Source organism: Rosa rugosa, chromosome 4 (genome assembly GCF_958449725.1).
Source record: "Rosa rugosa chromosome 4, drRosRugo1.1, whole genome shotgun sequence".
Lineage (NCBI taxonomy): Eukaryota > Viridiplantae > Streptophyta > Magnoliopsida > Rosales > Rosaceae > Rosa > Rosa rugosa.
In genome coordinates this window covers 25,323,016-25,395,104 of record NC_084823.1, presented here as the reverse complement: position 1 = coordinate 25,395,104, position 72,089 = coordinate 25,323,016, and the positions used below count along the sequence as shown (strand labels likewise).

Below are 72,089 nucleotides of genomic sequence, written 5' to 3'. Positions count from 1 at the left end.
TTCGTATGTTCTAATTCTTCTTGGTGCCGTTTCATATCCAGACCTTCTAATGGGTCGTGGAGGTGAAGTTCTGGTTGCCTCACTCAGTCTTTCTTAGCCTCGGCTACCTGCCTTTGCTGTGTTCTCAATTGTGTTTTCGTCATTAGGGCAATCAGCTGGTCCCTTAAAACACGACCATACCAACGGTTGTCAGAAACCAAATGAGGCTTGAAAGTCCTTAGTGGTCGAGAGTTTCCATCACGGTCATAGTTATCACGGCTACAACCCTCGCTCCATGATATCTCCTTTTGTCCCTCTCGTTTCGGCTGTAATATTCTTCATCATAGAATGGCCGATCAAATTTAGGTGTCATCTGACTGGCTCACTTTCTGAAAATCTTTTGTCTGGTTTATCAAGATGATGGAACACCCCTTTCGGACTTCCCCTTTGACTGTGCGGACCATACTTGTCCGCTGCATCTGGGGCCAATGGTCGCTTCGTGGTGACCTGAGTCCTGAATCTCTGTTTGTCCACCTCCCCTATCTACTTTGGCCAGATAATTCCTTTGCCCCTGGGTTCTATTCTGGAGTGCACCATTCCGGGTGTATCCCCTATTTTGGTTTCTTTTCTTCCTGTTGATATACTCTCGGCTTTCTAAGCCGAATTAGAAGTTTTACCAACCTCCTCTGACTTCTGGAGTTTTAAAAACCCCTTCAAGCATGACTTCTTCCTGGCACCGAGTGCATAAAAGTGCTATCTTTGATGGCTCAAGCTTGATACTCCCAATAGTGAGTCTTTCGGCCGTTGGCTGGGCCGATGATTGGAGCTTACCAGTAGTCTTGCTAGCATCCGCCGTTTTACTTGGAGCATCCCCATCCTTTGGAACTCTGACATACACCATATTCACTTGGGTTTCAGGAAAAGGGTTGGTGTCAACCTCATTGTTGGCTTGTTTTCAGGAAACTTGAGGGTTCATGCGTCAATAAGATCCTGTATCATATCACGAAAAATAACACAATTGTTAGTTGCATGCTTCCATGAATTATGATATTTGCAAAGTCTTCCCCTTGATTTCTTCGGCCTTGGGGAGTATATGGCCGAAAGAAAGTTGAATCATCTTCTCAGCCAGGAGTTGATCAAAGATTAAATCGGCCTTAGCTATATTAAAAGTGTAAGTGCGTGCATTAGTTTTTGTTGTGTTCGTGCTTTGAGTTGGTGGTGGTTTGGTTTGCTTTGGGTCAACCCGTTTCAAAGCTTTGCACACACGGGGCTGCTTAATCACCATTTCGACCGAATCCACTTCAACCGAGTCTTCGTTTAAGTCCATTCCAAACCTTTCGACCTCATTAACGGCCTGATTCTTGTAATATGTACCCTTTGATGCTGCTCGCTTTTGAGCCTCTTCCCTTAAGATGGCGTCATATTGATCGATTCTTGTCTCGAGTTCAAATAGACCATTGAAGGTAACACCTTCAAAATGTTCTCTAAATGTGAAGCTCAACCCGACTACTGCCATATCTACAAACTCTGATTCAGGCAGTCTTACTCGGCATCGTGCTCTAGCGACGTTTTAGCTAGGTCAGCCAACCTAATCTCTTGTTGCGCTCAATAATATTGGTCATGGAAAGCTCGCTCCATTTCTCTCCAGCTATTGATCGAGTTGGGGGGTAGGTTGATGAACCACGTAAAGGCTGGTCCCGTGAGGGAATGGACGAATAACCTTAGCTTGTTGTCGTCAGAGCTAGCTTCTCCATACTGGGCCGTGAATCGGCCAATGTGTACTACAGTGGATTGATATACATCCCCAGAGAACAATATGAATGAGGGAATGCGATATCCTGCTGGGTACGGGATGGTATCGATATATGCAGGATACGATTTAGCATAACTTGGTCTTTCCACCAGTCTCTGTAAGACTCCCATAAGATCTTCAACTAAATTTTGAAACTCATTGAGACGAATCAGTCGGTCTTGACCTCCTTCTTGATGATTGTTCTGCTGATGGTTTTGAACCACATTGTTGTTTACTTGGTTCGGCTGAGGGATAAATCCTTGGCCGAATCCCATTTCGGGTGGCATGTCATAAAGTGGATATGACATCCTTGGTTGATGTTGCATATTCACCTGGTTTGCACCAACTATGTTGACCTAGTTGGGTTGGATTTGAGCTGCATATTATGCTGGTGTCCTACAATTTCGTGTTCTCCATTGTTCCCGTTAGCCAACAACTGTTGGTAGATGAGAAGCAGGGTGTTATTGATGTTTCTCATTTGAGTACTAGTGTTATTGTTGATGTTTGCTGCCAAATCTCGACCTACACCATCTACTGAGAGTCTTAACTCATGGATAGTCCTCCTAGACTCGTCCGCCATTATTCGAGCTATCTTATCGGCCGAATGGTTGGAATTTGGATAAATCCCACATTGGTTTTGTCCAAACTGTGATGAGTTTTGATGTGAAAGAACCATTTGTCCGGAAGAGATTCCAAATGGAGTCACAGATGTGGATTCAGTCTGAATGCTTGGTACGATCATAGTCATACTTGCCACTCCTATGGTTGAGGTGTTGGTAACACCTAAGACGGCCTGGGTTCCGGCCGTAGTTCCACGATCAGTCGTGACTGTAAATGTGACCGGGGTTGAGGTACGTGGCGGTGTCACGCTTCTTGACGTCTCTGGTCCACTACTCATGGCTGAAGTTGTTCTTGTATACTTTCGCTTCAGACACTCGACCAAGGTATAGCCGACTTCGTTGCACTTAAGACAAGTATTTCCTCGGTATACTGAGTATGGGTTCGAGTGCTTTCAAAGAATGATGCGTTAGTATTTTGGTCCCACTGGGCGAGCCAAAAGATGTTTGCCTCAAAATCGTCTCAGCCAAAATGAAGGTCGAGGGACTTATGGTTGAATCGTCCTTCTGAAATTGCGCGGGCGTGCCAACTCGCGGCCTATTGGCCGAGCGAGGTTCTGATCTAGTTTGCGCTTGTATCTGACTGCTTTCAAGTGATTATAGGCTGAGGAAGGAACACTCTCGGCCGTTAGGTTCTGATGTCTGTGTTGCAAGGACTTCGGTTAGGCATCAACCCTGACCGGGATCTTCGATCACGTTCACTTCCTAAGTAAACTCAAATGTTCGGGTGACAAGCGAGAGATCTATCGGGTTAAGGTACTCGCAAACCACGGTGAAAACAAAGGTGAAGTGGACTCAGTTGTCAAAGCGTTGTGAGATTATGTGTGTGTGAACAGCGAATTGCATCGATCCAATCCGGACTGGCCGAAAGAGATCAATGGACGAGAATTCTACACTACGAGCTACTCCTAAGTGCGATAATTAAAGTGCAAATAAAATAAATGAACAAGAAAGTAAAGTGCTTGAATGTAAAGTACTGAATTGAAAACTAAGAAACTAAAAATGAAAAACAAGTTATGAAAGTTGAACTAAAGGCAAAATACCAATGAGATAGCAAGAGAAAAGTTTGTGAGTAAAAGTTGTATATTGATTTGTTTGTGTGGTGCAGGACCTTTTACAATGAGTTACAAGGTGCTATATGTACAAATCAAAACCGTAGCTAACTTGGCCTCCAAGACGTGGAATTTAAGTGGGATTCTCCTTCTTTTAGGATAGGTTTGTCCATAAGTTTTCTTATTTGGCTGATATTTGGAATCTTCATAATTGAAGTCTTTAACTAATTTGAACTCTTTCCTTGTGAAGATTATTTGGCTGACATTGTTATCCAGACTCGGCTGAACACTTTTAATCTCCCCTTTTGGCTCATCTGCGCATTCGCTCATTTGGATTTAGATTATCTCGATATGTGGCTGTATAGTCCATTACTAAATCTCTTGGCCGTTTGACCCAAAGTCTTAAATCACGGCCGGGTGACTAAACGACACACTCCTCTTAGTCGTACGGTTCAAAAGTTATTATCTCGGTCGAGCGACACATTCAATTCGGGCTTACGACCCGATGTCGATTCGGCCAACTCTCAGAATGATTGTACACAGTAGTTACTAAAGTTGATCAATTGGACGTTGTCACATTATCACTTAACGTCTAAATTAGACACTACAAAATTTTTGGGCATAGTTGATTGAAATTGAGAGCATAGGAGTGTTGCTGATGAAATTGAAAGGGGAAGAACTCATATGATGTTGAGTGCAAACCTCAGAGTGGTAAACTGAAATTTGTCATTTTTTTTAATTAACATCCTATTTAATCAGAAGGGCAAAATAATCAATTGAAAAATGTGAAAATATCTTAATAATAGATATACACCATATAAGTAAGGTTCAATTATGTAAATTTGGTGTAAATTAAAAAAAAAAATTACGCATGTATGGGTTTTTCCTAATACAGGCTTGAGTTTTTTTAGTTTATATCTAATTTTCTCAAAATCTAATAATTGGACAGGATTGATTAAATTGGATAGCACAAGGGTGCATGTGATGAAATTAGAAGTGGAGGGGCACAACTAATTCAATGCCTTCTCATGTCTTCTCTACATGTCATCAAGTCGATTAAGGGCTAAAATTAACACTTCTTCGAGCTGATTATATTTGGCTTCTCCAGCACCTATCTCGGATTTTGGAATATTAACTTGTTGTTTGAATCGACTTGATTCTTTCTTCATGGTCAACAACTCTAGCCTTGTTGTTATCTAAGTCTTCCCTAAATTCTTGAAGGCCAGTTTTTTCTACAAGTAAAGTGTGACTCTACTTTTGAATGTTGGCAAATGCACAAATTCAACTGGTCTAACTCAGTCTTCAAGTTGCTTACTCTCTCCATAAATGCTAGAAGCTTGGCCATCTCCATTCTTGATAAAGTTTACAATCCACTAAAAAGTTGAAGATTTTTGAAAACTGAAAGGGGTTTCAGAATGTCAATTTTCTCAATAACTAAATTAAAGGAAATGTCAGTTGTGAGGCTCCTTAAAAGTGTTGAACGAAAGTCAATAGTTAAATCGTTATTTTTTCAAATGACTAGTAAACAAGTAAGTTTGGGCACTTGTCGTTGCTAAAACTCATGGTGTTGAAGAAGAACATCAGAAACATAGAAAAAAATGAAGACGAAGAGTAAAAACAAAGCTAAACGAAGAAGGGAAAGCAACTAGTAATAATTTCTGAGTAATTTTACAATTTGTTGCAACTGATTATATTAAAAGAGAATAGCCCTATCTATACTAGTTAGCTGTTGTAATTAATCACTCTATTCTCTTATGTAGATTTTGACACATATCCCACATCGTTTAATTTTGTTGTTGATGTTGTATGCACCTCTGATCTTGACTTTGAATCTTTCTATCACCTTAACATGCCCTCTCAAACTAGTGCTTGGATTATCAAGTACTAGTTTGCAACACCGATTTGAGATGCTTTGTGCATTGTGTAGTCCTTTAGTAAAAGCGCAGCAAATTCTTCAGCTGGGGAACTAATTGCAGTCAATACAAGCTAGTGTCCAAAACTGATCTCAACTAGGAGGAATAATTGGTAGTGCCTAACATAGCTCTATAAGATGAGAGGCATGTCTGTAACGCCCAAAAAAAAAATTAACATTACAACGCCACAAATCATGTGAAATTTAAGTATTGATACACTATAAAAAAAAAAATTACATTAGCCACGGTGCACCCCCCGGTCACAAAAGAGCATTGGCGATGGCTATAAGACGGCAATGCTTGGGTAGTGAATGGTAACGTCGCCAATGCCGTCGGCAACGGCAGTTGCGCCATCGCAAGGGCATTAGAGACGGCATAGGTTTGCCATCGCAAATAGCATTGGTGACATCACCATCCGCTACCCAAACTTTTTGCCGTCGCCAAATGTCATTTGTGACGACAAAAATGTTGTTGCAGAAGTGCTATGTTTGAACAAAAAAAATCTGGCATGCAAATATGCATGTCATTTTTTTTTTTTTGGATAAAAGTAGTATAGAAAGGAATGAATCTTATATAAAAGGGAATGTCACATTAGTTTCATACATCTCAACAACGTTCAAAATTCACAAAATTAAAATACAGAAAGTTCATGTCTGATAAACAAAGTATGTGTATTGAAGTGCAAACTCTGAAATACTTAGGTGATTGGAAAGCTTATTTTCTTCCATCTTCACTAGATTCTAGATGTAAGGCATCCAACTCAAAGTATCACGACCTGCATACTCTGAGCTATTGAGGTGATTGAAGAGCTTCTTTACCTCCATCTTCAATAGATTCTCAAACTATGAGTTAGTATAACCTCATTAAATTTAACTAAACAAACTTTCACACTTGTGTAGTTTTAGTAAAAGGAAATAACTTGGGTGATGCTACAACCAAAATACCACCTAAGAAAAACAAAAAAAAACCCAACAAGTTCTGACAAAAGGGACTCCTTAAACTCAAGAATCAATACTTCATTTAGTAAATTTCCCATGTTAAATAGCAAGTTCCAGCAAACAGCAAGGACATAGCAACATTAAGCTCGACCTTAAAATAACAATCAATTTTAACATAATGAAACACTAAGTTAAGTTTTTCTTGCACCACACACCATAGGTGAAAAGTAAATTAAAAGCTTTCCAACACTACCTTGAATTTATCTTTGGTCAATCATGTAGCACAAATGTAAGGTCTGAAATTAAGAGAAAGAGCCTCATTTGGTGACTCAGCTAATGCAACCCAGTTGAGCAAAAGACTGATCTTGGTACTCCACCTACAATCACAAAAAAAAAAAAAAAAAAAAAAAAGGAATTAACATTCGACAGATAATATTGCGTGTGGGCAGTTATTGTCATCCTCAAAAGATTGTAACTTTGGCTAGCAAGTTTTCACAAAATGCCTCTTTAAATTCAATACCTCTATCATGTTAATTAGAACTAATTCAACAATGTATACGCGAATTGGTTCGGTCATAGGTTCCTTTTTGCACGTATGTTTTTTTTTTCTTCTTGATAACAACCAAATTTTATTAAGAAAGAAGCATGTACAACACAACATATATAACAGAGGACAAGTTGAAAACCGTAGAAAGAAAGAAGCACAAGCAAAACAATTTACTAAAAACAAGTGGCATTTAGGTTTGTTTCAAATGACTTTTTCTTAGAAACCTAAAAAGACATAACATGATTTCATGGTATGAAATAGAAGTTAATGGCTGCTGGTCAAGGAGTTCATACCAAGAGTTAGAGAAGGATGAACCTTTATTCAACTAAAATTGGTAATTTTTCACAAATCCATCACATTTTTTTTTTTTTTTGGCTTAGTATTGAAATGAATTTAGTTCATAGAAACAAAAATTGTGTGTAAATTTATGCACAAATACTATGTACCAAGCTGATGATACCCAAAGGCTCAAGTCCTTCTTTCAATTTCTTCCAAAATAGAGAACGCACCTCATGCGCGGAGAAAAAAACAGAGGGAGTACGCGAGTGATCTCTCCCGGCCGAACGCTGCCGGCGCCCCTGCCGCTACGTTCCGGTCCGGGAGAGGATGTTAATCCGTGCTAGCAGCGTGGTGCTATGGTGGAGGCCTAGCTCAGAGATGGAGGATAGCGGCTGCATCTCGGACGGGGAAGAGCGATCTGGATCTCTTCTTCTCCGATCGTGGGTGAGACCGGACATGGAGCAGCGGCGGAGGCTTCGGGCGTTACGGCCGGTTCTGGGTGGTTGGCGGTGGCGGGGTCTTCGATCTAGTGGCAGAGATGAGCACATAGTGGGTCTGCTTCTTTCTGAGATCTGGGTTCTGACGTCGGCCAGGTTTTGGGACGGTCGGCTTTGTGGTGTGGCGGTGTTGTGGCGTTGGGATGCGTTGCGGCGGCGGCCTAGTGCAAGGCGACGGGACGGTGGAGCACGCTGGCAGCTTGCTAGGTGGACGGCGGCGCTAGTTGTTTGTGGTGAGCGGTGGTTGGGCCGGACCTTTGTGTCTGGGTCATGCCACTGGTTGGGCCGGGCCTTTGTGTCAGTGCCATGCTGCTTGGGCTTTTCTTTGTTTTTATTTGTTGTTGTTGTCTTCAGTGTTTTAGTTACTTGCAGTGTTTTTGTTTTTGCTTTGTCAGTAATAAGCTCCAACCGTGTTCTGGTTGGAGGCAGTGGCCTATATGCCAGTTTATGCACCTTGTGTGCCTGGTTTGCTCTAGGTAGGCGGCGAGTTCCTTGCACTTGCAAATGGTCGCAAGCTTCTAGTAGCAGTAAATTGTCTGCTCTAGGTAGGTGGCAAGTTCCTTGCTTAGTCAAATGGTCGCTACCTCCTAGTAGCAGAGTGAAACTAAGTGTCACTGGATGTTGTTTCCAGTGGCATCATGATGGGAAAGCTGTACGTATGGTAGTTATGCTTTGCTGTAATCGAGTTGCAGACCAAGTTATCTTTCCGTTGTGTCACCGCTGCGTTAAAGCAGTTAAAGCAAATAGAGTCGCCAGTAAAGCGCTCTTTGCTAGTTGGTGCTTTGTTGAGTACAAGTTTTTAGGAGAGATTCATGATAGTATTTCAGGATGTTCTCTAGCTACTTATTGTAATCATGGGTTTAGGCTCATTGTCCCCCCCTTGTATTCGACAGTTTTTTTAATCAAGGCTATCAAGGCTTGAGGGCTGCCGCACCGCCCTTTTTCTCAAAAAAAAAAAAAAAAAAAAAAAAAAACTATGTACCATGCATCACACTCAGACAAGTGTCAACTTCTCATGATTTTCTACTATTAAATTATACAATAACAATTAAAGTTTCTTTGAATTTATTTTCTTTCCATCTCTACCCCTATTTTGGAAAAGAGAGAGACCCTCCTCATTCTACTTTCTATTCTCGCCACAAGCGAATTAAAGCTTTAATTTTTAGGAGAGACTCATGATAGTATTTCAGGATGTTCTCTAGCTACTTATTGTAATCAGGGGTTTAGGCTCATTGTCCCCCCCTTGTATTCGACAGTTTTTTTAATCAAGGCTATCAAGGCTTGAGGGCTGCCGCACCACCCTTTTTCTCCAAAAAAAAAAAAAAAAAAACTATGTACCATGCATCACACTCAGACAAGTGTCAACTTCTCATGATTTTCTACTATTAAATTATACAATAACAATTAAAGTTTCTTTGACTCATGATAATATTTCAGGATGTTCTCTAGCTACTTATTGTAATCAGTGGTTTAGGCTCATTGTCCCCCCCCCCCCCCCCTTGTATTCGACAGTGTTTTTAATCAAGGCTATCAAGGCTTGAGGGCTGCCGCACCGCCCTTTTTCTCAAAAACAAAAAACAAAAAAACTATGTACCATGCATCACACTCAGACAAGTGTCAACTTCTCATGATTTTCTACTATTAAATTATACAATAACAATTAAAGTTTCTTTGAATTTATTTTCTTTCCATCTCTACCCCTATTTTGGAAAAGAGAGAGACCCTCCTCATTCTACTTTCTATTCTCGCCACAAGCGAATTAAAGCTTTAATTTTCCCAGGCTAGAAGGCTTAATTACCTCAAAGTAAATTAGTTGAACAATAGATTTTTTTGGTGATGTAATTTTGTAAAACGTTAATAGATAGAAGGATCTTATTTTTTGTCGATCTTAATGGTTGAAGACAGAAGGTTCCTCTTTTTGTTTTTGCTGATTATTTTGCAATACTTTTTTTTTTGGATGAGAAAGTATTTCGGAGGGGGGAGGCAGGTCCCTCCGGCTCAGGAACTTTATGATCGACCGTTTGCCCCGATTACCCGAGGCAGGCCTTGGCAGGAGTCCAACTAACATCTAGGCCCCGAACCGGTTTAGAGTAGACAGACCCCACAACGTCCCAACGCACACACTACCACACTGAATTTGGCACGTTTCACCAGCGTTCACATAGGCCCCGTAAGACTCCGGCACTCAGCAACCTACCAACAAGGGATAAATTGATAACTCTGGGGCTCGAACCTTGGATGGGGGTGCCAACCAAGGCAAGAACCTTGCTTTTGCCAATCCTGCCAACCCTTGCTGGCATTATTTTGCAATACTTACTAACCAAAATACTTACTAATTAACCAAATTTGCTAAATTTATTCATTGAAAAATAAAAGCTACCTAGTTAATTGCTATTACTAATGAATGCAGCACCACTGTAGCCGAATAAGTCAAGAATGGAGAGGCTAGTTTGTTTGATTACATGAGTTTTGATTATGCTCGTAATAGGCTATTAAGTGGTACCAATCACATGAGTTTTGACTAAATGGGATCTATCTTTTCAATCGCTCTATCTAGAAATGAATAGTGTAGGGAAAGTAGAAAATGGAGGGAGAAATATGGTTAGTGGGGACACGGGAAACTAAATAGCTCAGGGGTAGATATGAAAAAAAAAATTAAAGCAACTTTAATTGTTATTATGTAATTTAATAGTTGAAAACCATTAGAGATTGACACTTGTCTGAGTGTGGGTCATACACACTCAATTAAGAGTGAGCCTAGCACTCCTATAAAAGGGCACGTTGGTAACTATGTCTCATCTCACACCGTCCGCGCAGGAAGCATTTTTGTTCCTCTAAATAACCATAAATGAGCGAAAATGACTTTACTAGCGCAGCTGAAAACAACAGAGAAGTTCACTTCAGAGGAAAAGATTAATTAAGAGTTCAAGACTATCCACTTTTCTCCCTCATTAGAGAAAAGATATAAAACAAAGAAATCAATGAAAAAGAAGGGAGGTAATAGAATCAGAAAATAAGAATATCAAAAGCTAATCTACCAATAATCAAGGCAAGAACACTTGCCCTCCTTGAAATGATGAAATCTGCTTCCATCCCTCACTATAATTTCTCTCCCAAACACCTTTGATATTATCTTGCTTACCTCATGGCAGTCCTCACAAACTCTCAAATTCTTCACAATCCGAATGCAATCACCATCCCCTGTTACCAACAAGCCAAATGCCATTGCAAGCCGCTCACTATGCTCCTTTATTGCATTCTCCTTTTCTTCCTCCCCTATATCATGCAACACCGACAAAACATTTGGCGAGTAGCCAGCTTCCGCTATTCGTGTTACAATAGTCTCTAGCATTTTATAAATCTCTTGAGAACGTTCATGCTCTCTATCCCCTGCAACAAATCTATGAACTTTACCTTGTGCTTCAATCAAACTCCAACCTGCAGCTTTATTGGTGTTTTTTGCTGCCATCAATCTCCGAACTCTAACAACATCTTCCCATTTCTTTGCTTTTGCATATATACTGGCTAGTTGTACATAATGCCCATCATGGGTTGGATCCAATTGAATCAACTTATTCCCAATCTTTTCTCCCAATTCTATTGAGCCATGCATCTTGCAAGCACCAAGTAGCGTTGCCCATAATACAGGATCTGGTGGAACCGTCATCTTGTCAATCATCTCAGCGGCTTCATCGACAAAGCCTGCACGGCCTAAGAGATCAACCATGCACCCATAATGCTCCATCTCTGGCTGAATGCCGTACCTGTCGGTCATTAATTTAAAATAATGTCGTCCTTCACTAACCAAACCTGCTCTACTGCAGGCACCCAAGACACCAATGAACGTCACGTTGGCGGGACAGAGACCGTCGTTAGTTAACCTCTCAAAGTGTTCGAGCGCCTCTTTTGCAAGGCCATGAGAGGCCAATCCACAGATCATAACATTCCACGTCCATATATCTCTCAGGGGCATATTGTTAAACAAGTGTTTAGACTGTTCAATGCATCCACATTTGGCATACATGTCGATTAGTGCTGTGCCAAGCGAAACAGTCAGCGGGAGTTTCAACGACTCTACAAGCGAGTGAACTAACCTACCGTGTTCTAGCAAACCCATCTGGGCGGATGCTGAAAGCACCGAGACTAATGTGGCCTCATTCAACCTCATCCCCTTGTCTCTCATCTCTTTGAAGCACTCCAACCCTTCCTCTAACTGCCCGTTTTGCACGTAACCGGAGATAACAGTGCTCCATGAGATCACATCTCTCTGGGGCATTTCATCAAACACCTTGCGTGCATTATCAATCTGTCCGCCTCTGACAAAAGCAGCGAGCATTGAGTTCCAAGTAACTATATCTCGGGAGTGCGCATTGTCGTCAAACACCCTCTTGGAGCATTCAATACAAGAACAAGAACAATAGAAATGAATCAAAGCATTCGTGACAAACACGAAGTCAGCGAAACCATGTTTGAGTGCTTGAGCATGGACCTGAGCTCCTTCACAGAGCGCGGCGGCCTCGCTGCAAGCTTGCAACAAGAAAGTGAAAGTGTGGTTGTTGGGTTGGGAATAGCAGCTTCTTCGCAGCATTGAAGAGTAGAGAAGCAGGGAGTGTCGAGGTGAGTGGCTTTTGGAGAAGCAGCGGATCATGTTATTGGAGGCGAAAACAGTGGGGTGTGTGATGGAGTGGTGAAGAGAGAGAGAGTAGTGAAATGGGGTTGATGAGGAGAGAGCAAGGGAGCAGAGGAGGTGAGCCATGAGTTGGGTGTTGGCGGTGAGGCCGGAGACGATGATACGAGCATGGGCTTGCTTGGTTTGCTTCACCGAAACAGGTTTTGAATGTTGGGAAAAAAGAGAAAACAGGAGGAGGGATTTGGCCCCTGCTTTTTGGGGTTTATAAGCAACCACCATAAAGAACACCAAGCTCTCAAGTCTTGCAAGTTTACAGGCACCACATAATATGTAAACTCGTTAGCACAGCACACTAGCCAGAATTTTGCTATCTTTGCATCTTTTTCTCTGGATCTTTAACTTCTCAATCCGTGGATTGGGATAGGAAACAGAACGTAGTTGAAAAGAAAGACGTAAAAGAGCAAACAATGAATAATAACAAATATTCTGTTTCTTCCGTCCAATTCACTCAAATGATGGTCATTATAGCACATCATCTGGACACCGATACTCTTGCCAAACAATTTGTAGCTTTCACCCAATGACGCCAAACAGGTAGCTGTGGGTTGTCCCAATTCAACATAGCCGCGCTTGTCCAAACGGTGAAGCAATACTTGTGCCTTATGTAGCTAGGCAACTTACGACATCGACTCTTCCTATATATTATTCAATTCCATGTCTCGTGTAGTGTTAAAACAAAGGGTACTTGACTAGAAGATAGTGCGCATGCAAATGCAAACTAGGACCACTGTCGACAATTATTTGTATTTTTTTTTTTTTTTATAAAGAAATTTTCTAAAACTCAACCATACTGATTCCGAAAACAAAAATTGCAGAAGGGTGGAAAATGATGAATAAAAAAGGGAAAATTACTGGTTCCCCCTTTAACTTTTGGTGCGTCGACAGTTCAGTCCCTGTTATTCCAATTTTAACAGATAACTCCCCAAACATTCAAATTTCACACAATTTGATCCAAAATTACCATTTTACCCCTCACTTATTTTTTTTTGTTTTTGTTTTATTCTTCTCTCTCTCTCTTTTATACATATGTATATATATATATGTGTGTGTGTGTATGTATATACATTTTTTATTCTTCTCTCTCTCTTTATATATATATGTATGTGTGTGTGTGTGTGTGAGTATATATGTATGTATGTATATATGTATGTATATGTGTGTGTATATTTTTATTCTTCTCTCTCTCTTTTTATATATATTTAATTATATGTATATATGTGTGTGTACATATACATATGCAGATATACACACACACACACACACACACACACACATATATATATATATATGTATGTATATATATATATATATATATATGTATGTATATATATATATATATGTATGTATATGTAGATATATATGTATATATATATATATATATATATGTATATGTATGTATACATATATATCTAATGTGTTTATGTATTTGGTAAGTCTATATACTATGTTTATGTTTCATATTATAAAAAAAATTCACAACTTTTATATATCTAATGTGTGTGTGTATATCTATATATATATATGTATGTATATGTATATGTATATGTAGATATATAAATATATGTATAATTTTATACATATGTGTGTGTATATATATAATGTGTGTGTGTGTGTGTGTGTGTGTATATATGTATGTATGTATGTATGTATGTATATGTAGATATATGTATATATGTGTGTGTGTGTGTATGTGAAAAAAGGAAGTGAGGGGTAAAATGGTAATTTTGGATCAAATTGTGTGAAATTTGAATGTTTGGGGAGTTATCTGTTAAAATTGGAATAACAGGGACTGAACTGTCGACACACCAAAAGTTAAAGGGGGGACCAGTAATTTCCCCAATAAAAAAAAAGATAAAATCATATTATATCCACAGCCTTGTCAATCTCATTAACAGCAGCATAGTATCTAATAAACGAATCATAAGTAACCCGGTTGGGGGTACGTTCCCTCTTCTTCATATCCTCAAACAACTCCAACGCCCTCTCTATCCAGTAAGTCTTGCAACAGCCATTATATACCCAAGAGCAGATCGTTAAATATTTATGCTCCAAATGTGAAGTAGAATCACCAAACTCTATAGTTGTAGTACATTTATGTGAATAACTCGCCCTTTAATATAGGATATAATTTCTTGGTTTTTCTTTAAAATAGTGTATTTGACTTCTTTCCTTTCCAGACCAGGGAACTCAATAGAACAAAATGGGAGGTAAAGATACAGCTTTCTGGGTACCATGGAATAGAGTTGGCAAGGTATATCCTCAAGAATCAAGAATGCTCAAGATATGATCATTCTTTATTTACATCACCAGTCATATATTGTAGCAAAGGTAAATAAAAGCAGGATGCATGTTTCCACTTTCAACGCCCACCAGGCCACCATTGTGATTCAGGAAGCAAATGTTGGTGAAAAATATCGAAAACCGAAGCAGGTCTAATCAGTATCATAGGTATTTAGTTGGGGGCACAAAGTAAGAGAACCCTGAATTTATAGTGTGGAAACTTTGCTGAAGAATGCAGTATGGAAACATATATAATAAGAGAACCCTGATCTTCTAATTTTTGTTGTTATCTTGCTCTCAACAGCATACAGCTATGTTGTTGCGTTTATTTTGAGCTCAAGACTCAAATTCCTTAAGGGAAACCCCCAAAATTTCTAGATCAAATCTGAACAGAAAATTTATTTCTAGGGATTTATCAGTTGTTATGTTGTTACTGTTACTTATACAAGTTCAAAGAGAGAAGAAAAAAGAAAGCTATACATTTTGGTAGGACCCTCGCTGTGTTAGATCGGGAGGAGACAAGAAGTTCTGGAGAATATATATATATCAAAAACTGAGTCCAGTTATATTACATATTGAATCTTATATAACCTACAAAAAATCCACATCAATCATCCATTTGTGTTCTTCCTTAGTCTAATTTTGTAATGGAACCTATTTCCAAACGCCTGTCCAACGAGACTGGTTGAGATTAATCTGAATTTATGCTGCAAATCTACGAGTGTACAAGATACCAAATGAAATGAATACTACCATGGGGGAAGTGTCGACCCGTATCTCTTTCCACTTGCTAGCTTAGCTGTACAACAATGGAAAGAAAACATACCCGCCCATCTTCATCAACCGTCTACAAAATATGAACATTACAATTCCTTCTGCTCTGCGAAGTGCTGTGCTGTGGTATGGACTAAAGAGTATCACGTCTGCTCTTTCTCACTCTATCTAACAGTGATCCAATTTTCAGATGACTCAAAGTGACACTCAGGCCTTACTGTACTTCTGTTTCTTTCATCAAAACACCTCGAGAAAGGATTTCTGCTGGTCAACTCGTTGCCCTCACAGCTCTCCATTCCACGATCAGAACTACAATCAGAACTCTCATCGTAAGTTCCAATATCGTCCAAAGTACTTGCCGGTGAGCATGTCTCGCCCTTTCTTGAAACTCTCATTGGATTTCCAGAGACAAAGGGATGGTTAAGTAGTTGCTCAGCAGACCACCTCCTTTTCGGGTCTCTCTCCAAGCATTTCGCTAAGAAATCCGACCCCTCACTTGAAAACTGTCTCGGAAACTGAGGCCTCTCGTTGCTGCAAGCAATCTTCAAAACAGCAGCTCTCGGATCAGATATCTCAGCGGCCCAAGGAGGCCTTCCGGTGGCCATTTCAATCACGGTGCATCCCAATGACCAAATGTCACAAGCAAAATCCAGCCCTTCATTCCTCAAAACTTCAGGAGCCATCCACAATGGAGTTCCACCAACAGTGGTGGAAGGCGTGGAGCTACCCCCATTCTTGGTGTTTGAGTCCTTGAGCCTCTTAGCACAACCAAAGTCTGCCAGCTTCACATTCCCGGAGGAGCTCAAGAGCACATTCTTGCACTTGAGATCACAATGCACAATCCCATTTTCGTGTAGATACCTGAGACCATGAAGAATCTCTCTCGAGTACAAACGAACCACGTCTTCATCGAAAGCCCCGCCAAATATCTGAGCCACATCTGATAAACTACCCCCTGCCATGTACTCCATAAACACATTGCACAATTTCTCTTTACCATTTTCGATCCCCATACATCGAACAACATATGGGGAATTCAAACTGTGGAGAATCTTAGCCTCATTCTCAAGAGCGAGCGCTCCATCCCGAGACTGCGACGACTTCACAACGAAAAGTCCTCCTGTGGATTTGCTCATGGCCAAATGGACACTTCCAAAAGAACCGGATCCAACCAATTTGCCCTTCATCCATTCACCAGGCAGAGGAGATGTGCATTCATCAATTCTACCCATGATTTCTTCTTCTTTTTTATTTCAAAAACAAACACTGATATCTTGGGTTGGGCACAAAATAACCCAATTCAAAATATGCAGGTACTAGCGGACGTGTTCTCTCTAATTAATTCTAAATGCATGCGAGTAAAATGAATCGTTCTATTTCGGTTTGAATTGTAGAATATCGAAACTGATGATCACAAGAGAAACGATAACATGTTATGATCAAAGTTGGAAGGTTGTAAAAAGTTCCAGAGTGAATGAATGGAAAGCTTTAATTATCAAGAACAAAGAGTTTAGTATTGACTTAAACTGTAAATTCAATGACGAACCAAAAAACTCTTACTTTTTGTTGTTGGTTCAAGAAAACGAATGAACAAGAGTAGAGCGGTTTCCCTGAAGATGGAAAACCGCCCTGTAGGGAATGATCCCTTCTTTAACAACTTTTGATCTTCTTCTTCTTCTCTTCTTGCAAATACTGATCAGGAAAAAGGAAATCAAATTTGGGGGGAGGGGTTTTGAATTTATATTAAAGCCTGATGGGCACAAAACGATTGGCTACCCTAGTCTCGTGGAAGGAGGGTTTAAATGGGTACCTGCCACGTGGCGGAAACTAGACAAAATTATATTTTTGAAGAAAAATATAGAAAAAGTGACCATTTTCAGATTATGCCTCCCCTTAGAAATTAGACAGCAAAGGAGCGGCTCTTAAGACACCCAATTTCGTGCCATTCGTTCTTTTTTCGTAAGGAGATGAATTCACATGGCTTCATTGAGCTAATACACATATACTAAAGCCTAAAGCTCCTACAGCAGTACAATGTTATTTCTATTCGGCCTAAATAGGAAAAGAACCCTAACAAATAAACTTCATTATAGAACTTACTGTGCACTTATTCAAAAATAAGTTAAATAACACTAAGCGCAAAACAAAATTGTAAAAAAGAAAATCTTATTTTGACTAACTCTTTTCTCTCAATCCCTCTACATTTAAATGTCTTCTACTAATCAAGATAACTTTCTAACAACTCATGTCCATATTAGAGAATTCAACTACTCATGCTATCAATTTGATCAGTATAGTCCAATTCATAAATTTTGACCGTTAAGTGCTGACGTGGATCAAATATTACCTACCTTTTTATGATGTGGCGATGACTTGGAATGCCAATGTGGATCTAGTTGGCAAATCTGGGGGTTTGGCTTTGTTTTGGGACCCAATTTTCATTATTAAATTCCAAGGCATTGACAGTCAAAATTGACAGGTTGGATTAGATTGATCAAATTGGCAAGCATCAGGGGGTTGCTGATAAAATTAAAATATCAGGAACTCACATGATTTTTGGTGTAAAATTCAAGGTAATAAACTGAATTTATTCCAAATATCTTTGAGAAAATGTGTTGTTGATAAATACATAATTGATCCAACTGAATTTTTTATGGTAAATTTAACGGAGAGACAAAAATGTAAGGTGAGGTTGATGTTGAGTGACTAAAGTAATATTTTATAAATGTCATGGACGAAAGTGTCGATTGGGTGAAAATTGAGGGAGTAAAAGTTTTTTTTTTTTTTCCTTATTAGAAAAGGTTCCCCAAGCTTTACTCAAACGCTATTGAAGGCACCACATCTCGTTTTATGAATAGGTGAAGTCCGACAACTAATCTACTTGTGAAAATTCATATAAAGGATTCCAGTATTTCAAGCTCAATATATCAATTGCATCCTCAACCATCACCATAACCATAACATATTGATTGTCATTCTCAACCGATCGGTGAAGCCTAACCGGGAATATAAGTCTTCGTCCCACTGTTGTGCCACCACTAATGAGAAGTTTGCCAAATTTATTAGCTACTTCCTTGTAATTAAGAATATTCTTAGAACTGGATTCCTCCGATTGAGATAACACATCAAGGCGGTTGGCCACAACTATCAAGTGATATATAACAGTTATACATATAACACAAGCATTTTATTTTCTTATTATTGAAAGACCCAACTATATCAGTCTAAAGACGTATAACCGAAATGCGACGACATGATCTTGATATGTAGAGTCAACGACAAGGAACTGTCTTTATTAAAAAACAACATGATCTCAAATGAAGATATGCAAGGAAAAATTCCTGTAATTTTTCGTTGCATATGAGTCTTGAAAATGCAAGCAATTTTAGGTCGTTGTTTTTGGTCTTTTGCAAGGATTTGGTCTTCACAAATTTTCACTCTTTTGTAAGGCAATAATCCCTTACATAAAGTGATCTGTCTTGTAGCATGCATTGGCCATATTGTCAGACGGCGCATGTAAACTAATTATCTGAATTATATACTGGTTTTCAAATATTTAGGAGTGTGAAGAGTATCTGTTGAGGAGATATTAACGAGTTAATAAGCAGGACAATGGAAACCATAATAGAGAACAAGCAATTCAAAAAGTTAGTTAGCCTTATTTGAGAATATGTAACGAGCTTAATTTGCACTGCGAAAACATGAAAAGATAATTTGAGAAAATAGATACCACATTGAAATCTTTCAAAGAAAAAAAAAAGTGAATTGTGGAATGTAAATTCTTTTGTAATAGCAATTGGTTTACACATTACACAGACATTTATAAAGTGAATGGTGAATCCATATACGTACAAAAAATCAACAAATAAACTAGAAAAATAAATTAAGACGAATCAGCACAACCTAATACAACGACTTAAAACCAACATGAAATAAATCAAGTTAAACTCACACAATTAAAAAATGAATCATATGTGGATCAATCCGACAAGTGCCACTGCAACCATGGTCCACCAAAGATTTAAGTCATTTGGATAGGCATCCATATCAAACAATGAGACATGCTGTCAACCCTTTTCCGACCCAAAAGAGTAGTGAGACGGTCGAGCATTCTCCTTCCCTAAAATAGGTAAGGGACGCATTTGCAGATTTGCCACACATTTCGAAGGGGCAGGAAGGACAAGGTTGCGGAGATAAATCCTGTGAAATGAGGAGCTTTTGTTTCTGGTTCTTTTTCTTAGACTGGTTTCATCATTACTGTAAAATATAAAGAAACTTACCCCAAGCAACTTACAAGTGCAGAACAGGCGTGTGCATCGAAGATATTATCTAAAATGTAAATCAGAAATGTCTTGAATTCATTTCAGAATAGATTAACAAACCTGTGAGCAAAGTAAAAATGGCTATAAAAATAGTTCAGGAGAGGGAGATAAGAAAGATCAGATCACAAATTCCATTAAGCAAGCAAGCTAAACCACCATTTATCTAAAACTAGAAAAGCAAACCAAGAATAAAAGCCCTTATTCAAAAATCTAAACCCTTTACAATCAGTTTTCCTTTACCACAAAATTGATATTGAACACGAATAGTTGCTGCATGCTTCTCATCCTATCTAGGTGGTTCTTTGCACAGCTCCTACTGGTGAGGTGAAGGAGAGGGACGCATAGGCCAGCCAAGAAGCGGAGGTGATTCTGGGGGTGTTGCATCTTCACTAGGAGAGAAGAGGCTCAATTCCACAAATGGTCCCCTAGAAGAACCATCCTCCTTTCCCAAAGCACGGAAAGAAATTGATCCGCGCTGCTTGGTTGACACATCAGAGCTTCTACTGGGACTAAATCCAGCACTTTCTTCCATATGACTCTGGTTAGCAATAAGAGAAATGGTGTCATTTTGACCATCATCAAGTCTCCTCCTACCCTCCAAGTCCTGTAAACTCCCCAGCGCTAAAGAATCCGCAACCGGGCAGTAAACAAGCATGCATATACACACACCCGCACAACATAAAAGGGCAAGAAAAGCCAAGAAAGCAAGAGCTTCAAACTGAAAGTGCTCTGGTTTAGATAAAACAGAGAAGCTAAGCAAAGTAACCCTCAATGGAAGGAAACTTGAAACTGAGAATATCAATGTATAAACTCTTTTCTGCAGACCCTTATTGATGACCATCTTTAAAATCTGCCTTCCAAGCCAAAACACGTAGGCAGTTAGAATGATGGCAAAAATCCCAAGAAGTAATGTACTCAGTAAAGGGTAAGTGCAGAGGACAATCTGATCAGTCTTGTTCATTGAACTGGTAATGGTAAAGTAGGGAGGCAACTCATGATTACTGTTCAGAGTGGGTCCAATTACTATGACAACGAGCTGTAGAAGAACCATTGGGAGGCAGTAGAAAAGAATGTAACCAGCTGTTTTCCCATTCCATTGTCGGCTTAGAATACCTGACTCCATTGTATGCAAAGGAGCACGAAGTAGGAACACAAGGGTCAGGAATAGGCAAGGTTCTGCAAACCCCAGGTTTGAGACAATATAGCATTTGCAGACAGTCTCCTGCCATTTCAAGTTAAGGGTATTCAACAGTCTTCCTTCCCGTCTCAACAAACTTAACCGGATAATTTCACCAATTCCCCACCAGATTGCAAACAAAATGAAAGTTATTCGGATTATCCAAGGGCCACTGAAATAACTGAGTTGAACAAAACCCTGACTACGAATACGACAGCGAAAGTAAAACAAGTAGGTGATGCAGAGGACACCCAGAAGGATCAAGAGAGCAACTAGACATACGGTCAACACACCGAGTGTATCGGCAGCAATTCTCGTCTGGGGCATTACCCGAAGCACAGATTCCACGCATGCTCTCTGCCAGCATGGATACAAAAGATCCTCGGGTAGCGTAAACGCTTCCTTTCCAGAATCAACAGGAACTATAGAAGCAGCTTGAAAAGTTGTACCAGAAGGTGCTCATCGAACACAGATTAACTATACCTATTACTGGTGTTTACATTCGTGATACATTCCAAACAACCATACAGAACTGCCAATAACTGTAGAACGATTGGACTCTTAAGTTGATTATGTTACCCAGCCACCTGCATCATAGACGAAATAAAGCATAAGCACACAAGGAAGCCACAAAAATACAAAAGCATGGTGAAGCTAGTTACAAACTCAAGAAACTGAATAACAACACAACAATGAAAGATAAATTAACTCGTAAAGGCTGACAAATTAAATGGTGTTTAAACAAATCCAAACATTAATTCTTTCAAATAGAACAAAACTACTAGATCCACAGTTATGAAAGAAAAGGAAGAGGGTGCAAGATTGCCCACCCAACAATCAGCAACAAATTCATTTTCAGTAAATTAAAACCCTTGAAGGACTGCCATTAGCTTTTTGTCTATATCATTATACAAACTAATACTACCCCACAATATGTAATAACAAAAAATGGTTTTTCAGAACTACAATATCACCTCATATAAAATACAAAGAATGAAAAATAAAGAAAAAATAAAATCAAACCCAGAAAGTCTAACATCATTTATTGATTCAATATCCATAAACAAAACAAACAAACAAAAAAACAACAAGAAAGCAATAAACCCTAGACGAACATTATGCAAATCTAATCCTTCCAAGAACAAACGGAAAACCTATTTTATCACTGAGATAGTCCCAATTTTGGCTATAAATAATTGAAATTCAGGGAAAGAAGAATTCGAAAAGCAGAACAACGATTGCAACATAAGGCATCGAAATCACAGCGAAAGAAAATAGTAGACGAAGCATAAAGGAGATCAATCGAGAGCTTACAAAGCCGAGAATCGTGATCTGGTGAAGTCCGAGCATAAAATTGAAGAACCGCACAAGGAAATCAGCAAACCCTAACTTCCACACACACAGACGGAGAGAGATAGAGAGAGATGGAGAAGAGGAGAGAAGGAGGGGGGGAGAGAGAGAGAGAGAGAGCGAGCGTAGTTAGGGGAATAGGTGAGTGGGACTTTGTTGGTGACAGGCTGTATCCAGCTGTGTCGTCCGAACCTTGTGGTTCGGCTAACTGAAGAAGAAGCTAGGCTCGGCTTCTTATCGAACCTACGTGGCAATGTCGTGGCGGCGTTTACGGTGGGTTTTCTTTTTTTCTCTTTCTGTGCTGTTTTTTGGGCGATAGGGAGTTGTTGTTTGTTTGATGATGGCCAGCTTGTTTTCTTATTTTCTTTCATCATGGCCAGCTTGCTTCCTTTGCCTATCACTTCATTTTTGTTGACTTTCCTTTTATATACTTTCATCAATATTCATTTTCCTTTGATTATCATCCCTATTTTTATAATTAAAGTTAATCATGTATTCAATAATGCCACCCTTAAATTATCTCATCCTGACTCTGCATTAGATTTTATTTTCCGTAAATGCAAATTTTCATTGCGTACTTAGATACTTCTATTCATCTATCCTTTATTGATACGTAGACCTCCTTTCAAAATCCAAAATTGCCCCTATTAAACAAATAATGCCTCACAATTCTTCTCACTCTGGTTCTATCCTTGGTTTTGTTATTTGTTTTGCTTCACTTCCTCTCAAGCTCTTTTTTTTTTCTTTTTTCTTTTATGATTCTTATACAAGCAGTTTCTCCCATTGTTCTAATTTTCCTTATTCACTTATTTTTGCTACATCAGTAAGTTATATATTGAATGAAAAAGTAGTTCTTGAATTTGAAATAAAGATACATTACATGCGTATAAGTTGAAAATAAGATTATAGACACAAAACATTATGAGGATATGATGAATATGTTAAAACTAAATAATACAACAACATAAATATAAGGGTTAAATACTGTTTACTCCCTAAACTTTTACCCAAAAAACACTTCAGTCTCTGTCCTTCTAATTTCATACGTTTACTCCTTGTACTCTCAATTTTGGACCAATAGGTCAATTCTGTTACTCTCCGTCGAAAAACTCTGTTACATCGCTAACGTGGCAATCAATCTCCCGTTAAAATGTCTATTATACCCTCAGTTTTTTTTTTTTTTTTTTTTTTTTGCTTTTTCTGTTTATATCTTCTTCTTCCACCTCTCTCTCCATGGCCATGGTTGATTCTCCAACACCATTCCCCTCAAAATTAACCACTCAAATCATCAAAACCATACAATTAACATACCCTTGTTCCCCAAAACCTTAGAATCTAGGTTGACAAAACCAAACCACTGCTCCTGCAGAACCAGAACTTCAACTCATTCAAAACCAAAAGCAAGCATCAATTCCACTATCCCTACCTGAACTGAAATCAAGCTGCGAAATCCCAAACCCAAAGCGACGGGCACTATCCCAAACCCAAGGTGTTGATGCAGGCGGCCGGCCCAAGTTCGGCCTCTCCTCCTCCTCCCTCTCCCCGGGCCTCGACAACAGCGAGATTTTCAGCGCCTTCCAAGCCTCACGCGCCTCCTCGATTCCCGTGCTCGAGGTCCCCGTTGCCGCCCCCGATGACGACAATGAGAAGTTTTTCGATGTGCGCAGCTCCGGCTTCGACGACCTGGATTTCGCCGTCGTGTACGACGAGGAGGAAGAAGACGATAGTGATGGGGAGGTTGGGAGGTGGAGGTTTTCGTGATTAATTGGAGGGAAGACGGAGCAGTTGGAGTCTCTGATGGCTACCATTAACCATTACTTGAATTGGGTTTTGGAGATTTTCTCCCAGTGCTTCAATTTCAAGCCTTTTTTGATCGAATTGGCCGCCCACCATTTTTCCACTTGACTTATTACTCGGAAAATTTGCTTTTTTTAAATTTGGGTCACTGGTAAACACATGTTTATCATGAGGGCGGGTTCGACTATTAACGGCTCTTATCCCACATCTTAGATACAGAGCAATTGGGTTTGGCGAAGTTGAAGAAGAGAGAGAGATAGCTGGAAGAAGAAGAGATAAACAGAAAAATTAAAAAATAAAAAATTAAAAAAATAAAAATTAAGAAAAAGAAAAAATATTATTTCAAAAAAAAAAAACGAACTAAGGGTATAATAGATATTTAAGTGGGAAAGGGATTGCCACGTTAGCGATTTAACGGAATTTTGGACGGAGAGTAACGGAATGGACCTATCGGTCTAAAATTGAGAGTACAAGGAGTAAATGTATGAAATTAGAAGGACAAGGACTGAAGTGTTTTTTGGGTAAAAGTTCAAGGAATAAACAGTATTTAATCTTAAAGAAAAAAAAATTGAAAGTGGGAGGGATAAAGAGTGTATCTTTGGGCTTACCAAACGGAAATGAGTTCGTATCCACCGAGCGGAGTCACAACAAACACGGGACCGTTCTGCTTATAATAACACTATTACACTTATCTTTCATGCAAAAATGAAACATGAAGACAGTACAGCAAATGAAGGCTCATGGGGGGTTTAGAAAGCACTTTAAAATCGCGATGCAATAATCATCATTCAATTCATTCACTGTATCAATTAATTCTGTTGCACTTTTTTTTTTCAATGTCCATGCATGGCTATTGATAGGCTATTTCTATACACCTAAATAGATGCACAAAAATGCCTATAACTTAACCCTACAAGAATGTAAAATAGTATAGGTAAGTAGGGATCGTTCCCGCAAGAGATTGTGATATAGTTACTAATCTAAAGACTCCAAACAAAATAAATCCTAAACTATTCAGTTAGAAAGATCTGACTGGTAGTGATATGAGCATTTTAATGCGATATTTTAATAGTTATTTCCTCATATTTACTTAGTTATTTCCTTAAATAAATCCTTCTTCTTTAGGAAAGTTTCTATTTTTAGTAAGTTTAATAAAAGGTTCTATTTTTAGGTGCACTGGAGCAAATGGAGAAGAAATGAGCTTAAAGGCACATGAGAAGCAAGGGAACGTTGGAAATGATAGAGGAAAGGCACGAGGGCTGCAAGAATAAGCTGAAAAGAATAAATGAAGTTTTCCTTTTCCAACCAGGAAATCCTAAGCCAACCAGGAAGCATGGTCGGAAAAGTGAAGACACATGGCGAAAAGAGATGAGTCCTGAAGGCACTAGGAGACCACATGGCTTGAAGATGACGCAAGAAAGCCCAAGATCCTTCTAGATTAAATGAGAAATTCGGCAAAAAGGAACAAGCCCAATTAATTTTGGATTCTTGGACGCGAAAAGAGATATTTTGGGAGATAAAAATGTTTTTGCCGTAAATTTGGGTAGAAGATCATGGAGTTAATGTCGAAAATCAAGGGGAGGATGTTAAGGATAAAGCCATGGAGAGATTTAGGTGGTGTTTGTTTCATGGGACTATTATGCCCCACCTTATTTCCTATAATAGTCTAGGACTCTTCTAACCTGGGATATACTATGTTAATACATAACCCATGTTTGGTACTGCTTAGGACTAAAGAGCAGAATAATCAAAATAGTCCTATCCCATGTTTGTTGGTGTATTGGATTAAAAGTTGGTAATTTGCAGAAGAAAAGTGAAGGACTTTCTGAGTTTGTTAGTAAGCCACCACAATCTGCATACTTGTAGTTAGTTTTTACACATCGACAAATCCACCGATTAATACAACACAATGTGAGATACACTGATTTAACATTCCACATGCTAATAAAGTTCCATCTAGCAATTACAAAAATGAACTGAGCATGTGAATAAGGCTCTTTGATAGCCTGCCATCATAATCAACATGGTCCCAATTGTTGACAATCAACTGAGCATGTAGTTGCTTTCCAAGATGAGGCAACCAAATACCAGCACAAGCAAATACAAGCGAATGAACGTCTCTCCATTTGGTCTTGTTTCATAGTTCCCATTCCATTCAAGGAATAACAATAGAGCTTCTCTATAAAATCCATTCCAAGCAAAGCCACCAATCATGGCTGTCCAAGAAACAACGTTCCTCTCAGGCATTTTCCGAAACAAAGCATACCGGCCCTTCATCCACATTGCCAGACCTGCAATAACTAGATATCATGCTAGTCCAAGTAATCACATTCCTATCCAACATCTGATACGCTCAAAGCAAGCGCATAATTTAACCCTAAAAATATCATTAGTAGTATAAGCAAGTAGGGATCGTTCTATTCCGGGGATTGAGGGTACACCTGTCATTGTCAAACAATTAATAAATTAAAATTAAAACAAAGTAATATAATCACAAAGATATTCACAAGTATAAACATATTTACGAAAAAGGGGGAATTTTGGATTTTGGATTCGAAAATAAACTAAGTTAAGAAAACAAATAAAACACATAAACATAATTAAACGAATGGAATGAGAGAACAAAGATCAAAACCGAAACTTATGATTAAAATTGATTCAAACCCTAATATTGTTCATCTAAGTTATGAGAAAGGAGTTGATCATGTGAAACATTCGAAAGCAAATGAATTCCCATTTTTTACTTTTCAATGCTAATTAACCTAAGCGAAAGCACCTAGATTAATCCTATCAAACATGCAATCAAACCCTAGAAAGCTAGTCAATCATGTCATGTTTAACGCATTACACATAGAGAAAGGCTATCAACTCAAGTGTACAACTTAGTATGGAAAAGTCCACCTAATTGCAATTCTCTTTAATTAAATTCGATCTTTGTACAAAACCTTTACTACTTTGATTCAAGTTTACACAAAACGAAAAGTCGATTTCATGTTCTTAAACCTAGCACCAATTATATCGAAACCCTAAGTGTTTGCAACCACATAAGATTAAAATACAAAAGTTAACTATAATGCAAATTTAATTAAACAAACCCACATAAGCAACTCTCGAATCACAATATATGAATCTGAAAATTCTCAATTAATCATAAAATTCCAGAAATTAACAATTGTTCAAACATATATGTCAACTAAGGCAAAACCAACGAAATACAAAGCAAAGGTTACAAAGTAGAGGTCGAATTACACCGTGGATGGAAGATGAAGATGGGTGAATAACGTTGAATCCTTTGAGACTCGAAAGCAAGCTTCAAAGGTGGAGGATGGATGATGATGCTCACGGCTTGGTTCTTCTCTTCCTTGGCCTTGCTTGAACTTCGTGGCTTGCCCTAGAGGATGTTGGAAAGGAAAATGGAAAGGAAATGGAGAGACAAAGAAGATGGAATGGATGAAGGAATGTGTGGGAAAATGGAAAGGAAATGGAGAGACAAAGAAGATGGAATGGATGAAGGAATTTGGTTAGAGTGAGAGGAGAAGATGTTTATATAGGGAAGAAAAAGAAGAGTGAAATGATAAATGGAAGAAAAATAATGAAAGTGGTTTGTAAAATATGGAAAAGATGGAGTAATGATGAAATGAAAGCAAGGCATGAAGGTGCAGAAGTATGGAAGTGATGATGATCTATTGGAGCAGAAAAATATATCCAAGGAAAAAGAGAAAAGCATCTAGCTTTCTTCATGTGGGTAGGAAACTTGAACATGTGGTGTTGAGCTGTTTTTAGATCAGTTTCTGCCCCTTTATTCCTTCAATTATTTCTCCAACAGGACTTCAGATTTGGCTCGTGACTTCTTCATATGAAATGATCTACCATGAGTGTAGATCATTTTGGTAAAATTTCAGAATTTATTTCCATGCCTTTGGGCCAGAATCTCTGCTGGACTCCTTACGGGTCCAGTTTTCCAGTTTTGCTTCTGCAGGAAATTGGGCTGACTGTTTGAAGGCCTTCCACTCAAAACTAGCTCTGGCACTCTTCATAAGAAATGATCCTTAGGATGTCTAGAATGGATCTGGAAAGTTTCAGCTCATTTAGAGTTCATTTGGTCAGGCGTCCGCTCCTTCTTCCTTGCTTGGCTTGGTTTCTCCTAGCCGGAGTAGGAAAATGTGTAAAATTGACATTTTAGTACATTTCCATTTTTCTCCACCATTTATAGGTAAGTGTGGACCTAATGCTCATTTCACCATCATTTACTCCAATGTACCTAAGAAAATAGAAATTGAGTTAAAAATCGATTCGTTAAGGAATTAACTAAGCAAAATGTGAGGAATTAACTATTAAAATACCACTTTAAAATGCTCCTATCAACATCCCATCAAACAAAGCTCTCGCCTAATCCATTCTACAATGCTCCGCAATATTCAACATCGCCAACAGTCCTAAGTACTTTGATAATGGTACACAACAATTTCTCACATAGGCAATACAGGTCTTATATGTGCAAAACTACAATAAAGCAATCTAATCATTAGCTAAAGAAATATCCAACTGTATTTTGGACAATGAAAGACAGGATACAAACAAAGTAAAGATTTGACTAATGCAGATCCCCTAACATCAGTATGTATTAATTGAAGGAGCAACCATTATCACACAGACAAGGGACGGAAAAAGAACGAAACACAAAATTCTTTACAAACAAACCTGCACTTCAGCTGACCGCTTCGTCTTCAAAGTTAAACAATCCACAAGAGAACTCCATTTCCCACCACAGTTATCAAGTGTCCCAAGCCTATAATATTGCTGCATCTGATGAACTGGAGCTAACATAACATGATTTTTCAATTACCAAATGGAAGAAAGAGAAGTGACTGACAACAAAAGAGAATCACAAAATAGAAGAGTGACATATACATGTTCACTATGCCAATAACCTCATCAGACGACAGAGCTCAGATGACAGACAGGTTGGTTTCTGTCGTCTGATATAATTTAACGACAGACAGTGTAAAAACTGTCGTCTGAATATAGCAACATACCATGGTAAGTTAGTTTTGAGAATTAAGTTTATTTTCAAACAACAGTTATCTGTCGTCTCGTCAAAGAAGATAAATTGATTTCGTTTTGGGTCGTAGCTTCTTTTTTTTGTTTGTATTCAGACAACATATATCTGTCGTCTTGTCAGAGGAGTAAATAGGCTTTGGATTTTGTTGGAACTAATTTTAATGATTTCTCTCTCCCCGACAAATTTATCAAACCAAAAAGAATGGTTTCGCGCTGCACATTTTTCAGATTTCCCTCCTCGGATAATTTTCAGATTCCCTCCTCACCCATTCTTTGTCTGACCAATAAAAAAGATAGAACACTATTCCCTCATCTCTAGAAAAACACTCGGCTCACTCGCGTTTTCTCTCTCTCTCTCTCTCTCTCTCTCCTCAAATGTCTTCTTTCTCTCCTCCCAAATCCTTCCTCTTCCTCGCCTTCTCCATTATCGATATCGCCATGACCTTGGCTTCACTATCGGCCTCTTCACTATCCTCTGACACGCACGTATCCGGATAACACTGTGTTCAACCTTATCGCCACACACCATCGCTGGGACGACCTCCACCACTTCGACTGTAACCTTGTGAAAGGCAAAATCTCATACTCGATTCAGCGGGCGTTGACAAGCAGCCTCTCAGCTGTGCGCGAATCCAGTTGCCCAATCTTTGGTATCCATCTGATTTAGGGTTTCTAATCCATGTTATAGATTTTTTTTTTATTCAAACTTGTATGATAATTTCAGTTGTTTGGATTCCAAATTTGATTTATGGGTTTCGTCATTCTTGTTTCTTATTCTTAAATTGAGGTCTGATTCATTCAATTTTGACTTGAGATGGCTTGTTTTCAAGATTTTTTCAGTTTGCAGTTTCACTTTTCATATTATTTATTTGCACATTGAAAAGGGTAGTGAACCCAACTCTCTATGCTCAACGATATGGGTATACTGAATGTGAAGTAAGGTTATTGTTCTTCAATGAAATGAATTTGATTTGAAGTGGCCTTCAAATCTGGGTTCTTGTACCGTCTTTTCTATTTCTTTTTTTTAGGTTTCACTTTTTCGGTTGGGTTGGTTGGATCTTTTTGTACAAGTTCAATCAATATTTGCAAAGATCCTGGTAATATTAGTGTTTTATTTTTATTGTCTGTGAATTTATGCCAGTAATAGAGATTTTGGTGCTTTGCAATCACAAAGTTGTAGAGTCCAAGAGAGACTACCCATGGTTGATATTGTTGGGTTGATGATTGATATATGATTCTTTTTAAACCACAGGATCATGTGGCACAGCAGAAATCTTCAAATAAAAGTGAACCGTATGACATTGCTATTGTTGGAGGAGGCCTGGTTGGCATGGCCCTAGCTAGTTCCTTGAGTAGTTGGTCTTTTGTGTATGTTTTCATCACTTCAGTTGTTTTGTGTGTTGTGTAGTCTATTGTGTTAGATTTGGTAGGCAAGTTGTTCTAATAATCTAGTTGTACTTATGGTTAATATCATTCACAACTTCATGCTCGTGAATTTTTGGCCTATATGTGCTTGTCTTTGAGATTCTAATGTGTATTCTGACATTTAGAGTGGATAGACTGATGAACTGGTAACAATTACTTTTGTTGCGCAGTTTGTTATCTGCATATTTCTACAGTGACATACTAATATATATATATATATATATATATATATATATATATATATATATATATATATATGTATATATATGTATATTTATGGTCTATATTTATTTGTTGTAGTGACATGATCATTAATTCAAATATGACTAACAAAAAAAGGGCTTGAGCATTTTCATTTGAAGCATGTAGGAGCAGTTACATGTTGTAATGATAAATTGATGTAGCAGTAATAAATTCCTGTGGTCCATAGCAGTCTACTTGTTTTATAGCAAGAGGAATATATGTTGGTTGATCCACTCTATTATATGGGACACTGCAGGTCAGGAACGTTACCATAGCCGGGCTCCCATGTATTACCACTGTGCAGCTGCAGCTGTTGGTCTATGATATCACAAGCAAACAAGGGTACTAAATTGCTGTGTCCTAAATACGAACCCTACTTCTGGTCAAATGCAAACAAGGGTACTTTTCTATTCTCATTGCTGAGAATTGGTATTCAAGTTTATGAATTTCCTGCAAGGAAGGTAAAGTTTTCAATCAACATCTCAATTTGCCCAGATAAATTCTTTATCAGTAATTTCTTATTTAGATTTCATGCCTTTGTTGTTTAAGTTTACAACTTTGCCATTAATGCTGTGGATTTTAGCTTCCAAATGAAATCCTAGATCCATGTTAGTCAAGTTTCTAGATCTTTGGTTAACTTGGTAGCTTAATTTTGCAGTAATGGCTCCTGGGAATTTTGCAGCTTGAATCTTCTATTGCATATTGTAAGTATCTTGTAATTTCAGTTTCGTTATTTGCTTGATTATTGGGATTTTAGGATTATCTTAGGGTTCAAATCATCAATTGGGTGACTGTTTGAGGGATTTGGGTTATGCCTTATTAAATCTTGGGTGATATTCAATTGGGTAATGGTAGTGGGTATAAGCATCGAAGTCTCTATAGGTTCAAATTTTAATTGTAATCAATTTGTTTTAGGGCATTGAGGATTTGAGTAGATAATTGGAAGAGGGTCTGATTGTAATCAACTTGGTTTCTGTTCAAATTTTGTTGGTAGTTGTTTTGCAATTCAGGAATTAGCTCTCGGTAATCTTTGTCTTCTAATTTATATTATGATATATGAATTCAAGAATATATTATGATATATGAATTCAAGAATTAAAATTGTGTAATTCTTCACAAAACTGTGTAATTTTTATTATGATCTATGAATCCAGGAATTAAAAGTAGCGTAATCACTGATTTGTTCTTCTCACTGTTGTAGCTGGATTTGCACTTGGTTATGTTTACGGTGGCTTGGTAAGTTTATATACCCAATTGGTTCATGATTTATCAACTAAAATTTTTTAGATCATGAAGATATGCACTTTCAGAACTATTTTTCTACAACTGGAGTAAATATATATCTTTTGTACTATATCGATGGTGCCATGGTGCTAGATAGTGTTTCTTTGATGGTTGACATGCTCTTGCTAAACTATTATCTAAAGGTACTAAATGATTACCACTATTTTTCTTTGACTCGATGAAGTGGTTTTTATTTTACCCCGGAATAAGTATTTGCCTTCTTCATTTCTTCAACATGACTTTGTTTTCAGGCAAGTTCTGGAGGTGGTAGCTAGTTGTGACAGTGACATAGTTCAGTTGAGATTTTGGTAAGACTTTGGTAACAGCTATTCGATATATGTGATTTTGGATTTGAGCTGTTCACATTTGCATTCTAAAGCACAAATATTTATAAATTGATCCACATGGTGGTGGCTTCTTGGTCAGTGTGTGTCTTCTTGGTGGACTAATGGCTCTGGGATACACAATTGCTACTATCCTTAAAAGAAGCAGTCATGTATTCTTCAATGATGGTTTGGACATGGGTTTACATGAGGAAGGATGATGGAGATTACACAGCAACAAACACATTACTTTCTCGCCCCATTCTCAGAGAGGTAAGAAGGCACTTGACCTTGAGCCTGAAGGGTTTTTTGCCCAACTAAATGAACGGCTTTTGCTGCTATTATCGATCATTTTAACCCTAGCAGAGTAGTCAATTTCAGGCTGGATTGATTTTACTTTGTTGAAAATTTGGAACAATGGATGTAGTTTGGTCACTTGGTGGCTGATTGAAGTGGTAGTACAATTTTTGCAGTGTTTATCAATGGATATGTTGTTAGTGGTTTCCAGGTTTTTGATGAATACATGGTACAAAGCGATTTCCAGTTTCTATATGAATGGTATATTGTGGTTTATATTTCCAAATTCTGATGAATGTATGGTACATCATTGTGGTTTCCAGGTTTCTGAATGTATGTTGCTTCATTAAAAAAAGAACAATAGATTGAAGCCAAATTCTGTGGTTGTAAACCAAATCACACAACATATAAAGCATAACAACTGAACATCGAACAACAGAATTCAAGCAAAATTCTGTTGTCTGAAACAACCAGAATCCATAGATAACTCACCGTAGATGTTGTTTTAATAAAGTTCACACAACAGATTTGCTAAAGAAACTCAAAATTCTACACATTCAGACGACATTTTATTGTCGTCTCACATTAAAACAGACAATAGATTATTTGTAAAGTCTGTTGCTAGAGTTTGACGACAACAACATTTGACTGTCGTTTTATTTTATATCTAACCACATATACTTACAATTTGTGCATATTTAGGCACACTCAGACGACAGATTTTTTTTAGGTGTCTGTCGTCTTAGTCACCTTCTGACGTCGGGCATTGACCGTCGTCTGAACGCCAATCAGATATCAGCTTCATAGACGACAGATTTTCTTCATATCAGACGACAGTCAATGTCTGTCGTCTGATGGGTTTGTTGGCATAGTGGTTGTATGAGACAATGGGAAAGAAAATTGTCAGCAAAAAAACCCAACTAAAATGCGCAATGATGATGAACAAGTAAGTTACCAACTAAAAACCCAACTAAAAACTCAACCTCCCTGACTGCACATACCCGGACAACATAGCATTATAAGTTACCACATTTCTCTCCGGCATGATATCAAACAGCACCCGAGCCTCATCGACCCAACCGCCTCTCGAGTACTTAGTAACCAAACAAGTCCAACGAACAATGCTATCATGAACATCTATGCTAGGCATTTTCTCAAGCAGATGGCGTGCATCTTTAAACATACGTCATGAGAGATTGTAAAGCAGCTCAAAAAACCCAGTCATGAAATTGATCAATTCTTAGCAAATCAAGCTACCCAGACACCAAATCTTTAATCAATCAGTAAAATAATTACAACCCATAAACAATTGTTAATAGAAAATCAATCCATAGTCTTTAATTTTACAAATCACAGTAGATACAGAAGAAGAAGAAGAAGAAGGTAGAGGGGGTCGAAGGGAAGAGTGAACAATGATCAAAGCAAAAGAAGGAGCATGAGAGAGGAAAGAAATTGAACCTGGACAAGAGTAGTTCAAGGAGGCTGAAGCGCGAAAGAGAGTCGAGAGAGACGAGGCTGCGTTGTTTAAGCCTTGCTTCCATAGTCCGGTGATTTTTGGGGGGTCTGTGTAAGAAGGTGCGAAGCTGATGCGGCGCGGGGACTCTCGTATCTCATTTAAATGAGTCCTTGTGTGTGCCAAACGTGGGATAAGTCTAATTTTATTATATAAGGTAGTCCAATCCTGTCCAGTCTCATGAAACAAACACAGCCTTAAGGGAGAAAAAGTCCAAAACAAGTCCAGATTCATTTCTATTTTCACTCAAGAGTATTTTGGCCGAAAATTAAGAGAAAAATCATATTAAATCTTGGGAAAATCAGCAATAATATATTTGGAAAGATTATGGACTTATTTTGGAGGCTTTTGATTGGCTGGATGACTCAACAGTGCTGACATGACATTCTGTGATTGGTCGAAGCTGTGTTGTCACGCCCCGAATTTTGAATAATTAAATTCAAATCCGAAACGCGATAACTTAACAAGCACAAGAAAAACACAAAGAAATTTTTTCATTAAAACTAAGCAACAAACAAACTGAACTCACAATGTCAATACCGACTCGTTCTTTAGAGTCACATATTACATTACAATAGTTTACAAATCAAACTGAATGACAATTCAATAAGTAAACACACCCACCACAACTCACTACCCAGCGGAAGACTTAAAACTAAGAGCACCCCTTCCACGTCCACCTCAGCTTTGATAACGAATAATTGATATACAAACCTACACGATAAACCCTACACCATAGAATAGTGCACCGGGTTGAACAAAACAAACCCGGTAAGCTTTTCAGCCCGTATGAGTAAACTCAAATAAAGTGACTCACGTCACACATGCTTATAATTTCTCAACTCGTGAGAAGAATCAAAGCAACAATATTTAATTCCACAAAACACAACCAAACATACAATCACACTGGTAAAATTTTAGTAATCCCTGCATAGAGAATTAGTTCAGGAGATCACCTAGAATCACACTCATTCAAATCATAGCAATTCCTAATCCCTGCATGTAGTTTAGTTCAGGAGATCTTAACCTAACAAAATAGATATGCAATTATCACAACCAAAAACGTCAAGTTCATATCCTACAATATCATGCTCACGTAAGATAACTCAAAACTAAAACCCACATGCTTTGACTCTCGACTCATGCATCTAATTTCGCACCACATCCATTTTACAAATTAACTCCAGTAACATTGTAAACACAACAATCTACCAGATCATCCTTCATTTGTCTCAACGACACAACCACGAGATCACACTCATTTCCTCTCAACATAAAGCATTTTTCAAAATCATGACCTCACAACTCATATCCCACTCACTACAGATCACAAACCACAATTGTACTCACAATAAAAATTAAGCAAGATCAGTAATCCCTGCGTAGAAACTTAGTTCAGGAGATTACATTAAAACAATCAATAAAATCATAGTAATCCCTGCATAGAATTTAGTTCAGGGAATTACATTAAAACAAATAATAAAAATCATAGTAATCCCTGCATAAAATTTAGTTCAGGGAATTACATTAAAACAATCAATTCAAAAACAGTAATCCCTTCATAGAATTTAGTTCAGGAGATTACCAAGAAAACAAACAATTCAATAATAGAAATAAATAGAAACCTTTACTAAAAACATCCATTAATAACGTCAACCACCACACAGCTCATCACACAGATCACCACACAGGTCAACAACTCACACCATTGTCGATGATCACCCATCAACACCACCACATTTATAAAATCTCATTCTCACGTGTAAACCAAGAAAGAACACCAGCAAGATTCTCCGAAAACTACGTACTCATGATGCAGTAACATCGTTACCACCATGACGGTACACATACACCGACTACGCACTCATGATGCAGTAACCCCGTTACCATCATGACGGTACGCTTGCAACAGACTAGAGCTCTAACTGAATCGTAACCTGTCACCTCAGCCGAGGTTCAACCTTACAATATCTTGCACTTCGGTTACTATTAAACCGTCAAACTTTGGACGCCCCCGTCCTCAGAACAATCCTACTTCGGTTATCATTAAACCGTCGAACTTTGGACCCCCCGTCCTCAGAACAATCATACTTCGGTTATCATTAAACCGTCGAACTTTGGACGCCCCCGTCCTCAGAACAATCCTACTTCGGTTATCATTAAACCGTCGAACTTTGGACCCTTCGGCCCTCAGAACAAAACATTTAAAACAAATCCTACGACTCAAATACTTTCCTCAAGCAAAACACACTTTTACACAATAATCAACACATCATGATAATTGTATGCTCGTAAGAGAAATGCTCGAAATAACAATTCAATCAACTCTCAATCATTACTTCACCAATGTCACACCATCCAATATATATATATATATATATATATACGTAGTCATTCACGCAGGAATGACCACTAATACCAGCTATAGTTTTATAAATTATTTCTCTCGAAAATCATTTTATATCAAAACATTGTTTTAACCTACCCATGAACCGTTGTCGATCAAGTTCATATATTTTAAAACAAATAATTTGCTTCGAAAATGATTTAACAATTAAACAAGTAATTTCGAGTAATAAATAAATCCGTTCGTAAATGAACCACGTGAGATTTACTCACCTCTAAATCCCGCTGCGTCTTCTCTTACAGCCGAGATAAAGTACAGAACACACTCCATCAATCACCTAAGTAAAATGCATCACAACTTAGTATACGGATCGACAACGATTAAAGTTCAAACCCCCGTTGAACTAAAATCCCCAAAAGTAATGCCAATCGAGGCAAAACTTCATCCGAGACCACCCGAAGCCTCCGGAATACTTATACGATCAATATAACAAAACTACAAGTCAATTGGACGGCCGAATCCTCACGGATCGAAAACCGATCGAACCAAAAACCCTAAAACTTGGAAAATTCATAACATGCTCATACGATTTCCAAAAATTACAAACTATATATCGAAATGCTCGTATCGACGAGTAGATCGAACTGAGGAGCAGAAATTGCCCCAGAGGTGGCCGGAAACCGCCGGAAGCCGCCGGAAACCACCACCACAGTGGCGGCACCGCCACCAAACCAAAGTCAAAATTTGACAAAACTTCCAACACCAAAGTTCTTCATCTCAACTCCAATTGAAACTTTCATAACTAGCACAAAGTCAGAATCAAAGCCATTTGGCCGGAATTTACCTCGCAAGTTCAGAAATTCGAAGAACCCTAGATTGCCAATCTTCCAAATTCGAGCTCCACAGGTTAAATCGTTGCAAGCCGCTTGGAGGGAAGCATCTACGTCCTCTGGGCTTCAAAAGCCCCCAAGAATCACCGCCTGAGGTGACCGGAAACACCATCTCCGATCTGGGCGATTTGAGGCGATTTGCAGCTCTACCGTGCAACTTCTCAGCCTTGTAGTATCGTGCACAGGTCTACCCACATTATGAAACTTCATGGAGACGAAGTTGGGACTGAGACGAAGAAATAGGGACAAAAATCACGGCCTATGGTAGCCGGACGGCGGAGAACGAAGCCGCCGAAGTTGGCTGGGCGGAACTGAGGTCGGGGGAGAAAGTTTCCCAAAATGGAAACTCCGATTTTTCTGATATTTTTCCGGAAAAATCCCATATATACCAAAATGGAAACTTTTTCCAACGGCCATAACTTCTTCATATGAACTCCGATTTCCGCGTTCCGCATGTCCACGAACTCATAACGATGCGCTCTACGATTTCCGTGAAGGAAGATTTCAGAGAATTCCAACGTATAAAAAAGTCAACCTTTGTGAACCCCCTAAAACGTGCACTTCGAATAATTATTCGTCCGAAAATAATTCCACTCCACCCTCGAACCACGAAATCGTACAAACGAACACTTTATTAATCCCAAGAAATATTTAGGAATTAATAACAAATTTCCGAGGTCTTACATGTGTGGCATGACTAGATAATTCTTTGGGAAATTAAAAAGAAGATTCATGAAGCTTGGCCGTTCCCCTATATAAACCCCCCTACACCACAACACACCTCTCTCACTCAGAAAATAAACATTAGAAAAATTCTCTCCATTCTCTAGTCTTCAGAAGCTCTGCATCTTCAACCAAGGAGGAGAAGAAGTCATGCAATACATCAAGATCCTAGCCGCCATCCACCCTTGTGTCATCCCTAGAAGATTGTTTGCTTTCAAGGATCTTCAAGTTCTTCGTCTCAAGGCTTGTCATCCATCTTTCACGGTGTATTTCATACTTTCTTTTGTTTTCCTTTGTTTGATTCGTAGAGTTATGAATTCTAGTTAACATGACGTTAAGGGCAAAGTTTAAAGCCTGTTTATATGTTTTGAAATAAAGTTGCAATTTCTTTATATGTTGATTTTTATGTTGCTTATGTGAGATTGCTTAATTGATTTTGGATTATAGAAAACTTTTATATGTATGTGTTCTTTGGTGGCCAACTTAGGATATATGCATGTAATTGGAGCTAGATTTAAGTAGTAAAGGCTTTGGACAAAAGTCGAAATCAATTAAGGAAGATTGCAAATAGATGAACTTTCTCATACTAGGTTGTGCACTTTGGTTGACATCCTTTCTTTGTTCTTCATGCATTGAATGTGTTCTTGAGTAGCTAGCTTTCTAGACTATGATTGCATGTTCAATAGGTTTAATTTAGGTGCTTTCACTTAGATTAAATATTGAAGGAAAGTAAAATATGGGAAATCGTTTGCTTTTTAACGTTTCACATGGTCAACTTCTCTCTCATGACATAGAAAATCAACTATAGGAATTGCAATTAGATTTCATGCATATGATTGTGGTTTTGATCTTTGTCCCTTGCGTTCCACCCTTGTATATATGTTTTTACATTTTATTTATTTTATTTATTTAATTTTTGATTTAATAATTCTAAATCCCCCATTTTCGATTAATTGTTTCTTTTGTATATAATTTTGTAAATATAATACTTTTTATACTTATTTTAATTCTTTAGTTGTTTTTGCAATTACATGTCTACCCTCAATCCCCGGCTAGAACGATCCCTACTTATTCTATACTGACAACTACATTTTACAGGGTTAAATTGCGTGCTTGCTTTTAGCGTTGTCAGGTAGACGATTCTAAACTACTCTAAATGTCACAAAAATTTACAGACAAACTCTAGACATGATAAACTAACTACTGACAAAGTTTGATAATTTTTGAAGGTGTTTTGGTTGACGAACTAATTAAATAAAAACGAAACACTAAATGACTCCGAAAATAAAAAGACTTGATTCAGGGTTTTGGAAATCAAAGATAAAACAAGTTAGAGGAATTGCATCCACCACCAATCAATCAAGTAAACTAGTCATGTTCAACCTAATTTCATTTATCTATGGATGAAGATGCTCAAGTTAACCCAACGCCTGAATTAACTTATTGTTTTTCCTTACTTGTATGCTAGGTAGGAGACGCTCTACACCTAATCTATTTTCTAAAATGCAACCTACGTTGACGCAACTCTAGATTTAACACAAAGAAATCATTACGCAATAGAAAAATGAGACATCACAAGGCATCTTGAGTACGACGCGTCTCAATTAACCTGGGAACCTAATCACTTGCCTTATAGACAATTTACTACTCTAGAACTCTCAACGGAACCCTCGAAGCAAGGCACATGCAATGATCATTCTTAGCAATAGAATCCTAAACATGCAATCTAAGTTGCACACCAAAGAAAACATGCAAAGGAATCATCAATGTGAAGATAGAAATTAGGTTCTCATCCAATAGATAAACAAAACTAATTGAAAGTCATAACAAGTTTACAATCATGATTTGGGGCTTCAACAACCCCTACCTAAAGAGTTAGTTTCTCATAGAAAGAAAAACAAAAACAAGCTAAAGAGAAAAATAAGAAGTTGCAGGAGAGAGGAAAGAGACGAAGAGAGGAGAGAAGAGAAGAGAGCTTTTTCAAATTTGCACAGCCCTTTTATATTGCTCCTTGAGTCCTCTTTCATTCATTTTTGGTTTGAAACTCCTTGAATTGTAGAGAAAGGCAACTTCTTCATTCTCTATTTGATTTAGGATTCTCCACACTTTGTCCAATGAGAATTTGCCATGTCATCATCAATATTTCTGCGAATATCTCCATAATTTGCTGCGATATCTCCATGAATTGGGCTCCTCGATCCATCAAGGTCTTCTGCTTGGCCAAGACTTCAAGCTTTTCTTTATTTGCACATATTTCCTTCATATTATCTCCTTTTTGTATATTTGCTCCGAAAAACCTAATAAGCATAAAAGTAAATAAATAAAGGAAAAATAGAATAAACTAACAAAGATTAATATAGGGATTAACATTATAAACGTTGCATAAAATGCTCCTATCAGCTATGGCTTTGAAAGGTGGTAAAACTAGCAAGGGGGAAGCAAGACACACCCAACCAGGCCATAACCTAGCTAATTTCTTATGGGAGCAAATCAATCTCATACTGCAGATATCATTATGCTTTCTGTGAGTATTACACTGGAAAAGGATTGAATTATAATACATATTTCTCCACATTCTCTCTATCTGACTTATATATTATTCGTGTGTAGCAAAATAGAATAAGACATTCTAATGATAGATAGACTAATAGACAAGATACAGAGAGACAAGTAATGAGCAAGTTTGTGTAAGATTCAATCTCAGTTGCAGAAGGTTCAAACTCTATTGCCACCATTCAAACATGTAATAATGGTATGCAAATCACCATAGTAGGGGTCTCATGGCAAAATTAGCTACTTAACGATAACAACAAGTACATTTTAGCAAGAGAAGAGAAAAAAAAAAAAATAACATAGTAGACAATTAATTAACCACAAAGCCGAAACAGGTGCTCATTAGTGGACAAGCCTTTATATAACAACTCCTAACCTTCACTACAGAATTAAATGCAACAGCAAGCATTCATAGTCATAGGGGTTATACAAAAACTAATTAGTACCATCATCACTATTAGACTGATTCACTCACTCACACTCAAACAGTGAGAGAAGCACCATTGTCAGCTGGTGTAAGATGCAATATCATTAATCTAGCAGCCTTGACGGCCCAAACCCGAGGCTCCGGGTAACTATCCATATTATGCGGCCCAAAGCAGGAAACAAGCATATCAATGTGTATAACCCTCGGGTTGAGAGCCACAATGGCCATGTCCTTCAGCAACTTCTTGGCCACCGACTGGGTCAAACCCTCCACGGCCCATTTGGAGGCACAGTAAGGCGCCAAGTGTGCGGCACCGGATCTGCCCCAGCAGGAAGACATGTTGACTATGATTCCGGTGGCTGGATCGGGATCCCTCTTAAGCATCAGAGGATTGAAGTGGCGCAACACGTTCGCGACCCCCTTGACATTGGTGTCGACGACGCTGTTGAACTCCTCGTCCAGAACCTCCCATAGCTTGTTGTTGTTGTTGATGACTCCGGCATTGTTTATTATGATATTCGGAACTCCCTTCTTCTTTATCACAACCCAAGCCAGCTCTTGGACGCTGCTATTCGAGCTCTGAAAGGTCAATTGAATTCGAACTGAAATTGAAATTGAAGGAAAATTTTGATGAGGAAAGAATAGAGAGAGAGAGAGAGAGTACGAACGAAGTCGGCGCTGAGGAATAGGTGCTTGTCAGAGAGTTCGGATTGGAGGAAGGTGAGCTTATCTTGAGAACGGGAGCAGCCGATTATAGTGTGGCCTCTCTTGGCCATCTCTACGGCGAGGGCTCAGCCTAGGCCTCTGCTCACCCCCGTTATCAAAACGGTCCGACTGCCATTGGCGGCTCCTTTGCTTGCCACCACGTTCATCCCTTCAAACCACGCGTGCCTCACTATTGTCCACTCTCTTCTCTTCTCTCTAGGCTAGCCCAGGCGAACTCTCTTCTCTCGTCTCAAATATACCAAATGGAGGAGGACACTTCTAGACGCGTCACTGCCAGGTTTTTATATGCCGTGAAAAATGAAGAATAGAGGTAAAAAAATATGGAAACAGTTAGCGTCAGTGTTTGCAAAAGCTAACAATCACATTTTTTTTTATTGCCAAAAAACTTACAACGAGAAAGAAAAACCACGAAAAACACCCCCTCCCAACTGATCAAAATGGAACGCTAGACACACATAGAAGAGAGTAAAACTAAATTCTATAATTTGACCAATTGTAGGCTAAATTTGCTAGATGGTTAGCTACAAAATTTGCTTCTCTAAAAATATGTCTAAATATAATAACTTGAAATTGTTGAGCTAGATGTTGAATATCTTGAACTAAAATCTTCAAAGTCCATGGAATATTTGCTTTGCCCTTGATGCAGTCAATGAGAATCTTGGAATCCCCTTCTGTAATAATATGAGTAACACCCTGTAACAGAGCTTAATGAAGTTCGTCTCTTAAGGCTGTAGCTTCAGCTATAAGAGTACCCGTTGAGCCTATCATCCTGCAAGCTGCAATTACGATAACAAATCCAATGGAAGCTTTCCCATTTTTAACTAAACCATCAAAGTTTAGCTTAAGAAAATGATCATTAGGATCCATCTAATCACACGATTAACAAAAGGATGGTTTACTTTAGTACATCTATTAGCCTTATAATAAGAATCGCCTAATCGAAAAGCTTCAAACTGTACATACCTCCAATAATATGGAGTATTTACTACGTCACCAAGCATAAGTAACACCCACTTTGGGACATCCACAAGGCATGGCAAGGCCCAACCGAGACATACATCGTGTAGCCCTATGTTCAGGCTACGTGGCGGTATCCGGAAGTCGCAAATCCGCCACCGGGAAGCCACCTTCCCGCCCTTGCCAAGATGCCTCCACAACATGGCTTTCTACAAGTTAAATAGACTAGAAATATGTGGAAACTTGTCCCACATCGAAGAATAAGTAAAGGAGAAGCATTCATTCACTTATAAAAGGAATGCCTCCTCCCACAATTCACACATCCCATTACATCTCTCGTAATTCCTTTGGGCCGCAAGGCCTAAACACATTAGTTAAGCTTTCAAGTGGACGTAGTCTCCCGCTCATGCGGAGGCGAACCACTATACATCTTGTGTCACTCTCTCTCTCTCTCTTAAGCTAACTAGAGATCCCACGGATCACTAACGTTAACATTGGCGCCGTCTGTGGGAAGCCAACACAGTGGCTTCGTCACCTACCGTGAGCTAAGTCTGCTTAGCGGAGCTTGAAGAAATTTCTTCCTTCTTTGAGTTTATGTTTGAATTAATGTTTCTTGGCGGCAACTAGAGCAGAGTGTGCAGAAATTTGCACCTTGCGAGCTGGTCAACACGTGGTCAACGCCCAGCGGAGTTAGTCAACGCCCATGGAGTGGTCAAAACTTGCAGAAACTGCTCAAAACACCAGCATGTGGGGCGGTCAATGCTTGGTCAACGCCCGACGGGGTTGGTCAACGCCCAACCCATGAAAGTCAACGCTGGCACTACCAAAAAAAAAAAAAAAAAACTTTTAATTGCCGCCAAACTTCTCTGGACACCCAGAAAATCTCTCTGGGCACCCAGAACGTCAGCGGTAGTTTTTTTCCCGCCAAACTTCCATCTCTGGTCACTACCTGCAACTGCTCCGCCAAGCTTCGCATGCACGCTGGCGCTTCAAGTCCCGCTGCACTTCGCAGCTCCCCTCCACTAGCTGACCACATCCCTCCTCCGCCAGAGGGACATCCGCCGGCCACATCATCCGCCCAACTCCGTCAAGCTTGGGCTCCACAAATGCCCGACGACATTGCACCGCCAATCTTTGGTGCACCATCTGCAACAGCCCACCGGCCATCTCCCGCTAGAAAATCCCAGCGGCAAAACTTCGGCGGCAAACTCCTCCGGCAAAGCTCTCTGCCAAGCCCCCCGCTGAGTTCCGAATCTCCATTCTTCCGCCCATATCCATCAGCGGCACATCCCTCCGCCCATATCTGTCAGCGGTAAAAGCTCCGCTGAACTCCGCTCGGCCAATCTCCTCCGCTGAGCACAACCTCCTCTGCTGGGCATCAGCGCCGAGTTTTCTCCGATGAACTCTTCTGATAGCCTACCTCCGCCGGAACACCAACTGCTAACCGCTAGCAGGCCGATCCTTGGCTAGGCAACGACCTCCGCTGAGTTCCAAAAGTTCCGCTGAACTCGGTCCAAGCCCGCACCTTTGTGTCGTCGTGCAAAGCTCCGCCGCACTCCAACAATTTGTCCAGCTTTGCTTCTTGTCTTGTCACACCGCCAAGATATGGGTTCACATGGATTGTGCACCATTCTACGCACCGCCAACAAGAACCACAGTTCTACTTCTCCTTGTCGCACCGCCAGACAAGCAAAAGTCAACGCTGGCAAAGCAAATTCCAACTCTCTGGACACCCACAGTTCTACTAAGTACACCCATCTGCCAAGGTCCAAAGCCAATCAAGGCTGGCGGAGCATCAAAGGCAAGCTGCGAGCACAGCAGCGTCAGAGCCCCAGGCCAGCCGCACTTCTCCGCTGCGCTGCCCCGCTGCAGGTTCCGCTGCACTGCCCCGCTGCAGGTTCCGCTGCACTGCCCCGCTGCACGTCCCCGTCCGCTAGCTGCCAACTGCTCCGCCGAGCATCTCCGCTAGCCAAACCTTTCTCCGGGCAACCGCCAATCTCCTCCGCTGAGCACCGAGACCCTCTACCACAGCCACCTCCAAGTGCTCCGCTGGCAACCGGCCACCGCGCTCCGTGTTTCCGCTGGGCTGGTAGCTACCGCTGACCAGAAGACGCTGGGCACCCATGATCAACCAGCGACCATCTTCTTCATCATCCGCCGGTCAAATTCTCCGCTCCGCCGATGAAACCCGCTCCGCCAAAAACTCATATTCTTCGCACCCAGCCATTGAGCGATTAGCTCTGAACACTGACAAGCTAAGTTTCTTTTCCATTTATGGCCTCCTCCTTTCTATGCAAGCACCACGTGCTTTGGCTTTTTTGCATATTCCAGGAGACAGCTGCCTGCATATACACTTCATACATATATATATATCTTTATGTATGGGCCGCTTATGCCATCACCTATGGACACGTTCAGGTCATGATGAGATAGTTGTCAAATGGAAAATTATATGTTTCATTTCTTTGTCCGTTACCTCCGACACAAGTGTCGACCATTCATATATGCCACTAGGTTTTGTCCACTTCAATTCTAACACACATGCATATAATCATCCATACGGACACTTTTCTTTCTTGGTATATTTGTGTGTGTATGACCCACAGCATGGTAAAACGCAAAACACATAAATTTATGCATGGTCAATTCATGTCCCTTCATAAATACTCTTTTATATATATGGCCTACGGTCTCTACTTCACGGAGCATGATTTGTTGACACATCAACATGCAGTTAATTGAGTTCATATTTCTATACATATATCTTGTGGCCAGGAACATTTTCCACACATGTATATAGGCGGCTACATGCATATGTCAAAATAATTATCTCACCTAGTGCATTTCCATATACATTATACCGCCATGGCACATATGTACTAGTGTTGATTTTACATACTCATGTACTAATCACCTATTTTGTTTCAAGGCGTTATAATCACCAATTACCTCCGCAAGTAATGAAATCATCATCTCTCTACAAAGGAACTCCGCCGGGGTCACACTCCGCTCGCCTCCAAATCGGCATAAGATAAGTCACTCTCTTATCTTTTCCGCTCTTGCACTTAGAGCTATTGCCATGTCTATACATGTCTCCATGACCCTTAAGCATGCCTACGACATGTTCTTGGCCACTTTACTACTTGTACATGCTTGCTCTATGTGTGTGTCATTTTTTTTCGTGCACATACAAACTTTACGAGTCCACGGTCTACGACCAAAACCGCCAAGCGGTTAGGCAACGCCTCATAATAGCCATTGATCCGGCAGCAAGGGACTAGTTAACACAGCCTACGGCAGCCATTGATCCGGCAGTTAACCCCGACGCTTGGGTACCAAAGATTGGGATCGCTTCCCAACACCCTCTGCTCCGTGCAGCTCCCCCTCAACAAACATGGCTGGGGAGTCGGGGACTCTCTAGCGGGGCCTAGCAGGGGCCCACCCCATTGAGCTTCCGCTCACGAGCTTCCCGCTCATGCCTTCCCGGCGCCCCATTGAGCTTCCGCTCACGAGCTTCCCGCTCATGCCTTCCCGGCACCCCATTGAGCTTCCCGCTCATGCCTTCCCGGCGCCCCATTGAGCTTCCGCTCACGAGCTTCCCGCTCACGCCTTCCCGGCAACCCATTGAGCTTCCGCTCATCTCCCTTGAGCTTCCCGCTCATGCCTTCCCGGCAATCCTCGAGCTTCCCGCTCACGCCTTCCCGGCATTCCCAATCTTCACATTCATGTCTACTCGACACACCACACGCTAATGGAACATGAAATTCTTCTACCATTTGTCGCTCCCGACAAATTGAATTCTTTTCGCGTTCCATTAATACGAGCAACAACCAAACAATCGCTTACCTTCGCAGCGCTCATACAACTTACATTTATCATATGCAATCCATATGCTCACACGGCCATACGCGCTCTCGAGTTTGTACGTCATAATCGATCGTACTCGACGCCATTCGCGTGTATACATCAACATGTATCACGCACCTCATACGTTTATATATGCCAACGCATATCAATGCAACTCACATTTTTTGCCCAATGCATCGAGCATTCTACGTATGCCTGCTTTTTGTTTTTGTTGTGCAGGTTAACGAGTCCCTTCTTGCTTACGGAGTTCGGGGACTTGTGGGCTCCGTACCGCCCGGTTACTTATGCTTGATGACTTCATGATTTGAACTCCCCAACCAAGAAGCTACTCTTACTCGGGGACTTCGGGGACTTGTACATACCTCCAATAATATGGAGTATTTACTACGTCACCAAGCATAAGTAACACCCACTTTGGGACATCCACAAGGCATGGCAAGGCCCAACCGAGACATACATCGTGTAGCCCTATGTTCAGGCTACGCGGCGGTATCCGGAAGTCGCAAATCTACCACCGGGAAGCCACCTTCCCGCCCTTGCCAAGATGCCTCCACAACATGGCTTTCTACAAGTTAAATAGACTAGAAATATGTGGAAACTTGTCCCACATCGAAGAATAAGTAAAGGAGAAGCATTCTTTCACTTATAAAAGGAATGCCTCCTCCCACAATTCACACATCCCATTACATCTCTTGTAATTCCTTTGGGCCGCAAGGCCTAAACACATTAGTTAAGCTTTCAAGTGGACGTAGTCTCCCGCTCATGCGGAGGCGAACCACTATACATCTTGTGTCACTCTCTCTCTCTCTCTTAAGCTAACTAGAGATCCCACGGATCACTAACGTTAACACAAACTAACAAGCAATTGGGTTAGCATTCTTTTGTTGAAAAACAACCTAATTCTTAGAGTTCCAGATTGACCAGAAAATCATAAGAATTTGACCAAGAAGCTCATCCTTAAGCTTACTATGATTAAGATGAACTAACCAATCTATGAGAGAACCATTCCAATTAAGAGGATTATAAGACTGATGTTGGGACCAAACCTAAATAGCAAATTGACATCTTCTAAATAAGTGATCCATAGTTTCTACATTACAATGTCAAAAAGGACAGGAAGGAGAAATATTAGGATTGTACGAAGGTTTCTAATGAAGAGCCAACTGAAAACCTTAACTTTTGGGGGAACAGTAAGTCTCCAAATTCTATTCAAAAGAGTTGATATAGAATGTGGATGAACTTGATCAAACAGAATATTTGAAGCAGATTTAATAGAGAACACACCAGTAGGAGAAGGACCCCAAATAAACTGATCAGGGATAAGATTAATAGGCAAGGGAAAGGCAATAATTTTATCTACAATATCAGAAGGAAGTAACAAAAGAAGGGTTTGCTTATTCCAAACTGAATTTAAGATGAAACGGTCTACAGTAATAGAGGTATCTAATTGATGTCTCTGATCCCATGGAATCAAATTAATCTAAGGAAAAGGGAAAATCCAGTCATAAGTCCAAAAATGAATAGAAGTACCATCCAACAATCCATCGGATACCTTTAATCAATAAATCTCTGGCCTCCAAAATGCCTTTCCAAGAAATGGAATGGGAACTCTTTTTTTTTTTTTTAGCATTGAAAAAAGAAGTATTGCATAGATTTTTTTTGGGAAACCAACTCACCCACCAGTTTTCAGGAGGAGTTAAAATTTTCCAACCAAGTTTAGCCAAAGCAGCAGCCTTGTTATGACAAGAAGCAAAACGAAAGCCTAAATCTCCCTTATCTTTTGGTAATGTTACTTGAGACTAAGGGACTTTAGGAACAAAGTACCCTAGAAAAACCTACTGCAGGCTGAATCAATTTCACTGTTCAAATTAGAAGGGCATTTAAAGCAAGATAACATATGATTAGGCATCCCTGAGATATTGGCTTTTATCAAAACTAACTTACCTGCTCTAGAAAGAGTATTTGCTTTCCAACCAGAAAATTTCTTATGCATTCGAAACAAAAGCTCATTCTTATTAATAGGATCCTTCCACCAAACAATATTAGGAATGCCTAGATACTTACTGTTTCTGTGTGATAATACGGGAACTAAGTATGAAGCATGATGGAGAGAGAGAGTGATAGAAGCATGTATAGTGGTTCACCTTGCCCTTGAGGCAAGGCTACGTCCACTTAGAGATTTCACTATGAGTGAGGCCAAGTAGCCTTTGTAGTATACAAGTGTGGGGATCATGGATCCCATCCCTTTCCAAGAAGGGGAGGACTTCCTCTTATAGCTAAAGGAAGTCCCATTCTATTCTATATTTCCGATGTGGGACACAATGCACATATTTGTTTCCCTTGAAGCCTTTTGGAGAGCATGGGAGGGTGGCCTCCCGGCAAGATACCGGCCAACCTCCACCATAGCGAGGTAGCTCAGGTGTTGGACTACCGGATGCATGTCGTAGGCAGGACTAACCGTGTCATGGAGCCTACCTATGAGGTCCTTGCTTATGCTTGGCGGTATGTGATGTGTGGTATCAACACTTACCAATGGATAGCTTATGCTGAATGCCTAAACAGGTAGAAATATCACGTTATATTGAAGAAGAGACAGTAGTAGAAAAATATAAAGTAGACTTATATTCACCTGTTGGCCAGAAGCATCAGCATAGTTTTGAAGGACTGCTAAAATATTCTTAGTTGCGGTATGGTTAGCTTTAACAAAGATTAAGCAATCATAAGCAAACATTATATTAGACTCTAAAACCTCTAGGTGAAGTAAGAGACCAACATGGGATTTAGAAGTAGCAGCTAAGTTATTTAAAGTTCTAATGAACGATTCCATAGCCAAAATAAAAAGATAAGGAGACAAAGAATCTCCCTGCCTAATCCCTCTAATAGGGGAGAAGGAACCATGAGCAACACCATTAAGCACAATAGAAAAGGAACTGATTTGAGACAAGAGTAAATTAGTTGGTTCCATTTTTTATCAAATCCAAAAGCCGCAAGACAGGCCATGAGATAGTACCAATCAAGAAAATCATAAGCCTTTTCAAGATCTAACTTGAGAGCCATGAAGCCAATTTTACTTTTGTTGTTGGAAAAATGAGTAAACATCTCATGTGCTATAAGAATATAGTCAAAAATAGACTTACCAGGAGAAAACGCACCCTGATTACAGGAGATGCATTTGGAAAGCAAAGGTTTAAGTCTAGTTACCATAATTTTTGTAACGATCTTGTAAGCCACATTACAAAGGCTAATAGAGCAAAAATGATTTACAGTTTATGATTCTTCAATTTTAGGAATGAGAGCTATATGAGTTCTATTAATAAGGGATAAATCAATATTATACTAAAAGAAACCGGAAACTAACCCGAACAAAGGAGTTTTAACTTGATCCCAATAACGTTGATAAAATAAAGCTAGTATACCATTCGGTCATGGAGCCTTGAGGGCACCAATACCATGAACACCAGCATGAACTTAATCAAGAGAAACTGGGGCTAAAAGACTTTGGTTATCTTTAGCAGTAATAACAGGTGAAATACAAGAAATGAAGGAACGAGTAAAGTCTCTATGTGGACATGAGGTACTTGTAAAACGATGCTTGAAAGCATTAACAAGAATAAGAGCTATGTAATCAGGGTCAGTTGACCAATAGCCAGCATCATCTTTAAACTTGGAAATCCGGTTCTTTTTGCATAAAATAGTTGCTTGAGTTTGAAAAAATCTAGTATTCTTATCTCCCAACTCTAACCATTTAGATTTTGATCTCTGAGCCCAAAAAAGTTCTTCATCTCTAAATAACTGCTCAAGATTATTAGTGAGAGTAAGTTCTTGATGTAAGCTTTGCGGTGAGAAGTTTCTATTAGACTGAACATGCAAAAGTTAAGCATGAAATTGTCTCATTTTCTTATGTAAGTCATCAAAAACAGTAAAGTTCCGATGTTTGGCAAGGGCCTGAAAAGCATTAACTTTGGTTACAAAACTTTGAACAACATTGCTAGTAGTATGATTTTGCCAAGCAGTTGTAACAACTGAATTAAAGTCTGCATGATTTGAACCCGCAATAGGCAAGTTATGAAGACTAGCATGGGGAAACATAGTCAGGCAGAACTATTAACAACCACTCGATCTAAACGTTTAGCAATTTTATGATTATGCTTTTGTTTATTAGTCCAGGTAAAGCAAGAGCCCGCACAAGGCAAAGAAATCATGCCAAGTCTATTGAGGTTATTCCGAAATTGAAGCATAAAACGGTTAACTAATTAAGCGAATACCACCTTGTTTCTCCTGTAAATCAAGGATGCAATTGAAATCTCTCATAATATACCAAGGATCATGAGGAGAGACTTGTAAGTGAACAAGTTCATCCCATAATTCATGTTGTTGATCTCATGAGGATACATATAAAGAAAAGTCATGAACCAAACATCACCAGAACAATCATTAACAAGCTTACAATGAACAAACCGAGAATGACTTTAATAACAGAAATATGATAAGTAGAGTTCCAGACTAAAAACAAGCCACCAGCATGACCAACTGGAGGGATACAGCAGTAATTAACAAAAGAAAGCCTAGGGACTAAAGATTCAGCAGCCTTTATAAAATAGTAGGCCTAGGCATTTTAGTTGAAACCTGGACTGGACCGATATGAACCATCGGGTTCGGGCCGGGCTTTGAGAAAAAAAATACACAAAGAAATAAGGCCCGACCATTTGAGTTTTAATGGGCCGTTCCCAGGCCCTGGTATCCATAAACCTGAAAGCCCGAAAGGCACGATTCAATTTTATCCCTTAATTTTTTATTTTATTTATTTTTGATTAGTAGGCAACACTCAACCCAAGCTGGACCCTTTATACTTGATTATGCCTTTCTCCAGAAGCATGTCAGATATGAAAAACAAACATTCTCCAAACCAGACGCAATATATTTGTCTTTGACCAATCTATAAAATTTTGATGAAAGATTATGCTATTGTTGTTATTCGAACAAACAAAATAAAAGACGAAAGTGAAAAATTACAGACTTTTTCATTTGTTCTATAGGATGGCTTTCGAATATCAGTAGCACAAACAATCCTCTCGCATACAGCCTTTTTGATAGATGCACAAAGAAGCCATACCAAGTTTGTTTCATTCTCATCGCTATTCTTAGACCATAGGAGCTCCTTCAAGAGCATGGAGATATTACAATTCCAGTTCTACAAATAGAACATGAACCACCAATCTAAGAAAATATAACAGTAAAAGAGAAGTTGATGATAACCAAAATTCATTCCATATTTTCTTTTTAATAAATCATCATCCTAAGAAAAGGTTCATAATAAGTAAAATAGAACACAAAATTGATTCTAGAAAAAAAGTTGATAATAGTAAAACAAAAGATAAAATTTATTCCAAATAAAATGTTGATAATAAGCAAAATAGAACATGAACCTCCATCCTAAGAAACAGTAACAGTAACAAACCTTCATCTCTGCCATATGCTTCCAAACGTAATCTATGACATAATCAATTAGAACTCCATCTATGGAATACTTGCTTAGAATTTGTAATTAGAACTCGAGTAGATATATTATCAGTGAGTAAACCAAGTGTTTTCGCACTAGGATCAACTTTGTAAATATGTTTTATTCCACGTATTAAAGCTGTCCTTACATCGGCACTCTTAGAAGCAATAAATGAGTGGAAAATTGAGGTTTTTCTAGCACATAAGCAAAACTAAAGAGGAAATAAGTGTACAATTTATCTGTGGTTTGAAACGTACTTTATCAATCAATGTCCATCCAAGATACTTCAAGCAACGATCCTTACGAAACTTTGATGGGTATTTTCCAATCATATTTTTAGGTGCCTCTATGACAATGTTCAAATATAGTCAACATCATCTCGGTAGCGATTGAGAAATAACCTACATATGTGGTTAAGCTAATAAGTAAAAACTAAGAGATTATAAAGCATGGGCAAATCAAATCATTTTTATTTTCTTTTTTTACTAATAACTCTAACTCGGAACTTCTTTATTTATTTTTCTGTTTCTATATTGGTTTTGTTTTATTCTGCATTTCTGATATTTTCTTTATATAGGAGTGACGTGTTGTTTATGACAATTCATCCTCACTTACGAACTACGCGCGATTTTGTCAAGTTTGTTCTCAATGCTATGACAATGATGCTGTATTGTAAGAATGGTTATTTGGTTATGCAACATGGGCTCAGTCAAATTTTGGTTTATGAGTGGTTTACTGCTTTTGATAATTTCCATAAGACGAAGATTGATGTGCAGTACCTTATAAGTAGCCTCCCTAAATGCCTCTTTACAGCGGGGGTTGAATTTTTTCTTAAATAAGTCTAGATTGGTTCATTTACTGCGTCAAAATTCACCAGCTATTGCTTTCAATGTGGTCTATAATCATTACAAGCACTTATATACCAACATAGGTATCCTTAATGTTGGTGATCTGCATGATGGCGTGTTTAGGATTTTAACGCAGATTTCGATCATGTTATGGAACTTCTTACCCTTGAAATATTTTTGTAATCATCCGTTCCAACAGAGTAATTTTATGAGTATCTGTAGAAGTCTTGTTTAGTGACTCCACATGAGGCTCCTCTGTTTGTTCTTTAGCATCATATTTTCTAACAGTAATTTTTTCTAAAATGAGGTGAATTAACGACATCTATGTACAATGGAAGCAGTTAGAGACCCATCCGAGTAGCGGTTTGGCAATAAACTGTTATTCTGCACATAACTAAATAAGAGTCAATGAACATGTTATAAGAGTCCTAGCAACTAACATCTCCCTCCTTATTTAAGTTTTCTACTCGTTCTTGAACATTGTTTTTGCTACTTGCAAGAAAAAGTATAGAAATTAAAGTAAGAAATTAGTAATACTTCTTAGGATGATAGAATATGTAAAAAATAAGTCATACATTTCCTAGATATCATCCGTAGGTAGTATTAGTGCAACTAGCACTTGTAAGAGTCACAACAACTAGCATCTCACTCTTTATTTAACTTCTCTACTCGTTCTTGAACATTGTTTTTACTACTTGCAAGAAAAAATATAGAAATTAAAGTAGGGAATTAGTAATACTTTTTAGGATGACTGATTATGTGAGAAATAAGTCATACATTTCCTAGATATTATCCGTAGGTAGTATGAGCGCAACTAGCATCCGTAAGAGTCCCAGCAACTAGCATCTCCCTCTTTATTTAACTTCTTTATTCATTCTTGAACAATGTTTTTACTATTTGTAAGAAAAAGTATAGAAATTAAAGTAGGAAATTAGTAATACTTGTTAGAATGATAGAATATGTGAAAATTAAGTCGTATATTTCCTAGATATTATCCGTAGGTAGTATGAGTGCAAAAGGGAGCACATCACCTTCTAGAAAAGAAGACTGCTTGGGAGCATCTTGAATAGCATAGTCAATGCCATCTTTAACAATTCTTTTAATTTCTAACTTCATGGAAACACTCCTGCACGCTCCATAGAGCTGAACGGCCAGTTCTTGAAACATAAGAAAACACTTACTTCCTAAATATTCATCATCACTTCTAGATGGGGGAACCAGTTATTTATGGTAGACTTGGTGAAATTAAAAAATAGGGCACTTCATAGAATGAAAAATGAAGAAAATCTTCAAATATAGGCAAAGTCAATAGTGTTGAGCCATACCTTTTTCAGTGCTTCCAAAACAATGTTTGGAAACTCTCCATCTTTCCTCAGAAAAGAAACCAGACACCTAACAATTTCAGCAACAATTTTTCAATGACTCACTAATTTAAATCTCTTGACACTTCTACATTAAGCATCATTAATATAGGATTGTTAATATAATAAGCTTGATGAATAAAATATTGTCGGATTATAATACATTTTATGACTACCTTTGCTGAAATGGTGTCACCAACAATCCATGGTAAAGCAGCAAGAATGACTGCATTTTCATTGATCTTAATGTTTCTTTTGCCCGCATCTTCATCTTCAGCCACATCTATGAAAAAGCAAACTTAGATAGCAAGAGTATAATAATTTATTATTTTCTTTATAAAAAAAAACATAAATGCACAATGATAATTGAGTGCCTAAGAAACTTTGCAAACTAAAATCAAATAATCACTGCTTGGAACAACCTGACAGGAATTAGAACCATCAATAAGTAATAAGGATCGAAAGAAATTATCCGCTTGCTTTTGTGACTATTATTGCATTATCATGTGGCAAGGCAACGTTCTTGTATGCAACTGTCGAGGTATTGTGAATCGAGAAACACAGAGAGCTCTTATTGAGATGGTTCGAGCCAAACGTCCTCAACTGGTTTTCCTTGCAGAAACCTTAGCCAAACAAAAGCTGATCGTGTTAGTATAAATGTTGGCATTCCTTCTTCACAAAACTCTACTCATTAAAGAAGCCCAAGGTTGCAGCCCAAGCCCATAATTGTTTAATTACAATTGTTGTGGTTGCCTTGCTGTCAGCTTCCCATCTTAGCATGATTGCAACTTGCTTCTTCTTCAAAGACCCACGTGAAGACTTGAAGATCAGTTTTCTAGCAGCTTCCCCAACTTAGCTTGATAGAGAAATTGCCACTTAATTACTTCCTCTTCTCTTGTGTGTGGCTACCTTGCTGTCAAAAGCCAAAGGCAAAGTTTGAAGACTAGTTCAATTAGAACTTGCTACCTCATCAGTTTGCTGCTTTGCTACCGTGCTGTCGTGCTTCCCCATCCCATCTCGTATTGCTGTCTTGTCCAAGATCAAGCTTAAATCTTGAAGATCAAAAGAAGACCCATCTTCATCATGGCTCCGGTAAGCTCTTGCATGACATCTCTTTCACAAAACCATGGGTTTTTCATGGGTTCCATTCTTGTGTCAGTTTTGATTAAGGAGTTGGAGTGTTTGGCTTATTGAATTGGTATTCCCAATTGAAATTAGGAGCATGGGTTTACATGGGCAATCTGAAATTATGGGTATGGGTTTACCTACTCCAATTGAGATTAAGGGTTCTTTGAGTGAACTGTCCTTCCTCTTCCTCCTCTATATATATGGGTTCTCTGTTCCTATTCGGGTATTCAAAACACTTGTGTTTCAGTCCCTTTGTTTATCAAGAGTTTATCTCTTTGGTTTTCTGCTTTTCAAAATGTCTTGTTCCATGTTGAAAACAATTTGAAAAACACAAAACCATTCATGGATATTCATCTCTTGCATCCCATGAGTTCAGTTGGGTATTGCAAACTTCAAAGGTGAAATCTCCAAGAAGGACTTGCTGCGTTCATAGCTTGTTTCATAGTTGGGATTTCAAAGTGTATCACTTGTATAAACAATTAGCAAGGAGTGATTACCACAGCCTAGTGAGTCAGTCTAGGAAGGATTGCCGCGTCCAGTTCAATCCCTGTGTTGTAAACTTGTAATTTGTTTTTCATAGTGATTTGGTTTTGGTCTTTCAAGAGTAAAGGCCACGCAGATGTTTTCCCTTGATAGGGTTTTACTGCGTCAACAAAACATGTGTTCTTTATTGCTTTAGTTGGTTTGTTGAATTTACAATACAATCTGTTCATTATCAGTTCTCAGGATTGATCACCCTGTTGCAATCCCTGAGAAAATTTTTGAACGAAAAAATTGGCTGTGAGCCTATTCACCCCCCCTCTAGGCTCCTTCTAGGAACATCAATTGGTATCAGAGCGGGTCACTAACCTGTGTTAGTGTGTTCCTCTGGCCTCCTAGAATGGACCGTGATAGAGTGTCTAGTTCCATTAACTCTCCTCCATATTTTGATGGGAAAGATTACTCTCAATGGAAAGTAATGATGATGGCTTTCCTGCAATCTCAAGAGGATAAGTTATGGAACATTATAGAGAAGGGTTGGATAGAACCAACTAAAAGGGAAACTGAAACTTCAAATCCTATTCCTAAACCAAGAGGTGAGTGGACTGTTGCTGAGCAATCTGATCACAAATGTGATACTAAAGCTCGCTATAGCCTTTTCGCTGCCTTGTCGGATAAGGAAAGAAAAAGAATTACAAATTGTCCAACTGCTAAAGCTTCTTGGGAATTACTTCAAACCACTCATGAGGGTAACAAAAAGGTGAAGGCACAAAAACTTCAAAGCCTTGTGCTTGAATTTGAAGAAATGACTATGAGAGAGGATGAATCTGTTGATGACTTCCATAGTCGCCTCATCAATGTTACCAATCAATGTCATGGGTTGGGTGATCCTATTTTAGAGCATGGAATTGTGAAAAAGTTTCTTCGTGCTCTTCCTCCTAGTTTTGAGGCTAAGTAAATTGCCATTGAGGAAGCTCAAGATCTTGATTCATACTCATTAGATGAGCTTGTGGGAAATTTGAAAACCTTTGAGTCAAAAAGGAGAAAGGGTCAGAAAGAAAAATCAATTGCTTTAAGCACTTTGAAAAAAGAAGAAGACCCTTCTGATTTTAATCTAGAAGAATTTGCTCTTCTCACAAAACAGTTCAAAAAATTTCTTAAATCCGGAAGGTCACCCTCTTCTAGCTCTAGAAATTTTTCTGGTTCTACTTCTTCCAAAAGAAATCAAAATGATGATGTTTCAAATGACAAATACTCAAAGTCCTCAAAGTTTTTTCAAAAGAAGTCTTTTGGTGAAAAACCAAAATGTTTTGAGTGTCAAGGATATGGTCATCTTGCTGCTGATTGTGCAAACAAAAAATTTAAGTCTCAATCAAATAGAGCTTTTAAAACCTCTTGGAGTGATAGTGAATCAGAAACTCAGTCCGACCATGAAGAGGAGAATGTTGCTCTTGTTGCTACCACCCAAAATGAGTCCTCAAATGAATCTGATGATGATGAGCACTCTGAGGAGGTAGCCACTAACAAGTTCCAGCAGCTGTACAAAGCCTCAAAAATAATGATTGGAAAGACTGAGGAATTGAAGGATCAACTTGCTTCTTGTGAAAAAGAAAAAACTGGGATAGCAGAGAAGTTGCAATCCTGCAAGAAGAAGTGGGAATTTGAAAGAAATGCCTTGGTAAGTCAAGTGGAGACTCTACAAGAGAACTTGAATGCTCAAATCAGGTTAGTCAATTCTCTAACTTCTGAAAAAATCTCTCTTGAAAAATCTTTACGTGATTCTCAAGAAAAGTTTTCAAAATTTTCTATTGGATCTGATAAAGTTTCCAAAATGATTGGAATGGGCAAAGTTGATAGGGATAAAAAGGGTCTTGGTTTTCATTCTGGAGAAAGCTCCTCAGAAAGGCCAACTATTTTTGTGAAAAGTAAATTGTTGCCAAAAGAAAGTGTCCCTAAGTCATCCAAAAGATTCATTCCCATTTGTCACCATTGTGGTATCTCTGGACACATTAGACCAAGGTGTCATAAACTCAGAAATGGTCCTCAAAAGTCAACAAAGTCTCATGAAAACTCTTTGTTTCTTTCTTTACAGTCAACTTTGGAAAAATCTTTGAAAGAATTTGGAAGGATTGCTAAACTTGTTGCAATCCCGAGAAAAGAAAAAGTTGTTTGGGCAAAGAAAAATAAGTCATTTCATCCACTTGCCTCTGTTGATTTTAAGCCCTTTGACATTTGTGGAACTGATTTTGAACCTTCTGAAATGTGTCTTCTATCCTCTTGTTGTTTCTCATACGTTGAAGAAAATGACTCCATTGCTACATGTTTGGTTGCTCTTACTGCTCTTTCGTCTAGAAGAGCTGATACTTGGTATTTGGATAGTGGGTGCTCTAGGCACATGACAGGTGATAAAAACTGGTTCTCGTCCTTCTATGATGAGGCTATCAGTGGTTCTGTCACTTTTGGTGATGGAAAGAAAGCAAAGGTTGTGGGAAAAGGGATTGTAACTGCTCCAGGTATCCCAAATTTAAAAAATGTGTTGTATGTTGAAGGACTCCAAGCTAATCTTATTAGTGTGAGTCAATTGAGTGATGACTTTGAAGAGGTTAGATTCAATAAGCTGAGATGTCTTGTTCTTGATGGTAAGGGTAAGAGTGTTATGGGTGGACTACGGTCCAAAGATCATTGTTATTGTGTTAATGCTAATGATTCTGCTTCTTCTCAGATTTGTCTTAGTTCCTCCTCGACTGAAGATACTCTCAATCTTTGGCATAGACGGCTCTGCCATGTGAACTACCAAGACTTGGTGAAGCTCTCCACCAAAGAAGGGGTAAGGGGTTTGCCCAAATTGAGTGGGAAACCAACCGGTATGTGTGAGGGTTGCAAGCTTGGTAAGCAAACTCGTTCTTCACATAGGGTCATTAATTCTTTGTCTACTTCACAACCTTTGGATTTAATGCATATGGATCTAGTTGGACCTGTTCAAACTAGAAGCTTAGGTGGTAAGAAGTACATGCTTGTTCTAGTCGATGATTTTTCTAGGTTCACTTGGGTGAAATTCTTGAGTGAAAAATCTGATGCTTTTGACAACTTTCAAAGCTTGTGCAAAATGATTTTAAATGAGCAATATTCTTCAAATAGATGCATTGTAAGACTTAGAACTGATCATGGAACTGAATTTGAAAATGCTTCATTTGACAAGTTTTGTTGTGAAATGGGAATTAAGCATGAGTTCTCGGCTCCCAAAACTCCTCAACAAAATGGTGTTGTGGAAAGGAAAAACAGGGTCTTAATTGAAATGGGGACAGTTATGTTAAACTCTGCTAGTCTTGCTCATACTTTTTGGGCAGAAGCGATTAGCAATGCTTGCTATACCATAAATAGAGTCATCTTTAGACCGGGAACTGAAAAAACTCCTTATGAGATTTTGAAAGGAAAGAAACCAAATGTGAGCCATTTGAGAGTGTTTGGCAGTCCTTGTTACATCTATAGGGATAGAGAATATCTTGCAAAATTTGATGCTAAAAGTGACAAAGGAGTCTTTCTTGGTTACTCATTGAATAGTAGAGCTTATAGGGTGTATAACAAGAGAACTTGTTCTGTGATGGAAACCATTAATGTCTCTATTGATGACTCAATTGTGCTCTCACATACTCCTTGTATAAGTTTTGATCAGGTACTTTTCGAAAAGGAAAAGAATGATGATGTTGCTGCTGAAGGCCAAGAAGATGAGGAAGCTTCAGTAGGGATTGATGATACCTCTGCAATCCAGCCTGTTTACAGAACTGGACAGCAGCAAGTGCATAAAGATCATTCCTCTTCCGACATCATTGGTGATTTGAATGATGGTTTGAAAACAAGAAGACAAGCAAAAAGGGCTGTAAGCAATCTCTCTATTCTTTCATGCTTCATTGCAAAGCATCAAGAAGATATTTGCATCATTACATTTTATGGTTTTGTTTCTGTTATAGAACCTAAAAATGCTAAAGAGGCTTTGTGTGATGTTAATTGGATAAATGCCATGCAAGATGAATTGAGTCAATTTGCTAGAAATGATGTGTGGTTTTTGGTTCCAAGACCGGACTCTTCAAATGTCATTGGAACAAAATGGATTTTCAAAAACAAATCTGATGAAAAGGGTCAGATTACCCGCAACAAAGCAAGGCTTGTTGCACAAGGGTACTCTCAAGTTGAAGGTCTTGATTTTGATGAAACCTTTGCCCCCGTTGCAAGGCTTGAATCTGTTCGTCTTCTCTTTGCCATTGCATGTCATTTAAGGTTTACTCTTTATCAAATGGATGTGAAAAGTGCGTTTTTAAATGGTGTTCTTCAAGAGGAAGTCTATGTTGAACAACCTGCAGGATTCATAGATCCTATTCATCCTGACCATGTGTATAGACTTAAGAAAGCTCTCTATGGGCTGAAACAAGCCCCTAGAGCTTGGTATGAGAGACTTTCCTCTCATCTTTTGGATAAAGGCTATGTTAGAGGTTCAATTGACAAAACTTTGTTTGTAAAAAGAACTTCTCATCATTTAATTCTTGCTCAAGTCTATGTGGATGATATTGTTTTTGGTTCAACTTCAGATTCATTGATTGAAGAATTCACTAATATCATGAAAAATGAGTTTGAAATGAGTTTGTGTGGAAAATTGAATTATTTTCTTGGTCTGCAAGTCCAACAAAGGAGTGATGGTCTCTACATCTCTCAAACCAAATATGCTAATGACCTTGTGAAAAAGTTTGGTTTAGATACTGCTACTGCTGTCCGAAATCCAATGGGAACTAGTTCAAAACTTGATGTGGATTTGACTGGAACTAGTGTTGATCAAACCTTGTATAGAAGCATGATAGGAAGCTTGTTATACCTCACTGCTAGCAGACCCGATATTTCTTTTAGTGTTGGTGTTTGTGCTAAATATCAAGCTGATCCTAAGGAATCACATCTAAAAGCTGTTAAACGCATCATTAGATATGTTTCTGGAACTTCTAACTATGGGGTGGTGTACACCTTTGATTCCAATGTTGAGATTGCAGGTTATACTGACTCGGATTGGGCAGGAAATGTGGATGATCGAAGAAGCACCTCGGGTGGATGTTTCTTTGTGGGAAACAATCTTGTTTCATGGCATAGCAAGAAGCAAAACTGTGTGTCTCTCTCAATTGCTGAAGCCGAGTACATTGCAGCTGGTAGTTGTTGCACCCAAATGTTATGGATGAAACAAATGTTGAACGACTATGGTTTTCCTCAAGGTAAGTTGTCTATCTTTTGTGACAACACTAGTGCCATTAACATCTCTAAGAATCCTGTTCAGCACTCACGCACAAAGCATATTGATATTCGATATCATTTCATTCGTGATCTTGTTGATGCAAATATCCTTGAGCTGGAATTTATTCCCACTGAAAATCAATTGGCTGATTTGTTTACAAAACCTTTAGACAACCTTCGTTTTGAGTCTCTTAGGAAGTCTATTGGAGTGTGCTCTATTGTTTGAATATTCTCACTCATATATGCAGGCTGTTTGTTATATATTATGTGTGCTGCATTTAGTGTAGGTTGTGAAAAAATAAGTGTTTTATTTCCTTTGGGGATTGCATGCATTGTTTCAATCCTGGAAAATACTGATCATGTCTTGATCTAAGATCAAAGGGTAGTTTGTTCATAATTTCTTCTTCCTTGGTCACTCAAGGTTCTCAAGACACTTTGCATCAGCTTTCTATTGTTCACTGCTCAATTTTTGTTTGAAAAAGTCTATTATCTTAAACTCTTGCACCTAAATCTCTTGTGGGGTGTTATATTGTGCTCAGTTTTTATGATGGTTTGAGATGAGTAGTTTATGCTTCTTTGTGAAAATATTTAGAGAAGCTTGGCCAGGCTATTCCCAAAGTAAACGGGCCTCGGTCGTGGTGAACGATATGAGGATTGGGAAGAAAAGGGAATGGCTTGGTCACCCTGGTGGTATCTTCTTGTTTGATATCCTCTTTTTGACTCGAGTTGATATGTCCTTTGGAGTGTCCTTGTTACACTTAATGCCTTAAAACCAACTGGTTTGAGAGCCATTGACATAAGACTTGTTACATGGGTCAAAAATATGGTTTTATTCCTAAAAGCTCCAGCTTAACAAAGCCAATGATTATGAGCTAAATAAATTATAAAAAAAAAAAAAAAATTGGAGAGATAAGGATCAATGAAAACAAATAGGACTTCATCTCATTCCTTTATGATCTCTTGTGTATCAATTCTTATCCCTTGGATGTTTTAGCTCAAGTTTCTCAACAATTCAAGAATCATGAAATGCTACAAGTCATCCTTGAGCTGTGTTTACAAAAAGGAACTGTCAAATTGTCTTGAGTTTCTTTGTGGGATCTGGAGGGATTCAAATGTGCTCTGCAATCCTTTGTGGCTCTTTGCCTGACTTGTCGAGAAAAATCTAGGATTGACTATGTCCTTCATCCTTGCTTGCTTGCATTTTTAAATTCTCAATAATCCGCTGCATATATTGAGGGGGAGTATTCATTGATTCATATGGGGTTTTCCTTGTGTTCTTCAAAATTGAAGGTTGTTAGTTCAAAAATGTTATCGAAGTTGGCCATTTGCATTTTTCTGCAGATTTTGTGCTCTTGAATGGATGTTTTCTATTCTTGTTGATAGCATTGTCCCTTTGTCATTCCTAGACAAAAAGGGGGAGAAGTGTTAGTGTTAGGGTGCTTTTAGGGTGTTCTTGGTGGCTTTTGTGGCTGTTCCTTATTGATAATACTTCATGTGATCTCAAATGCTTGGTTACATTGTTTATCTTGTGCCCTTGCTTCACTTGGTATTGCTTGTGCAATTGTTTCAGGTTTATTTTGCAGCTGCTGTCTAAGTGTTAGGCTAGTCTTGTGTTGCAAAGTAGTGTTTTGTTTAGGAATGCCAAAGGGGGAGATTGTTAGTATAAATGTTGGCATTCCTTCTTCACAAAACTCTACTCATTAAAGAAGCCCAAGGTTGCAGCCCAAGCCCATAATTGTTTAATTACAATTGTTGTGGTTGCCTTGCTGTCAGCTTCCCATCTTAGCATGATTCCAACTTGCTTCTTCTTCAAAGACCCACGTGAAGACTTGAAGATCAGTTTTCTGGCAGCTTCCCCACCTTAGCTTGATAGAGAAATTGCAACTTAATTACTTCCTCTTCTCTTGTGTGTGGCTACCTTGCTGTCAAAAGCCAAAGGCAAAGTTTGAAGACTAGTTCAATTAGAACTTGCTACCTCATCAGTTTGCTGCTTTGCTACCGTGCTGTCGTGCTTCCCCATCCCATCTCGTATTGCTGTCTTGTCCAAGATCAAGCTTAAATCTTGAAGATCAAAAGAAGACCCATCTTCATCATGGCTCCGGTAAGCTCTTGCATGACATCTCTTTCACAAAACCATGGGTTTTTCATGGGTTCCATTCTTGTGTCAGTTTTGATTAAGGAGTTGGAGTGTTTGGCTTATTGAATTGGTATTCCCAATTGAAATTAGGAGCATGGGTTTACATGGGCAATCTGAAATTATGGGTATGGGTTTACCTACTCCAATTGAGATTAAGGGTTCTTTGAGTGAACTGTCCTTCCTCTTCCTCCTCTATATATATGGGTTCTCTGTTCCTATTCGGGTATTCAAAACACTTGTGTTTCAGTCCCTTTGTTTATCAAGAGTTTATCTCTTTGGTTTTCTGCTTTTCAAAATGTCTTGTTCCATGTTGAAAACAATTTGAAAAACACAAAACCATTCATGCATATTCATCTCTTGCATCCCATGAGTTCAGTTGGGTATTGCAAACTTCAAAGGTGAAATCTCCAAGAAGGACTTGCTGCGTTCATAGCTTGTTTCATAGTTGGGATTTCAAAGTGTATCACTTGTATAAACAATTAGCAAGGAGTGATTACCACAGCCTAGTGAGTCAGTCTAGGAAGGATTGCCGCGTCCAGTTCAATCCCTGTGTTGTAAACTTGTAATTTGTTTTTCATAGTGATTTGGTTTTGGTCTTTCAAGAGTAAAGGCCACGCAGATGTTTTCCCTTGATAGGGTTTTACTGCGTCAACAAAACATGTGTTCTTTATTGCTTTAGTTGGTTTGTTGAATTTACAATACAATCTGTTCATTATCAGTTCTCAGGATTGATCACCCTGTTGCAATCCCTGAGAAAATTTTTGAACGAAAAAATTGGCTGTGAGCCTATTCACCTCCCCTCTAGGCTCCTTCTAGGAACATCAGATCGATACCATCATAAATCGATTAGGTTTTGCTGGTAATATATGCTTTCCAAAACAGAAAGATTCTCAAGGCCTTGCACTCTTATGGGGCAATGATTTACATGTAAACAGTCGTACCTCATCCCCGCATCACATTGATGCGGAGGTGTGTGAGAATGGAGCGACTGCTTCATGGCGCTTTTTAGGAATATATGGAGTTGCTTCCAGAAACACCCGGAACAGAACGTGTGGTCCTTGATTGAAACACTTGCACATGAAAACTGCTCGCTACCTTGGCTCATGGCTGGAGATTTCAATGAGATATTATCTCAAGCTGATAAATCACGTGGTGTCCCTCGTGCTGCTCCTGCCATGAATGAATTTCGCAGCACTATGGTGTTAGCAGGTTTGATAGACATGGGTTTTGTTGGCTGTAGATTCACGTGGTCAAACAAATTCACAAAAGAACGATTAGATCGTGGCTTTCAATCTGTGCATTGGAGAAACCTTTACCCTTTGAGCAGAGTGATAAACCTGCCTCCATCAAATTCTGATCATAATCCTCTTTTTGTGGAGGTCAAAGCAGCTCGACAGCAATCAACAAGAGGTCCAAGGATGTTCCGTTTTGAGGAGGGTTGGTATGGGAATGACCAATGCACTGAGATTATAAAACGTAATTGGGCAACAGCTCTTACAGGAAATATGTTGAAGCAACATGGTACTAAAATTAACACAGCGGGGCAACAGCTTATGCAATGGCACTGAGTGGAGTTCCAAAAACAGAAAACAGAACTTCATGCAATACAAAAAAAGTTGTTCGATATTATGAAGCAGCCCTATTTGCCACTGCAGTATGAGGAACAAAGAGCTCTACATGTCAAACAGAGTCAATTACTTTCAATTCAAGAGAAGTACTAGAGACAAAGATCGAAAGCTATATGGCTAAAAGATGGTGACCGAAGTTCTACTTTGTTTCATAGAAAATCCTCCAACAGGAAAAATCAAAACTCCATTACAGGCCTTAAGAATGATGCCAGCGAATGGCTTACTAATCTAAGTGGAATAAAAGATGTTCTTTGGGGTTATTATCAAAAGGTCTTCACTACTGAAGGAGTGGATGACAAGGCTGTTTCAGCAGTTTTTAGGGCAACACCAAGGAAAGTTATTGCCCTTATGAATGAGGACTTGCTTTTGCCCTACTCTGATGAGGAAATCAAAACTGCATTATTTCAAATCCATCCTCCGAAAAGTCCAGTACCTGATGGTATGTCCCCGTTCGTTTTTTCAAAAATATTGGCATCTTGTGGGTCTTGATATGTGCTTGGCCATTAGGAACTTTTTGGAAGGGGGAGATATTTGGGTTGAGTCCAATTTCACTCATATCTGTCTCATTCCAAAAATAAATAACTCTACTGATGCTTCACATTTTTGTCCTATAGCCTTATGCAATGTGATTTACATGATCTGCTCCAAAGTTTTGGCTAATAGACTTAAAAGATGGTTGCCTGAAATTATCTCACCGCTTCAAAGTGCTTATGCGCCTGGCAGATTGATCTCTGACAACACACTGGTAGTTACCGAAGTTGCACACTTCATGCACAAATTGAAAACTCAAAATGAGGGTTTCTTCTCTTTGAAGCTTGATATCAGCAAGCATATGATCGCCTTGAATGTCTTTTCCTGCACTCTATACTGACAAAATTGGGTTTTGCTTCAAACTGGATCAACATGGTTATGAGATGTGTGACGTCTGTTAGTTATGCCATTTTGGTAAATGGGGAAGCAACTGCTCGTTTAAAACCAACAAGGGGTATAAGACAAGGTGATCCCTCTCACCATACTTATTTATTCTTTGTACTGAAGGTCTATCTGCATTAATCTCTCAGGCATGCAGTACACTCTGGAGCTATCAAAGAACTAAAAATGTGTCCGCAAGCTCCTACATTATATCATCTATTCTTTGCTGATGATAGCTTATTATTTGGTGCTGATACTCTTGAAGAATGCATTACTTTCAGGGAAGGGTTAAGTACTTATGAGAGAGCCTCTGGTCAGAAAGTGAACTTCTAAAAAAGTAGTGTTGTTTTAAGTAAAAGGGTGCCAAGTGAAGATGAAGGCAAGCGGGTAGAGAATCTGATTAGAGGGATATTTGCTGGAAACATTTTTGATCTTGGTTCTGCACAGGTATGCGGATTTTATAGTTACATAGAAGTGTTTGTAAAGTTGAATGATAGTCAATTTAATATCCAACTAAGGCTTAATTCTCCAATTAAGAATTCTTTTTTCAATTTCATGCTCCATCAAACTAGAAGAGTTCTTTTTTCATGCTCAGTCAAACCACCTCATAATGCTAGCTAGACACTTCAATTTCAGAGTTTCGGTGCAATCACATTCAACTTTAATCTAAGTTTTCGATTTCATCTATATATGCTGCTCTACCATGTCCTCATTCCATATAAAAGTTCTAATGAAAGGTAGTCAATCTTCCACATTTTGTATTGTTCCTTGAGAACCAAGCCCCTCTTGAATTTGTGAACTTTTCATATTCTTAATTACCAATTTTAAGAGAAGGACATCAAGAGATCCACCAATTTCTTCATGATGGAAATGAGATTCAACTTAATTTAAATTATTCGGTTTCTCTGTTTTTGAATATTTCATCAATGCTACTCTGCCATGTCCAGCATTCCCTTTCAATAATATTGCCAACAGCTTCTATAGTGCAGACCTTTGAAGGAAAAGTTTAGTTAATCAATATGAAGACACATCATCATTACATGTGCAGGTAAGGATACTTCTATTATTGGCAAGCCTTTTCCTTTAGCTTCGTCAATTCATGATTGAAGAGCCTCTTGATTTCCTTATGCATGTTCTCTTGATTAGAAGATTGTAATGTATATTGCTTGAACTTGATCAATAAAACCTTACTTACATTCTACACACCATGTGCATTTGGCACTGTACCCCTGTCATAGAAAAATATGTAGAAGCTTAATAACATCTAGAAGATAAAATTTCAGTGCAAGGTCATTTATCTCAATGGACCTCAAAGATGCAACATATACTTCTCTGAGAAGATTTTTAATTCCCTTGAAGATGCAGACCAGCTACTACAGATAACTGAGTTGATCATTGCTAAATAATGGGAGGGAGCTTTCAGGAAAAGAAGCAGAGATTGGGCGGGAGTTTTCAGGAAGATTTTGATCATCTCTGGGAGCTACGCTTGGGTTTGTTTTGGAGGAAGTGCGTGCCCAGATTTTGATCGAGTTTGGGAGACAGGTTTTAGGAGCAAAAGAGGTATGTGTTTGATTGATTTTTTCAGTTCTATTAAGCTAAGGTTGGGTTTTTCTTTCTTTGTTGTGATTTGGGTTTTTATTAGGTGTATCAATTTGTGGTCTTGATTGGGTGTTTTGTTTCTAATTTTTTTTTTTTTTGGTATGAAGATTTGAGTATAAAACACTTTGGATTTAAGTTTTGGTTTGAATGGATAGCATAGTGATCATGGTTTTGGTATGCAAATTTATTAATCTTCAACTAACATCTTTTTTTTTTTTTATGGGACATGGATTTGCTAATTTTTTCTTTGGTATTCATAGTTGTATTATTATTTTTCTTTTAGTTGACTTTCTAGCTCATTCACCAGATTATGGAGCATCTAGAATAACAGCTTAACACGAACAAGCAATCTTGAATTGGCAGAATTGCACAACCACTTCCCAGACAAGGTAAACTATTGATGCCTTTTGAAATCAGATGTTTACATTCTGAAGCTACTGCCAACTCAGAGGAAGTTTATATCTACCTCTCCTATGTTGGCAGGATCACCGGTTGATGCCAATCTTCATCACTTCACTACACTTGAACTCGCTAAATTGACTGGAGATTTTTTCTGCTACGCTGGTGTATTAGAGAGGACCATTTGTGCATTACTGGTAATGGTTTCTTAGACTTTCATGGCTCTATGTTTCACTATTAATTTGATTTCCTATAGACTAATTATTGATCAATGCCTGCTTACGATTTCTCACGAGAAATTAATTCAATTAATAGTAGTAATTAAAAGCAAGTAAACCATTTTAGTTCTTAGCCAGACCTGAGAAAGTTTCCAATAACTGTAATTGCTTGACCTTTAGTTTGAAGTCAAGCTAGGCAATAATAATCCTCATAACTTAGATATTGACAAGGATTGTTATAGCTTTAGTTTAATCCTAGATTGATTGTACATCTTATATCGTACAAATAAAATGTGTTTTCTGCTTATAGTCTCAAATTTGCTATTGCTCGGTTTATTCTTTTGAGGTATAGTTGGTTCCTTTTTTTTTTTTGCCAAGACAAACTCTCTCGACTGTTATGGTAAAAAAAAAAAAAAATAGAAATGCGTTTTCTGCTTAGAGTGTCAAATTTGTTACCGCTTTGCACTATCTCAATTAACGCAGGGAGAACTTTCTATGATAAACTCTTTGAAACTTTTAACTGAATGATTAGTAGTACAGGATAGAATGAACAGATACCACTCCAATATTAGTTTTAGTCAAAGATTCATTACTTTTTTCTTCGCTATTCATAGTCATATTATGTTCAACTTTATTCTCATATCACTATCTTCAGTAGGGTTAAGATCCTTAATTATAATGCTTTTTTCCAATTTCATTGATTCGATTAATTCTCCCAAATTGCACTGAACTTGCTTTTCTGGACAAACAGTTCAACTGATCTTAACACCGATGGTGGCTGATTTTAAATTACCAAGCAACTTGCAGCGCATGGACCAACTGTAATACTTATATTTAGCAATCAAGATGTGCAACATGAAGCCACTAAGATCATACAAGAAAGAAGTCTCAATCTGCTTTTTCATTAGCTGGATATGTTGAAGCTAACATCCATCAAAGATCTTACTAGATTTGAACTTACAGGTTGCTGTGGAGAAATTTGGGTAACGTGCGAATAAGTTCAAATCAAACCAAATCTACAAATTTCAACAAAAACAGTTAGTGTTCAATTTTTTGCTACTTGATTTGCATAAAAATTCTACTATATAATGTTATGAAGCACTAAGCAATTTGCTTATGTATTATCAAGTGATTATATTGTTAGTTTTAACCAAATTGCAATCAACAATATTTCCACACAATCCATCAATTATTCATCTATCACATTTAAAACTTCAAAAAAAAATTAACCCGCAGCATAGCGTGGGCAAATTTGCTAGTATTTGTTGATACATCGATATATTTCTTGATTTATGTGACCAATATATTATATAGAGAAAATCTTATTTTCTTCTATTTCGGTGAAATTTCTCCGATATAGTCAAATATCCTCGATATATTAAATATTTTGGATATATCCTGACAAATTGAAGAAATACATATAAAATCTGATAGGATAGAAAAATAAAACATGATAGATGTTTTATGGGGTGTAAAATTTTAAAAACGGTTTCAATTCAGAAAATGACTTAGTAGAGAAGCAGCCTAACCTGTTTGGAAAAAATGCATCATGGTAAAACCTCTCAAAACTGATTTGGGTAAGGTAATCCCCTCAAGGCAATCTGAGTGAGGAGAAATCCTTTAAGGCAAATCTGGGTGAGGAGTAATCACTTTAAGAAGAATCTGGGTGAGGAAAAAATCTCTTCAAGGAAAATATGGGTGAGGAGAGATCCCCTCATGACGAATCTGAGTGAATAGTAAGTCTCAAGGCGAATCTGGATGAAGACAGAGGAGAAATCCCCTCAAAGCAAATCTGCCAAGGATTAAAATATCAGCCAAAGAGATATATCAAAACTTTAAAAAATGAAGATATCGAAAATATCGAAGTTATTCTTGAAAAAAAAAATTATTGAAAGACTCAATTTATTAGATTTACATATATATATATATATATATATATATATATATATATATATATATATATATATATATATATATATATATATATTGTGTGTGTGAGAATTCTAGAAATATAAAGAGAGACTTTAGGAGGTTGAAAAGCTCTCGTTGGTTTACAAAATTACAACAATTAAAGGAAAACATAACCCATATATATAGTTCGAATTATAGTGATAAACATTATAGTCCAAAACCTTTTTTCAGCTGTCGATTGGTTCTCCTATAGGGGGATAATAAAGATGAATCCAACTGGTTGACTGGTAATGTAGTTCTCCATATTGAATATATCCGTTAGAGTTATAGCCAAATTGATTGCTGGTCACCTAGATTTACTTGAGAGTATTTCTCCTCAGTCCTTACCCAGATTTGTTTTGAAGTAATTTCTCCTCATTTATATTCTCACGCCCTGATTTTCAGGCACGAAGAATAACAAGTTGAACAAACACAATGTGATGCCCCGGAAATTTGTATTTATTTTCCGAGGATTTTCCGGAATCTAATTTGTAGTTATTGGACGGTTTCGTGGCTCGTGGACGGGGGAGCGGAAGTGTTTCGGACGAATTATTAGTTGAAGAATATGGTTTTAAGGGGGTTTCAAAGGTTGACTTTTTATTCGTTGGGATTCTCTAAAAACTTCCTTCACGAAAGTCGTAGAGAGCGTCGTTACGAGTTCGTGGACATATGGAACGCGGAAATCGGAGTTCGTATGAAGAAGTTATGGCCATTGGAAAAGTTTCCATTTTGGTTAAATAGGGGAATTTCCGAAAAAAAATATCAGATTTCCATTTTGGGAAACTTGTTCTTCTTTCTCTCTCACCGAGCCCGCGTCTGCCTTCTCCTTCGCCGGCGTCGTTCTCCCTCATCCGGCCGCCTCTGGACGCGATTCAAAGTGGTATCTCTTCGCCTCATCCTCCTCTACACGTCTGTGGAAGCCATCGAGCGTGGGTCGAGCTTTGGTGGGCACTGCAAGGCCGAGAAGAAGCCACGTCGGGGACGATTTCGCCTTGATCGGAGTCGACGATTCCGGCCACCTTTTCCGGTGATTCTTGAGGGCTTTTGGAGCTCGGAAGACGTAGATGCATCGATTCAACTCGTGGAGGTCGAATTTTGGATTTGAAATTCTAGGGTTTCAATCGGGCTGATTTGTTCTAAGGTAAAATTCGATTGATTGGTTTATATTTGGACTTTGATGTAGTTATGAAAGTTGTAATTGGAGTTGAGATGATGATCTTTGATGTTGGGAGTTTTGTGAAATATTGAGTTTTGGGTGGCGGCGTTCCGGCCATGTAAGGGACTGTTTCTAGTATTATATATCTTCTACTCGTCGATACGAGCGTTTCGATATATAATACGCAATTTTTGGAGTTCGTATGGATTTGTTATGATTTTTACTGTTTCATACCGGTTGATTTATTCGATCCGTGAGGATCCGAGTGTCCGATTGACTTGTGGTTTTGTCACATCGATTGTGGAAGTATTCCGAAGACTTTGGGAGGTCTCGGATGTGGTTTCGCCTCGATTGGCGCCACTTTGGGGATTTTAGTTCGATTTGGGGATTCTAACTTTATTTAATTGTGATTCGTTGACTGAATCAAGGCTGTACTTCCTTAGGTGCTTGACAGAGGGCGTTCTGTAAGTAGTCTAGTGGTGTGAAGACGCAGCGGGAATTTCGAGGTGAGTAATCTCACAATGTTCATGTCACGCCCCTGATTTTTTACACAATTAAAAATCGATATATAACCCCATAATTATACATGCGTGAACGTTCAGCCATCAATACCAAATACCTGGAAAACTTTTTCCCTTTATACAATATACATATTGATGCCCTGAACCCACTATGTCAATATTGACCCGCCCACAGAGTCATATATTACATAAGCTTACGAATTAAATTGTCAACAACAAGATAAAACGCAAAAGCTCCTCAGAGTTTACTACAAAGCGGAAGTCATAACAATGGCAAAGCCAATCAATCAAATTTGCTTCCTACCAGTTCTGCTGCCAACAAGATACCTCAGCTTCAGCCACGA

The 72,089-nt window shown here is 38.6% G+C and overlaps 3 protein-coding genes, 2 long non-coding RNA genes and 1 pseudogene across 13 annotated transcripts; 1 reads left to right on the top strand and 5 right to left on the bottom strand.

Moving 5' to 3' along the window:
* Nucleotides 1-10,476: 10,476 nt before the first annotated feature.
* LOC133745970 (pentatricopeptide repeat-containing protein At3g62890-like) lies at nt 10,477-12,895 on the bottom strand. The gene has a single exon (XM_062174128.1). The coding sequence runs from the start codon at nt 12,521-12,523 to the stop codon at nt 10,649-10,651; it is 1,875 nt and encodes a 624-aa protein (XP_062030112.1). The 5' UTR covers nt 12,524-12,895; the 3' UTR covers nt 10,477-10,648.
* Nucleotides 12,896-15,100: 2,205 nt separating this feature from the next.
* LOC133745972 (mitogen-activated protein kinase kinase kinase 17-like) lies at nt 15,101-17,059 on the bottom strand. Its single transcript, XM_062174130.1, has 2 exons — nt 16,919-17,059; nt 15,101-16,762 (listed from the first exon to the last, which is right to left on the bottom strand). Exon 2 carries the CDS (start codon nt 16,588-16,590, stop codon nt 15,523-15,525), a length of 1,068 nt encoding a protein of 355 aa, XP_062030114.1. The 5' UTR covers nt 16,591-16,762; nt 16,919-17,059; the 3' UTR covers nt 15,101-15,522.
* Nucleotides 17,060-19,788: 2,729 nt separating this feature from the next.
* On the bottom strand, nt 19,789-22,330 carry LOC133745971 (uncharacterized). The gene is made up of 2 exons (XM_062174129.1): nt 22,172-22,330; nt 19,789-21,444 (listed from the first exon to the last, which is right to left on the bottom strand). The coding sequence occupies exon 2, from the start codon at nt 21,182-21,184 to the stop codon at nt 19,994-19,996; it is 1,191 nt and encodes a 396-aa protein (XP_062030113.1). The 5' UTR covers nt 21,185-21,444; nt 22,172-22,330; the 3' UTR covers nt 19,789-19,993.
* A 3,562-nt stretch (nt 22,331-25,892) lies between these two features.
* Nucleotides 25,893-28,355, bottom strand: LOC133745973 (uncharacterized). Its single transcript, XR_009863887.1, has 2 exons — nt 27,254-28,355; nt 25,893-26,445 (listed from the first exon to the last, which is right to left on the bottom strand). It is a non-coding gene; the product is annotated as an uncharacterized LOC133745973 (long non-coding RNA).
* A 12,789-nt stretch (nt 28,356-41,144) lies between these two features.
* On the bottom strand, nt 41,145-42,021 carry LOC133742038 (NADPH-dependent pterin aldehyde reductase-like; annotated as a pseudogene).
* Nucleotides 42,022-66,250: 24,229 nt separating this feature from the next.
* Nucleotides 66,251-69,235, top strand: LOC133742574 (uncharacterized). Of its 9 annotated transcripts, none has more exons than XR_009862630.1 (6): nt 66,251-66,349; nt 66,878-66,950; nt 67,186-67,462; nt 67,809-67,890; nt 67,985-68,097; nt 68,870-69,235. It is a non-coding gene; the product is annotated as an uncharacterized LOC133742574 (long non-coding RNA). The 9 variants fall into 9 exon arrangements; XR_009862626.1 differs by having other exon boundaries at nt 66,252-66,349; nt 66,850-66,950; nt 67,268-67,462; XR_009862625.1 differs by having other exon boundaries at nt 66,252-66,349; nt 66,850-66,950; nt 67,262-67,462.
* The last annotated feature ends 2,854 nt before the right edge of the window (nt 69,236-72,089 follow it).

Excerpts from the sequence above, each read along its gene's own strand:
- LOC133745971 (XM_062174129.1), bottom strand. The coding sequence starts at position 21,184 with ATGCCCCAGACGAGAATTGCTGCCGATACACTCGGTGTGTTGACCGTA.
- LOC133745970 (XM_062174128.1), bottom strand. The coding sequence starts at position 12,523 with ATGGTGGTTGCTTATAAACCCCAAAAAGCAGGGGCCAAATCCCTCCTC.
- LOC133745972 (XM_062174130.1), bottom strand. The coding sequence starts at position 16,590 with ATGGGTAGAATTGATGAATGCACATCTCCTCTGCCTGGTGAATGGATG.